Source organism: Arvicanthis niloticus, chromosome 15, assembly GCF_011762505.2.
Source record: "Arvicanthis niloticus isolate mArvNil1 chromosome 15, mArvNil1.pat.X, whole genome shotgun sequence".
NCBI lineage: Eukaryota > Metazoa > Chordata > Mammalia > Rodentia > Muridae > Arvicanthis > Arvicanthis niloticus.
Window position 1 is genome coordinate 68449965 of NC_047672.1, and position 72089 is coordinate 68522053.

Below are 72089 nucleotides of genomic sequence, written 5' to 3' on the forward strand. Positions count from 1 at the left end.
GTAATTTATAGGGAATCATTTGTGGTTGTTCATTCCAGGTAGAAAGTATTAAGTATTAATCTTAGGTATGGGATAATTTAGAGCCTGGCATAATCAGGCAGGCTGAACAGCAATAGGACAGACTCTAATATTAGGAAACTTAATCAGAAGCAGTTGTAACGGTCAAAACTAGAAACTTCTAAGAAAACCAGGGAACTAATGATGTAAATAATGTAATATGCTTAGAAAGAAACCCACACTAGAATCTGAGGTAGAAAGAGACACTCTCATAAACAATTGTTATATATATTCAGTCATTATTAAATATAATCATATCCTCATTCATACATAGGCTAAACAAAGATGGATACCAATTGCATCGCATACATATTTGTATTATTAATATAAGCAGTGTCATCTCACTGTGCCATCTAAAGTACTGACTCAGAGAAGCAAGTTTTAACATGTTACCTCAAGATCAAAAGATTGCTTTCTGGAAGCACCAAAAGGCTTGAGCTCTCCAGAGGGAACTCCCTGCTCAGCACCCCTGAAGTGCATATCTGAGTACCATTAGCGAAGGAAGAAAAGGAAGAATGCTTTGTCTGAAGTCCCATGGGGATTTACAAGTAGAAAGGTCATTGCTAAGGCAGCAGGGACTCCAAATGTCCAGGGACCCCATGCTTGAAGTCAACACCTCTTATGAGATATGAAAATAAAATAAAGAACCAAACACATGGCAGTTTGCCTAGATAATTTCCAGCAGAAGGTAGCTACTGTAAGCAGGCCATGTTCCAGCTCCAAGGAGAGCCAAGTCAATGACTGTAGAAATCCAGGCAATGAATAGTGAAAAGAGAAAAAAAAAATATATATATATATATATATATATATATATATATATATATATTCAAATTTGGTAGTAAAAAGGTAGACCATCATGGTAGATTTTACATGTTCAATAAAAATATGTAAAATAATAATAAATCAGAGTTTTTAAATCACCTAATGTCCTCCATTAGGAAGTTATTCAGAGAACTTAGCCATAAGCAGCTTGAGGATAATTATTTGTAGATAATTAAGTAGTAAACTTTAACTAATTCAACCTCAAGTTTATTGTCTTTTTTTGAAAAGAGAGATGCCAGAAGAAAGATATCATCACACACCTTAAAGGATGTAATGCCTGAAAAATCATACTTAATGATTATTCTGAATGACTACTCCCTGCAGCAAAACCTTTTCATGCTTTGTGTGTGTGTGTGTGTGTGTGTGTGTGTGTGTGTGTGTGTGTAGTACAATCTTCCACTCTTAATGAACAGTGTATACAGTTCTAACATGATGGGTTTGGGGATAGTTTCATGTTTCTTGCTTTCAAGGCAAACAGAATTTGTTATCTCAAAGACCTAGTCGGCTTTAGTTAGTAATCTGCTGAGGAAGACTTGGAAACAAAACCACAGAAACTATTAAAACCCCATATATCCCTGTGCAAAAGCTATGGGCATAGTTATAGATTGCAAATGACATACCATACCCTATTAAGCATTTGCTGGAATGGAACATGTAGAAATCCTGAATATTTGTGTTCAATGTATATTCAGCCTTTGAGACATGAAAAAGCTACGGTGATTTAGTGTACTAAGTCTTTCATCTGAGGTGGAAGCCTCTCTTGTGATGACCATAAACAATGTAGCAGGGCAGATCTCCTTCCTTTGCAACTAGCTCTTTGCATAGTAAAAGCAATGGCAAATGATTTTCACGAATCTTTGCATATGTACCTTGCTCCTGAGTCTTTACTCAGGATGGTTTGACTATGTTTAGGTATATTCAGCTTAACATATTTAATGTGCAAAAGTAAACAAAGCAGGAATAAGTACTTAGTTTGGTGGTCCGTTTCCTTGTTGTATGAATATTCAAAAACCCACCTGTTCAAACTTTACACATGATCTCTGCAGAACAGCAGTGACAGATTGATCCTCTAGTTTTATTCCAGTGTTTTTAATTAAATACACGCTGACACCCTACAATGTGCAGTGTAAGAAACAGTTGCTGGTACAGGCAGATAGCTGTGTTTATAAGAAGAATATTTTTTTGACAGTCTACTAAGTACATTTTGCTTAAAATAAACAGACAAAAAAATATGTAAAAATCATCTCATTTCCTTGAGCCAGTGAAGTTTCAAGAATTTTAGGGTGTTAGTGGAGTAGCTAAAAGATATGGAACATAGGTATATTTAGTATTTTGATTATCATAATTGAAGTTTTTTTATACTTTTAAAAAACACTGGTTTTTATCCCCTGAGTATCATTCAGTCTGTGTACCCCTTCATAGCAGTCATTGCTTACTGGTCCTGAAGAGTTAAGTGCTGCTCACATTGAACACAGGTCAGTGTCTATACAAAGAGGGCCTTCAATTAGCATTGATGGATTAACTTTCTCACAGGCAGTAAAACCTCAATTTATAGTGATGAATCCTATGAGAATAAAACTCCATAAGATACTGAACCTAGAACTTTATATTTATATATATTTATAAATATGTATAAATATTTAAAGCATGTCCTTTGGTTCTATTATTTAAATGGTTTCTAATTTATTGACATGTTAAGAAATTCTCAATATTTGTCCCAATCTAAGAATAGACAAAATGGAATTTGAATAGTATCATACATACTGTTTTTGAGGCTGAGGAGTAATTATGAAGAATCTGAAAAGCAAAGTATCTGAAGATAAAATGCAAGTGTTCTTGATTAATAGTAAATACAATGCCAATAATAAATAGTTCCTGTTGGTCAGAAACATTTCACTTGAACTGCCCTCAGACAGTCTTGAATTTCAAGATTTTGAATGCTTTCCCTGTGTTTTGTACTAGACATTCAGGCAGGTGAGCTTGATTTTTGAAGACGAGCCAGGTGTGACCATTTAATTTGAAAGCATAATGAGTTTCCTCTTAAGCTTCCATTGGAGTTGCATGTTTTTTTCTCTTGATCAGGTGACAGATGGTAAAGATCCTTTAGTCAAAGCAGAATTGAGAGCGCAGGGGATAGACTGCTGCCTACTGTAGCAAGCACCGTTCTTACATTCAATATCTAAACTACTGCTGTCTTCTGTGTTTGAAAAGTTTGAGCAAGTCAACTGCCCCACATCTAACATCAAAAGATGGGAAGTGGAATTAGTTCAGAGAGCAAGGAGTCAGCCAAAAGGTCCAAAGAACTGGAGAAAAAGCTTCAGGAAGATGCGGAACGGGATGCAAGAACTGTGAAGTTGCTGCTACTGGGTAATATGCTTCTGTTTTGCTTTCAGCATCTGACTTTTTTCCTCATTTATGTATGACACAGTTGCTTTACTCAGATTTTAAATTCATCACTTCATGGAGGATATAATACAAAAATATGTTTGGAATACTAAGGTACTGATTTCATGTAATATATATATATATATATATATTATAATTTATTTTATGCTTCACATTTTTACGTTTAAGAAATAAATATTAGATGCTTCAGTTTATGTCTTTCACAGACTACAGAGTATCAGCCCTCAAAGACTCATGCACATTTGTTATTTTGTTACATTTTAACTGTTTCCCAAATAACAAGGAAAATACTTAGTAACAAGTCACAAATGTCCTCCTCTTTGTTTAGACAGAAATAAGCCTGAGCATTGGCCATCAAAATTGATGTGCTAAAATCAATTATTCTCAAGCTTTGTTACAATAATGATAAGGCACTTAAATTATATCAGGAGACTTACTATACATTTAAAAATATGGCATTCAGTTCCTTATATATTTGTGCATGCCACAAATTATATGTCTACTTTTCATCCCTTCCAAGCAAAGGATAAAGTTTATGATAACTATAATTTCAATAATTGCTCAATTAAATAAATGAATTAAAATAATCTGTATGCCACATATTTTCAGAAACTGCTTAGCACACAGTGGTCAGTGACATTAAAAACAATAGAATTTGTGACTGCTTGTGGGAGGAAGAAGCTGGCAGGTTTGGGCATACTAATTGTTTTTAAGTCAGCAACAAGTGAGATTTAATGGAAATTTCACTGTAGACTTCCAGAGAAGGCAGAAAAGGTATAATTTAGAGTATTAAAGTCCATGATAGTTTTAGCACAAGGATATGGAAATATGTATTAGGTAAATATAGTGTATACTACAGGAGATGACCCAGTAAGAGGCATTGGGTGGATTCAGTCTTCGTTTTCATGTTTGTGTTTTCAGTTTTTTTCACAAGCAGGCTTTAGGCCAACTAACTAGCCAATTTCCTTTGATTTTTTTTAAGCATTAACCTCATGTTAAAATATTGTGTAAATGATTACCAAAATTGACAAATATCTTAATACAGAAACAAATCCAAACAAGAGCTCTAACTTCTTGACAGCTGTGTATTTACCCTGATGTAAGTTATATGTAAAGTAATTCATTATTATCATTTTCTACTGTGCTCCCACCACTGAGTTAGTTTCAACAGCTGCCTGTAGGCTGTGTCTCTTGTTTCTCGATGAAAGAGACACAGTCTGTCCTTCCTTGTTCTAGTTCTTGGCAAGCCATGACCATCATACTCACAAATGGTCACATAGGAACTGACTATTGAGGAAGATGATGGGTAAGTGATTTGAAACCATCAATCATATTTTTCCTAATTCCAAAGAAATATCAGAGGTTCTACCTTGGAGTCTAAATAATAAAGACCCAATGAAAGTAAGTTGAATATCAGAAGAAAAGTCAGGTATTCCCTTAAATGCCTTTCATGTTCTTTTGTACTGGCACAAAGATGCTACTGTAGGATAGAGTGAGCCCACAGACATGCAACAAGTGCTGCTTGCTTCTTGCCTGTGGATACAAATAATCAACTTCCTTCTTGAATCTCCTGCCTCTTCAGCTTCCCCACCCTTACAGGCTGTATCTTGAGTTGAGCCAGAATGAACCATTTCTCCCTTAACACACACACACACACGGAAATAAATGAAAGATAAGTCTACATGCTGATATAGTTTTGAAAAAAAAAGAGATAAATGTTATCACCACACCATTTAGAAATATTTTCTCTTATTTTATAAAAACACAAATTGTAAGCCAAATCTTTGAAACAGATCTACTACCAGTTACAACGACAATGCTGTTAAACATCCACAGAGGTAATGATGCTTGAGGTTGGTGTGCTGCAGTAACTGGCCAACTGCACAGGAGATTCTGCTGGGGAAGAAGAAGGTAAAATAATACGGAGAGATGACTGAAAATGTGTCAGTGAAAGTCAAGGACCCAAAATAGAAAGGTATAATGGAGAAAAGTGAGTTTTCCCAAATTATGAATGAAGAGTTGACAGATTATTATACGAATAGGCTTCTATAGCCAGAAATGATAACCACTCTTGAGAGATAGAGGTCAGGTCACAACATGTTATATGTACAGCTCTCAAATGGAAATGAAAGCATTCCAATTGTTCTTAAACAATTAGCAACTTAATGGCCTTCATTAAGTTGGAAGAGTAACTTTTATTAACAGGGATGAGGAAGCGTAATCACTAGTGATGTATCCTTCATTTACATATTCATTCCCATGCTACTTTATTATTGGCATCAACAATATTTATGCTGAGCTGCTCACATTTAAGTTAATAAAAAATATCACTATTTTTTTATTTTGATTTATATTTGAAACATTTGACAATTTGTTCCTTTTGAGTTCTGAACTCTAAATTTAATTTAGATGTATTTTTTTTATCCTAAACTTGGTTTCGTTAAGATATTATGCAGTGTCTTATAGAAATAACCTTAGCCTTCCTACTCTCTTACCCTAGGAATGACTTGGGTTCTCACTGAAACAATATCAATAATCTTTAATAGAGTAAAGATAATGGGCTGATAATAACATACAAGCCTAACCATGATAGCGGCCAATTCTGAATTTAATCGTGTACTTCGAAAAAAAAAGAGACATATACAGATCAAAACTAAACAAGACATGGTACAATCCATCTTGCTTTGATCTTCACTGTCTAGTTAGTATCTGGGTGCTGAAACATAGAACACGGAGTTTCCTATTTATCATGCACTGGGAAGTGGAGATAAACTTTGTGTTAATGGAAATAGATCTCAGTGACTCTAAAGGGCTGGTCCCTTCTACAAGCCCTTTGCCTGTGTACTTGTCTTCTTTTTTTTTTTCCCTTTCTTAGTTGAGAATCATTTTTTAATATTGAAAGTAGGCTTTTTTTCTAATATAAAATATCCTGATTATTATTACCCTCCCCCTAGTCCTCCCAGTTCCTCCCCACCTCCCTTCCCCTCTGTAGCCATTCCCTTTTTGTCTCTCATTTTAAAAGAACAGGCTTCTAAGAGATAGCAGCCAAACACTACAAAATAAAATATAACGGAATACAGAAAAAACTATCTTTTCAAAATTAGACATAACTCAAGACTCTTGAGTCCCAAGAGTAGGCACAAGGGTCAGAGACACACTCATTCTCACAGTTATGATTGCTATTAAAACACTAAGCTAATGACTATAATATGTATGTGGAGGACCTGGTGCAGAACCATGTAGTCCCTGTGACTGCTGCTGCAGTCTTTGTGAGTCCATGTAGACCTTAGTTGAATCAGAGGAGGGCCTTGCTCTCCCGGTATCATGCATACTCTCTGGCCCTTGCAAACTTTCAGCCTCCTGTTTTAGAGGATTTCCTGAGCTAGAAGGAGGGATATTTGATGGAGGCATCCCATTTATACCTATATGTTCTAAGGTGTATCTCTTTATGAGTAAAATCTAGCTGTGGATATCTGTATTTATTTCCATCTGCTACCAGAGCTCATCTCTCTGATGATTGGATAAGACACTGCGCAGGTCCTTGTGGCTGGAATGCAAAGAGGTCCTCCAGGTGAGAAGTTAGGGCTCGGCATTAAAGGCCTTCTCCACGTTTCCTCACGGTGGGGCCCCAAAAGACACGTGGAGTCCATGGGTTTAAGAGATTTATTTTCATGAGGGATAGTAGTTGAGTCTGGATGGGCAGACCTGAGTTAAATAGGAAGGGAGAAAGGGGGCAGGGTCTGGGGAAGAATGCTTAATTGGCTGTGCCCTCTGGCCTTCGGGTATCTCATTAGTAGGTAAATCTCTTGAGGCTGAGGCCTATAGTCATGCCCTCTGCCTGTGCCCTTTGGGAGGGGCTGCATCCTATGTGATTGAATGGCACAGGTTAATGGAGTTTAATGGAGTTCCATACCACTTGTTAGGAGCCTGGATTCTGGGAGCACAGAGAAATAGATGCCTGTCCCTTGCAGGATCTTTGGGCTACTTCAAGCCAGTGCTTCTACCAAAAATCAAGACCCCTTTCATGGTCCTACAACACTGATCTGTGTGTATAACACAGTATCATTACTCATTTTGCTGTTATTTTTGTTTTTGACAAGTTATGTTTGATTTTACCCTAGTTCTCTGAGATATCTAGTCTCTGGTTCTCGATTACCCAAACAGTGTCAAGTATGGTTTCTTCTCAAGGAGTAGACCTTATGTCAAATCAAACACTTGTTGGTTACTGCCATAAATTCTGTGCTACTACTGGCCTGGGATGTTTTGCAGACAGGAGAACTTGTAGGTCAAAGGTTTTGTGACAAGGTTGGTGTCCATGTTCCTCTTTTGTTAGCCTGCAGAGTACCTTCCCACACCACAGAGACCAGCGTGCAGAGGTGAAGGCTCCATGTAGGCTTCAGCTCCTCTTCTCCATTTCTCTGGTATAAGTGTTGTCCTCAGCAACAGGGTCCCATTGTCAGTTTGCACAGAACAACCCTTGGTTTCATTTTTATTTTTGTGGTTGGGTCTAACCTGGATTGGGTAGAAATTTCCAAGAGACCCCTAGCCCTACAACTCAATTGAATGCAATCCATTCCCACCACTGGCAGCTTCTCCTTGGCTACAGGAACTGGCCAGTTGAGACTCTATATTCCTCATTACTAGAAGTCCTTATTAGGTTCACCTTCACATATTCCAAGACATTTTACTCATTTACTAGGTTTCCATATCATCCCTCAAATGCCCCCTCCCCAATTCCAGGCATTTCTCCCTCTATGCTTTTCCTTCAACACATTCCCCACCTGAGCCTCCTACCCCCAAGCTTGCTTCCTGCCCTTCATATACCCATAACATTTATTATATTTTTCTCTTTTAGGGAGATACATGCAGCCTCCATATGACCCTTCCACTTTATCTAACCTCTCTGTGTGTAAGGATTTTAGATTGATTTTTACTTACTTGCTAATATCCACTTGTAAGTGAATACATACCATATTCATCTTTTTGTGTCTGGGTTATCTCCTTTGGAATTTTTTTTTCTAATTTCATGTGGTCACTTTTGGAATCTCAAATGGCTGAGAAACAAAGAAAGAACTGTTAAAAATCCTAACCATCTGAAAAATGCAAATCAAAACTATTTTAATATTTCAGCTTCCACCCTTCAGAATGGTTAGAATCAATGAAAGAAGTGACAGCTCATGCAAGTAAAAATGTGAAGGAGGAGAACACTGTTCTATGGATGCTAGGGGTACAAACTTGTACAAACATGAAAAGCAATATGGTGGTTCCTTAGAAAGCTGTGACTCTATCTCCTTCAAGACCCAGCTGTCGAACTCTTGGTGTATACCGAAAGGACACTCCATCCTACCACAAAGACAGTTACTCAGCCATGTTTATTCAAGCTTTATTTATAATAACCAGAAACTGGAAGCAACCTAGATGTGCTTCAGCCAAAAATGGATAAAGAAAATATGGTACATTTACATAATGGTGTATTTTTATGACATTTTGGTTGGTTCTATGGCATATTAATTTTAACCAGAGCCATCTATATGTCTGTAAGTTTCAAAGTATTCACTGAAGCCTGGTGGTTTCACCAGTGAACAGACAGATTCTTACTCCCCTTCCTTCTTGACATTTAGCCTATAGTTAGCAGGTATAAGGTAGGGCATAGGGCCTCACAAGCACTGATGTCCACATCTATCTGACTGTTAATAGGCCCAGTTTTGTGCAGGCTTAGTTCAAGCAACTTCAGCTTCTGTGAGTTCATAATTGTAATGGCTATGTCGAGCTGAGAAGACAACATTTTGCAGTCCCTCTTCCTGTCTTCAAACATATACATTGCTTTCTTCCTCTTTTCTGTAATGTTCTCTTGGTCTTAGATGGTATAAAGGAGCATTCAACCACTTTTTACTCTCAGCATCCATGTGTCTCTATATTCTCCAACACTTATCAGAGTCTGGAGCTTCTCTGGTTGAGGTTGAGAGTAGCCTTGTTCATGGTCACAAACATAAATACATAGAAGGCAGTTTGACTCTGTATCAATTTAGTTAACAATAGTAAGTTTCCCTTAAGATTTGTGGTTATACAGCCATGTTTTGTTTACAGTAACCAGGCCCAAATTCCATACTGTGAATAGGTTCTAACAACCAAGCATAGAGTAAGAGATTACCACTATAACATGTTTTTTGTTTGTTTGTTTGGTTTTTTTTTGTTCTCTCTTTCTGCATCAGACTTGAGTTATTTTATTTATAGCACTGTATTTTTGAAACCATTTATATAAGTAACATGAAGAATTAACCTAATTATTTACTATTACATGTCGCTGTAGAGAAGGATGGTGACATACTTTACAATCTGAACAACCATGGGCCATATGTATCATTTTAAAAAAACTTTTATTTAAAATATTGGACTAAAGTTCAGAGGCCATCTCCATATTTAATCTTTCTCCCAATCGTAATACAGAAATGTGCTAATGTAGACTTGGACCTAAGGAAGTGAACTCAAGTACTTGATTTCATCAAAATATGAAAACAATATTGACCCTGACTGTTAGCTTCAAAAGCAATAGCACAGAAAACATGTTGAATTGCTACCATGGGATTTTATATTCCAACAGAATAACTTTCCTAGTAAGAATTATTCCTTCTATAACCCATATAATTCTAAAATTAGTTTGTATCTTGCTGTCCCTCATACTTTCCCACATATTCTGAATTATTTCTTGAATTAAAATATAAATATCATTCTCTTCAACAAAAGCTTATCATTTCATCTGCGGTTTTTCTAAAATTAATAATATCCCATTATCTTTATCTTCTATTTTAATTGATATTCAATTGTTTAATATAACACAATCCCTCAAAATTCTCCTTTTCCTCTTGTGCTACAATAATTTTCTCAACTAGTTTTGACAAAATTAACTTAATTTTAGCTCTTTGATTCTTTGAGTCCTCTGCAAACTCCTAATTAACTTTATTACCAGATACTATGGAATAAAACAATACATTTTCAGTTTCTTACCTGAAAAATACAGTTTTTACTTGAATGGAGCCAATAATCAATCTTCTGCTATAGAATTCCAGAAGTCACATTCCCGGCAACATTGTCAAGGTAAATCTCCTTCTACCTCATCTCAGACAGATGACCATTAGCATAAAACCAAACATTAACCTATTCTGTTACACCTTGTTTTGAGGAAGTATTATTTTATTTTTATTTCTTGTCTTCATCATATGATAACATTTTACTGAAGACTAATTGCCACCGTGGTGTACCAAATTTGATTCATTCTACATCTTGATAATTTTGATCAGTAAATTGTGGTAAATTTTTCCATCTTCAAAGACTTCTGTTTCCTTCTGCCTGAGAACTCAAACCAATTCTCTCCTTCAGTCTAAAACTCTTTTGTTTACCTTATGACCCCCTTGGATTCACTTGATATGGTTATTTTTTAAGGGATTGAAATGCTTATAATTTATAAAGTATTCCTGAGTTGTTTTCAATGACAAGAACACAAGTTACACTTGACATGAAGAAGAAGAGCTAAAGAAAAGCCCTGTGTTTTTCAGATGAGTTTATCTCCAGTTTGAAGTCTCTTATTGATATTAAAGTGAGATGAATATTGATACTCTCATGGGCATTGTGCCTGTATAAGACATTTAGGAATACAAGGCTTAGACCCAGTCCTTCTTTAACTTTTTTAACTGATTTAAGACGGTTAGCCTATGAGTTAAGGGACTATAGCAAATTCATGGCTTTGAGTTTATTGTTAGGGTGTTTTCCATATTTTATTTAGAAATAGCTGAGAGGAGTTAACAGACAACAGTCCAGGTTACCTTACATGGATAGTTGGTTTTTAAAACGTCAGAAGACCATAGAATTGACGTTACAAATATTTCTATATTAATGTTGATTTTGATTAGAGACCTGTCTGCTCCTGACAGCTTCCTGTCTTGGATTCTAAGAAGAAATTGAGCATCCTTGGAGTTACTCCAGTTGTGCGGTGACAGCCACTAGGCAAGAATTGCCTCTTTCCATCTACAGACAAATTATTGTCCAGAAATGGACACACTTGCAGAATAGTTGACTGATTATATCTGCCAAGACAGAGTAATCAGCCCTTAATAATTCTTCATCACTAAGGTCTGTCAGATGATTATGGGCCAGAAGGCTGAAGATCTGATGCTCCAACACTTGGTAGATAGGGGCTTTCCAGGTATTCAGCAGTCTCTATAAATTGGCTAAGTTTTAGAAGCTATGCTTAGTGCTTCCCATAATTTCAGTTAACTCAGTCATTCTAGATTTCTGACGGGGTTGAAGACCTATAGTCTCATAGCCAATCCTGGCTATTTACTTTGAGAGAAAAGATGTGAGTGGATGGTTTTCAGCTGACATTCATTCTAAAGACAAGAAAAAAGCCAGGTTCAAAACTAAGTGTTTTAGTTAGGAGAGATGACAGAGGTACTGGCTAGTCAACAAAATGATGGACTGGGTATTAGGACTATCTTGTACTTCAGTGGTACAATTAGGAATAATTATGCTCTAATTGTATTTTGAGAGAAAAGTTTTATTTTAACAGGAAGGGTGATATGGAGGAGGAGTTAAGGGGGAAGGAGTACGGAGAGGAAGAGATAAAGTAAGGAGAGGAGAAGATGCAGGAAAGGAGAAGCTAGGTGATGAGAGAGAAAAAGAGAGAGAAGGGGGCGGCATGGAGGCAGATGTTCATGTGTCTCCACCAGTCAAAGATAGTTTATATATCTAGGTTGGATATTGGGTTACACTTCTGACTGAGCATTACCAAACTTATAAAGCCTTTGATTAACATTTTAAAAAAATTGTACAAAAGCAAAAAGGAAAAAGGGGCATGGGATTGGGGTTTTCTAGGAAGGGGAAATAGGGAAAGGGGATGGCATCTGAAATGTAAATAAAATATAAAATAAATAAATAAATAAATAGGCAAATAGCGAACTCAGTGGTATAAATGTAATATATAGTAAAATATATCATTAATTTGGAAATAGTTTATTATTATTTGTAAAATAAATGGACAGTTAACGGTGAAGTAAAAAAAAAGAAATCAACAGCAAAGTACTACTCAGTTCTAAATAAATGGATTGATATGTGCTATTTAGTAATATCTATCTATCTATCTATCTATACCCCAAGTACCACATGGGACAATGATTTTAGGAAAAAAAATTAAGATTGAAGGTCCATTAAAATTTTTTCACTATTATGAAACTATTTGATTTGATATGAGTTAAGGTAAAAAAAAAAAAAAAAAAAAAAAAAGAGTTTGGGGAAAGCTTTGAAAGACAAAAGCCACAGAAATTTGGTGTTTCATTGGATGTTATAAGTCAGAAGAGAACGTAGTGGATAAATAACAGTGTGTGTAATGTGGAGCACACCGGAGTCTGGGTAAGAAGAATGAGGAGTAATTACTCAAGATGTGTAACTCTGCTGGCCGGCCAGCCCTAGTGATGGCCATATCCCACATAGGAAATAAAGAGTTGGAGTGGGAGGGAGCATCAGGGAGAATCTTTCACCCTGACTGACTGGACGTAAGAGTGTTTCTTTATCTATGCAGAACTCAGTAGGCAGAGATAGATTCATGTTGTTTCAAAACAGACATAACATCATTTTTGTCTCCAGACATGTGTTTTAACTCCCTCTTGGTCATAAATTAAAATTCATTATTGATAAATAGTAGCAGGAAAAAGTTATCTTTTATGATCATTTTACCTCATTAACCCCATAATTCAACTTTTCAGAATCTAGAGGCATATGTAGCTCCTGTGGCTTTATAGGCACTAGACAGAAAGAAAATCTCTACGCCAGCCTGGGCACACTGCCATGCCTGAGCAGTGCATTATCAACTTTTAGTGGTCAGAGTGTTAATTGTTATTAGACCTAAGAAAAATCTTCAGGCAAAAGCTGTTTCAATTATTATTCAATTTCTGCCACAATACAATGTTTATATCACTGTAGAACTTAGTATATGTCTGGTCTTGGTATTATTTTCTTCCTTGGTCATAGGATACCACAATGGCTCTTCATGAGCTAACGTTTCTAAGAAGGAGAGGTCTTAAAACTTCATCCTTTTATCATTTATCTTCATCATTTTTTTTTTGTCTATTAGTATAAACCTTGTAAGAGAGAGATAACATCAGCCAATCTAACTTTGTTGCTGTATCTTTTTCTTGAGGGGCATGCCACACGTGGGCCCCAATTTATATCACATTATTGCCACAGTGTTTATTAAGAAGAGGCTTTTAATCTGATATGTTGCTAAGTCCTGTAGCCCCCAGATCTTGTTTCTTTTTTTCAGTTTACTTTGTTCTGATTATTTTGCTTCTAATGGGCAGATGTTCCAAGAGGATCTTAGAACCAGAGACTAATAAGGAAGTTTCTGGTTTCTTTGTGTCAGCATCTTCAGAGTTTAAAAAAGATAGTCAAGTAGGGTCAGATAAGGATAGCTCCCTAAAAGTGGGAGGGCTTACTATGTTCAGGACTTCCCTAGGTAAGCATAGAAGCAGTACTCCTGGAAGAAGACAAACATGATTCACAAGAAGATTTCCATCAATCCAAAATTCCCAAGTAGTGCAAATGTTAAAAGTTCCCCAAGCATGCAACACGTGGGGATCAAGATGAAGAGCAGAAGTCCACATGAAAGTTTTGCCATCACTTAGCTCAGGTTTGCTGGATCTCTGTTATGCAGCTGTGGTGGCTTTATGACGTTCTTCCCATTAGATATCTGAGCCAGATTTCTGTTTAGCAAATCCAAGTATAGCTCTTTATTATATCAAATTATAGATGTGGAATTAGAAGAGTTTTTTTTTTAAATTTATTTATTCACTTTACATCTCAATATCAGTCTCCTCTTTTTTTTAAGGAACCCTCATGCAGATCATCCCCCACCATTTCTCCTTCCTCTTCTCCTTTGAGAAGGGGAAGCCCCTCCTTTGTATATCACCCACATACACCCACATATACCACATACACACACACACACACACACACACACACACACACACACACACACACTACATATATACCCCACATGAAGTTACAGCTTGACTACACATACCCTCTCTCACTGAGGCCAGGCAAGACTGCCCAGGTAAGGGAACTGGATCCACAGGCAGGCAAACAACAGATTTAGGGACAGTCCCTGCTCCAGTTGTTGGAGGAATCACATGAACACTAAGCTGCACATCTGCTACATATGTGTTGGGGCCTAGGATCAGGCCGTGCTCCTTCTTTAGTTGGTGGTTCAGTCTCTGGAAGTGCCCAAGGTTACAGGTTAGTTGACTCAGTTGGTCTTCCTATGAGTTTCTCTCTTCTTTGGAGTCCTCTGTCCTTCCACCCACTCCTTTACAAGACTCCCCAAGGTCCATCTAATGTTTGGTTATGGGTTTCTGCATCTCTTTCCATTGGCTGCTGGATGGAGCCTCTCAGAGGACAGTTATTCTAAGCTCCTGTCTGCAAGCATAACAGAGTATCATTAATAGTGTCAGGAATTGGTTCTTGCCCATGGGCTGGGTCTCAATTTGAGCCAGTTATTGGTTGACCATCCCCCTCCCCATCTCTGCTGTTTGTCCCTGCACATCTTGTAGGCAGGACAAGTTTTGTATCAAAGGCTTTATAGGTGGGTTGCTGTCCTCCACTGTCCTATTCCTCCACTGGGAGTTGTGCCTGACTAGAGAAAGTGGCTACTTCAGGATCCATATCCCTCACTGCCAGGAGTCTCAACTAGAATCTCCCCCACAGATACCCTGTGGCCTCCCCACATCCTAGGTCTCTGGCCTGTCCCAGAGATTGTCCCAACACCCACCTCAGATTTACATTCTCTGTTCTCTGCTCTCCCTACACCTGATCTCCTCCTGTTTATTCCCTCTCTCACCTAGTCCCCTCCCTCCATCCACTTCTGATATCTATATTATTTCCCCTTCTGAGAAAGATTCAAAATCCTCTCTTGGGCCCACCTTGTTATTTGGCTTCTTTGGGTCTGTGAATTATAGTGTGGTTATTCTGTACTTTATGGCTAATATCCACTTATCAGTGAGTACATACTATGCATATTCTTTTGAGTCTGGGTTACCTCACTCAGTATATTTTCTAGTTCACCCTTCAAAATTCATGTCCTTATTTTTAATAGCTGAATAGTATTCCATTCTGTAAATGAACTACATTTCCTTTATCCATTTTTCAGTTGAGGGACATAGAGGTTGCTTCCAGTTTCTGACTATTACATATAAAGCTGTCACAACTTGTCTATCAACAAGTGTCTTTGTGGGATGGTGGAGCATCTTTCGGGTATATGCCTGGGAGTGCTATAGCTGTGTCTTGAGATAAATCTCTTTCCAATTTCCTGAGAAACTGCCAAATTAATTTCCAGAGTATGGTAGTACAAGTTTCCACTCTTACCAGCAATGGAAGCATGTTCCAAGAAGGAAGCATTTTGATGAGGGCAATATGTTGATATATTCAATCCTTTAATTGCCTTATTTATACTTTCCCATTACCAAGTAGCAAATGCATACAGGACCGCCTTGTAATTAACAAAAGCTTTCTTTGGGAACATCAATTTATCTTAAAAATTTGTATACATTATTATTGTCAAAATTAAAGAACATGTAGAGAAATAGATGTCTATCTAAACTAGGCTCACACAAAAGAAAAAAAAAATCACATAATTCTCTATTTTAGTTTCTTCATTTTCTGACCTAAAGGGTATAATGTTACGATTAAAAGAATATCTTTGAAAATGGTTTTCAATCTAATAAAGTGATTTATTAGATTTCAATCTAATAAATATGTAATTTTGGAAATACTGTTAAAATATGATTGACATACAGATTGTATGTATTTAAGATATAGAACATACTAAATCCGAAGATAAATATATGCCAATGAATATAGCCACACTCGAAGTCATTCACATATCTGGTCCTCTCTACCACCTTACTTATTAAGTATTGCCACCTGTCGATAAGAATGCATAAGAATAGCACATGAAACCCATAATCATAGCAAATGTTTAATTATATACTGTAGTTTGGAGCCTTTAGGTAATTTGAACATCATCAGATATTTTCACAATGTGTAGAAAATGAGAAGTTGGAACATTTAAATAAAAGTCAGTTAAAAGGAAAGATAATATAGTTCCCTTCAGTAAGACATGTAGAAGCAGTTTGTCTGATGAGAAGTTTTGTGGAATTGGGATGTTTATTTTTTTATATATTAATCTAAGAACTTATGAGGCAGGACAACTGACATGCAGTTTTATCTGATACCATAGACTTTCTAATATGATAGACTGAGAAAACCATAATATTTTCATGTAAAATTTATATGAATGTATTTACACTCAAAACAATAGTCAAAACAGATTATTTAATTCTATATAACAAAATAATCTGAAACTTTGGGAAAGTGTTAACACCATAAAGACAAATAAAAATCTCAACAAGAATATAGGAGAATTATTCTAATCTTTAAAAATTAAGTAAACAACAAAAATATAAAAACTGTGAGAGGAAGTTGAATCTAGGAAATACAAAGTGAATAAAAGGACTTTGTGTTACAATAAGATAAATTTGAGTATTCAATGTTCATTAGAGAGCACTTTGATTAAGATAAATTTTCTTATGCATATAACTAGTATTACAGTTAACAGAGAATGGTCTTCTTAGAAGATATACTTGGAAATAATGATTGGCAAAGTGTCTAGTTGCTTTCTAATGTTTTTAACAAAACAAAGTAAAAATACACATATCTGGATGGCAATACAATGTCTGTTAATGATAGAGATTGTGATGATGTAAGAATTAATAACTGATAAAGGCAAGTGGTGTAAATACAGGATTCTGAAGCACTGTCTTCTCAAATTTCCATCTTGTTAACTTAGAAAAATAAAATGTTTGTGGAAAATAAATATTGTTCTACTTATTTTTTGCATAATAGAAGAATACTTATTTTTTATATTGCTTTACTGATAAATCCTACCAATTATTTCATGGACAGATAATTTTATGATTACATGAACATGTATAGGAAAGTTTTGTCAGTTGGTTGAAAAGATTTGATTGACGCAAAGAAAATTTTGTCATTTTGTAAAACCTTAAAAAAAATATTGGCAGACTGGTGAAAGAAATATATGAAATCCAAAATCAAAATGGGGAGAGGGGAATTATATGATTAATTTCAAGAACAGTGGTTAAATCCTATCAGGACATTCATTGATACTTACCACACCATCATGTTAATAATGTTAATAATAATTATGTCAATAATAGTCATGTCATAATAGAGAGGTAAAAAGATAAATCAAAATATTCATCTGCACCTATCCAAAGCAAACTAGGAAGAGAAAGCCCCTTTTATAGTCTGCAAACATCTAAATAACACATTTAATAATCAGCAACCAATAGTATTGTTGTCTATTGACAGTGAAGAAGGATTAAGGATGATTAGTTTGCTTCCTGTTAACAGACTAAACATTGACATTTTTCTGCCCTTGACTTTTCCCCTAACAAACTCAAGACCGGTACAAGGAATTTGGGTGAAAGTGCATAGGTGTGAGGTATACAGTATTCTCCAAGTAGGTTTTGTTAATAACACACAATAATGGAACAAATCAAGAATGTGAATATTGGGAAATTTCAGAAAATAAATGAAAAGTTAAGGTTTTATTTTCCTTTTCTATGGCTTAAATTCAACAAAAGTTTGAGAAAATTCGACTTCAGAAATATATTTCGGATAATTAAAGTGGAGTGCCATAGATTCTTAATGCAGTTAAAGAAAATGAAATTTATTATTTGTGGATAACTTCATGTGGAAAAACACAGAAAGCTTTTAACAACTATAGGCTAGATATATGGGGGAAACAAAACAGGGTCAAAACAAAGAAATGAAGAAATACTAGTCATGGCCTGTATTTTGAAACGTGTTCTATTTAAGAATAAGCGGTGGCTGAAGTGCCTTTCTGATGTTGCTGTTCCTGAATAACAGTGCTCGTAATCACCCACTGGAGCTACAGTAGAAATCTCAGAACCTTGGTGTGGGTAATTGGCTGGGAACACTCTGGGTTCCGCCAGCTGGAAGTTAGGCCTGGTTCCTCATGGTGTGGCCCCAATGACACAGGAGAAAGTCCAAGGGTTTTTACAGGCTTTAATGTCATGGCTGGTGTAGATGGATCTGGATGCAACACACCCCCCCCCCCCAAACCCAGGACAGTCCTGAGTTAAATAGGGAGGGAAAGAGGGGGGAGGTGCTGGGGAGGAATGCTTATTTGGCTCCACCCTCTGGCCTTCAGGTACCTCATTAGTATGTAAATCTCTCTAGGGCCTGAGGCCAGTTTATCATGCCCTCCACCTGTGTCCTAAGTGACTGAAGGGTGAAGGTTGAATGGAGGTTAGACCTTGTGTCAGGCCCTACATCCCACTCTCTTTTCTTTCATAAAAGGAGCAACTCTGTGTTAATGAGAGATGTGGACCATATGGAGTAATCTGGAACCTGGAGCATGGGGAGATATATGCCGTCCCTGACAAGCAATGTTCTGTTGGATCCCCGGCTATCTCAAACCCAGTGCTCTACAGGGGAGACCAAACCATCTCCCAGGTAGAGGTGGAGGAGAGTGGGAAAGGGGAATGGGTGAGTGGTTGCAGAACCGTTGAGACCTGTCTCACGCTTTGGGGCTAAGTGCTCTGGTCAAGAGAGAGAGAGGCAGAAGAAGGGGAAGAGACACTAGGGAATGGAGAAAAGACAGGGTGTGTAGTCAAGTCTCAGTCTCCTTTACTGTCTCCCCTATTGTCTCTCTCTTATTGTCTCCTCTTCTTATTGTTTCCTCCTTATTGTCTCCTTAATTGTCTCTCTCATCTTATTATCTCCCTCTTATTGTCTCCTCCCTAATGCAAAGAAATCCTGGGTATTTATAAGCACAAGCAGGGGAACACAGCTGAAGACTCTTTACCACTGTACCACGCAGCTGGAGGCATTAACAATAAAACAATATGTGGGATAAACAAGATGTTTATCAGAGTGTGCTCACCTCTTGTAGGCTGTTGAAAAACAAGTCTCTTATCAGGGTATGTGGCTCGAGATGGCTGCAAAGTTGATAGCTGCTTTCTGCCAGAAGTTAGCTCCCAACACAGAACCTTTTGAGTTGTATGGTGAAAGACCAAAATGGGATTTGAAGTCATTAGGACATCAACTTCATTTGGGGTGATTGAAGGCTTATAAAGTTTTGAGGAACTGAGGGTAGGGACATCTAGGATGGGGAAAGGTCATTGGCTGGGGGCTTAGGGAATCTGGAATACCTTGTTAGCATGTGGAATCATTTCTGGAGTCTCAGGTGCTGGATGAACAGGTTTTGTCAGGAAATAAGAAATTAGTCCTCTAATCTAACTGAGAGGCTACATTCCTCAAGTAGAGGTGTGTATTGAGGCTTAGATTTCCCAGACAAGGTCAGAGAAGGAGAAACCCTGCTAATGAAGGGACTCTCTCATATTGCACCAAGCCCAGAGGCTATGCAGTCATGGTGTGCTGGTCTTGGTGTGCTTCAACCTTAATTAGCAGTTTCCTACAAAACCTTAATACAGGTAATGTTTCTAAAAGCATAGCTTTCATTTTTACCTGGAAATAGTTTAAATTCCGGGGCTTCCAGGGGTCCTGATCCTGGTTTAATAATGAAGACACACATCTGTACACTATAGCTGTCAGCCTGTTTTTGCATTGGCAGTCTCAGCTAGCCTGCTAACTTGAGCCAACTTCCCTGCCTTTGTGCTCCCACCATGTGGCAATTCCTGTCCAGGCTTCTGTGTTCTGCCTCTGTCCTTCTGCCCCAGCTCCAGCCACTAACTATCAAAGGCCATACTCTTTTCTCATGAGGAGGTGTGGGGGGAAGCACCTTAGCAAGGTGGGAGAGGGTCCACAGTTTACATCTGGGCTAACTAGTGTAGCCTTTTGGCCAGATTGAGGACAATGTGACCTCCCCCACTGCAGCAGCTAACTGTTTATCATGATAATCTCAGAGAATCCTCTTTTAGGGCAGATAAGGAAGTGATAGACATTTACTTTCCCAGCAGCATATGGTACTGTCGGCACAGCAATTAAGGATCGAGAATATAAGGGCACGCTTACATAGCCATTAGATACATTACGTGTGAGTATAGGTCATCCCAACTTTGCTAAGAGTTCAAGAAACGGCTTTATCTGTAATATCAGTAAACTACGTACAATAAGAACAATTGTGAGAGCTATCAGGGTAAGAATTATGTTTACAATGTTTAGTTTATTTGTATTTGGGAACTTTAGAGATAAAGTACTAGACTATCTGTCTCATCTTGGTGAGTCCAATGTACTGTAGGTTTGTGTCAAATGAACACAATGAGTAGTCCCTTTTAAGTTTATACTTAGAATACAACCAAAGAAAATTTAAGATGTTGAGCTTGTGGATATAATAATATTACCAAAACTCCATTGATTAATTTTGAAATCTTAATTATAACAGTATCTTTCATTCCGCTGAATGCCTTAAATCACTTATCATGATTTAAGCTTTCATGTTCCCCAACCTTCATAACGTGCACAGACCAACCTTAAAACACCATCCTAGATCTTAAAACACTGTCTTAGATCCTCCCAACCTAAGCTTCAGTATCCTTGTAGAAAATGGTAACAAGGAAGACTGTGTCTAGACCTTGTAGTAGCAGCTCTAGGAGAGTAAGTCCCATGGCCTGAGTTTAGAAATGAGAACACATCTGGAGACTTGGTTTTGTTTGTTAAGCTGATAATTCTTTCACTGGACAGATAGATAGCCTGGGTCCCTTTGTGGTGAGTGGGGGCATCAGTCGTTGGTCCAGAAGATCTAACAGACTTTCCTGTGAAGCACAACTTAAGGGATGACTGTGCTATCTTGTCCAGGTCAAGTGAGTCATTCAACCCCCTCCGTCCTGCTTGTCCACAGTTTGGACTATGTGCTGTCAGCAGTCGTTCAAAGGCCAGTTTTGCCACACACATTTAAAGCAAACTTGAGATGGAGGTTCTTCTTTGGAAGAAAATAGGGGTACTGTCAGAAGCTGGTATGTTTCTCTATCAAGAAAAACTTTTTTATTAAACAAATTTAAATGCCATATTCTGCAGGTCTCTGAAGAATTTGAGGGCCACCTATCTCTCTAATGTATATTTAAATAAACAAACATTTTTTTCCTAGGCTTAACCTAGAAAACATACAAGATGCTAAATGAAGCTTATTCTTGTCATTAATTATGTCAATTCTTAACATGACTACAGGTAAAATTCTGAATGAAACCATTAAAGGATTTGGACATTTATAAGGTGACTGACTACCAACTTGTATTTCTTTTATTTTTTTAAAGATTAATTTATTTATTTTATGTATATGAATACACTGTTGCTGTCTTCAGACACACCAGAAGAGGGCAACAGATCCCATTATAGATGGTTGTGAGCCACCATGTGGTTGCTGGGAATTGAACTCAGTACCTCTGGAAGAGCAGCCAGTGCTCTTAACTACTGAGCCATCTCTCCAGCCCCACAATTTTTATTTCTTAATTATCCTTAATAGTTTACAATAGTAGTCTCTATAGGACTAAGACTTAGGTTTAGCCTTTAAAGTCATGATTTGGAATTAAAGCTCTTCTAGTATCACAATAAAACTTTTAATTATGGATACAGTCCAAAGAGAGACTTAAAACATTTTTCTTGTCATTTTTTTATTGACTAGTTTATTTATTTACATTTCAAAAGTTATTCACTTTCCTGGTGGGACTAGAAACTTTTGACCCTGTGGATATGGCTTGAAATCACTTAAAATCTGCACTATTAATGCATACCTGGAAACAAAGTAATATGACATAGCATTAGCAGGAGAATTGAGTTTATTTGAACATAGCTATGGAATGTGTTTGAGTACATTCATCTCTACAGTTCTCATTTCTCTCATTCAGAGATCAACACTAGCCACAAGGCTGGTTCATTTTAACTTCCTCTTTATTATACAATTATATGATTTTATTAGCCTAGAAAATTATCAAATATATCAGTGTATGTCAAATTATTTAATCTCATAATGCCCTTTTTAGCCAAAGGAGCAATCAAGACTTGTGTGTTTTCAGTAAAGTTATAGTTATGGATATTGTACAGATTTAAGATTCTTTTTTCATATTTCTAAATAACAATAGTTTTATTTGTATTTTATTACTTACAATTTATGCATCTTAAAATGCAAATGAAGTACATTTTTAAATTGTTATTTGAAACATTATCTTTTTCAAAGTAGACAGATGTATCTTGTGAAAGTTCCTTTGGTACTCTTTAGCCCAGAAAGTAATGTTAGTTATGCCCAAGCTTTAGAAGGAAGGAACTATTTTAGGACGTACTGAGCATAGGCAAACATGCTTTATATTTAGCCCTGTAACATGATCTAATCCTACGAGAATGGAGTGATGATTGTGAACTAAGACCCACTATCACTGTGAGGATGGAAAGAACAGTTCATTTCTGAGGAACTTGGAGATGGAATTTGAAATAATGAAGGAGATTTTTAGATGAATTGTTTTTTTTTTTTATTTAGAAATTATGCCAATACAGCAGTTAATTGTTTGGTACCTTCACCCAGAACAGTAAACTTACTACACAGAGCAAAGAAAATCATATAAAATTTTTACAAATATTCAAATGCCACTTTAAAAATAATTACAAATAAAGTTTGTAATATGAATTACTAATATGAAGTTTCTTAAAAAGTTATCTTCTATTTTATAGTAATCAATTATTCTACAACACTCAGATACAGTATTAATTACTTGATAAGCTACAAAGAATTGTTATATACTTACAACCCTTCTAGTCTCAGAAATAATTTGGGAAATTCCAGTATTAGTGTTATTGGTGTGATTAACTGATGTTGACCTCTGCCCTTAGTAGTCATGGGTTACACATCAGTGGTTTCACGCAACTAAAGATGAAAAATGCCTGCAACTTTGACCTGTATTTAATCCATTGAGACTTCTACTCTCATTATCTTATCAACAATAGAGAATAACAATGTTTTACATCAGACGTACATAACAGTTGGTATTATAGGTAACGTAGCAGTTTAAAGCACAGTAGTGAATGCTCAGGGGTTATGAACAGCTATGATAGCCTATTACATAAGAGACCTGAGCATGTGAGGCATTTGTGTCGTCAGAGGACTCCTGGAATCAGCCTAGTTTGTTATTCTGAATGTACATGTACTTTGGTGTAACCTAAAAGTCACCTATTTTTGTTCCCCTGATGTGTTACACAATTTTAAGTATTTTATAACATAGAGAAATTAAATGGTATATGTTTGTGATTTTTTTTTTTTTACCTGACCTATACTGGTTCTTAAGTGATGTCACATTCCTTTCTGATCCATGATGAGTGTAATCATATAACTCTCAAAATTTTATTTGTGTGTGAGTATTGTGATACAGATGGAACTCATGGCCTCACACAGCCTAGACATATATTGTACCTATAAGTTGTACCCTGTTGCAAAATTATCATAAATTTTTCTTAGTTCTAAAGAATAATATTTCATTCGATTGAAAATACTCCATGAGTAAGTTTCACTTTATTACAGGAATCGTAGAAAATATGTAATTGTTTTAAGTTTTAATTGAGAGTCAAGAAGAAAAATTATTTTCCCTGTATCAAAAACTCTCCAGGCTTTTTCCCATCAGTATCCCTTTAATTAAGCAAAATATAGCACAAAGTAAACCTGCAGAGTTAGGACTGAAGCTTTTTCTAAAGTCTTCTTATTCCCACCACTGGAAAACTTTAGGTCACTAAAATTAAATACATGTATTTGATTTGGTGGAGTGAGACTGTGTGGCGCTGGCTCTGCTCACACTTAGTTTCAAATATCCACTTCCATTGCTAATGGTTAAGTATCCAGGGCTGGATTAGTTTTTGGTGGGAGAATGAATGCCTAGGACCCACAGGACCTAGCTTTAACATCAGCGTTGAAAAATAGAGGTTAAAAAAAAAGTCTATGAAGGAATACTGGGAAATTACTGTGGCTGATTTTTTCACTCACTGACTTTGTTTTTAACTTTCATGACCTGTGGCAGAAAGCCCACTGGCATAATAATGGAAACGAATCATGGGCAGTTTATCCAGTAGGAAGAATCAGTATATAACCACCTGTCAATGAAGCATTATTTACTACAGCCTTACCACTCCTTATTTTTCTGTATCATATATGATAAGCAGCTGTTTAGACAACCATAGAAATCAGATACATTAAGACTTGCCAGGGACAATAAAAATGTTCTGCCATAAGAGTTAAATTTAGATGCCTTTGTATCTGTTCACCCAGCCTCAGGAAAATACTTAAGACCATACAGAAATATTTCAATGGAAAAAAAATGTTGTTTCATAAAAAACAAAATAAAATAATGTCATAGAGTGTACTTTGATATTATTTTTCCCCCAACTCCTTCCAGATGTCCCCAAGCTACTATCCATCTATCTGTTCAGTTTCAGGATCCCTCTCCCTCTCCCTCTCCCTTTCCCTCTCCCTCTTCTCTCTTCCCCTCTCCCTCTTCCTGTCTCCTTCCCAGTCCCCCCTTCCCACTCTACCCTTCTCAAAAATCAATCATACAAACAAACAAAAACAATAAAACATTAACTACTAACTAACTAACTAACTAACTAACTAAATGTAAGTGGCCATTTTGTGTTGGCCAGTTGCTTTTGGGCATGGAGCCTGCAGTGGTTCCAGGTGTGTATACTCAGGGACATGTCTTTGAAAAAAACTGATTTTCCATTTCTTTTCAAATAGCTTCTTGGTAAGGGTACATTAGTTTTGAAAGTTCAAAGACTCGATTCTTTCCTGTGAAATGTATCTCATACTGATGGATGAGGATGAGATTATAAGCATGGAGAAGGAGGGAAGCACTAGAGAAAAGTGGAGGTCAAGTAGGCAGAGGAGGTGAATTAAAACTCTACATGGTACTCTCAAGGGCTCTAATTCATATCCATAGGTATAATTTTAATAAAAGTTTTAGATTTAGAGTTATTATTCAAATTACATTTTGTTTATATTAAAGTTACAAAACATTGTTAAATCAAGATAACTGCCTGCCATACACAGATGCAAAAACAAACCATGATTATGACTTTTAGTTTTTGTTTCTCAAAAACTTGTCTTTAACATCAATGGAGATTCAAGAAATATCTTCAGAAGGTCCTGACTGACAAACTAAAACATCTACTAAGTGTTCACCAAGAGTGATTCCTGTCCCTGCTAAGGATTACGTGCATTCTGGGTTTCTCTATATGATGCTAGTTTTCTGTATGATGATAAGTTAGTGCCAACATCTAGTATTATGTAAATCATAAACTGCAATACATGTTGCAGATAAGGGTAAGTATAATGCTTGTGCTATCACTGCTGGCTTCTCATTTCTACCTTAGCACACCCTGATCTTATGACATGAGATATTTCATGTCACCTCATATGCATTAGGGCTCCTTGTAGTCACTTAAAGTTGTTAAGATGCTTTATTCCTCTGAATAAAATAAGTATAGCTATGTAGAAGGCTGTTATTGGCTTCTGGGGACAAGAACAAGCTTTAATCAGGATAGATTTCTGTTTGAACAGCTATGGAAACAAAATTATTAATGGTTCTCTTCTTTTGTTATTTATTCAAAGAGAGATGCAAAGACTCATCTCATGAGGCCAGGAACAATTTAGAGTCTGAAACTGTGGATCATATACGTTTTTGGATTGCAAACCTAGGAGATATAAACATCTCAAAATAGGCTTAAATTTAAAATGTAATTTTTTAATTAGTACATATTCTTTTCTTTGTAAGTTACACAAAGAGAGGTTTCAAAAATGTACACATGATAAAACAGGTTTTAATGTGCTAACAAAATCTGTATATCAATTAATAACATTTGCTTTATTTTGTTTCAGGAGCAGGTGAATCTGGGAAAAGTACTATTGTTAAGCAAATGAAGTAGGTACAGAACTATTTCGAATGTTTACTATTTGATATTTATACATGTATTGAACAATTCTGTTTTCATTATTTATTTTAATTTTTATGATAATTACACCATTTTCCTGTTTACTTTTCTCTCTACAAATCTCCCCACATCCCCTTTCTTGGTCTTTTCCATATTGACTGCCTCTTGTTTCAGTAAATTTTGTTACATATTTATGACTAAGTATGATGAAATGGAAATAATAGACATCCCAAAATGAACAGGGTAAGCCCAAGAGGCTTCAACTTTACACATAGAATTACAGGGAGATAAGGAAGGCTGACAGCAGTACAAATAGTCTTTCACAGAGAAGAGACACCAACCAGTTAGTTACCCAATACCAAATGGTAAGCCCTGGATACACACATACAAGTAACATTATACACACTGAAACATTCCTAAAAGAAATGCTTTCTGAGCCAAATTTCAGAAGTCAGGTAAAAACAATAGCCAATCATAAATATTATAGATATATAATTGACTAATATGTAAAGCAATATAGGATATGATTTACAGCAGTTACCTGCCAAATATATGGAAATAAAGAACCAGTGAACAGATGGAATTCAACTACCTGTTATAAAGAAGATGAATCATAAAATTCATTCAAACTTTACTATCTATAAAATAAAAGCTCAAGTCAATAACTAGGCATTTCTTATAATAAATTATAAAAAACATAATTTTAGCCTGACGTGGTGGCTTATTTGTGTAGGCCTCAGAAGGCTGAGACAGGAGGATTACTACAAGTTGGAGGTCAATTTGTGCTACATATTATATCAGCCAGAGCCTCAGCGTAAGATTATCTCAAAAAGCAAAACTATACTATTAATCTATAATTATTATCTGATAAGAGTGAAGACTGTAAAAATCATATTTTATTGCTAATTGTAGAAGTAGATTTTGCAAAAAATTAGTGGAAATAATTTTTCTGTATCTACTATAAATTTGGGGGTGAAAAGGTGGTTTGGTTAATTGCACTAGTTGCCTTTGCATAGGATGAAAGTTAGGTTCCAAGAACTCGTAGTTCCTCTTCATGTTGCCTGTAGATCCCACAGACCAGACCTTACCCCACTCCTCCTCGTTTCTTTCCTTCTCTCAGCATCTAACCCCAGCAAGTCCTCCCAACAAAGACACCAGGCAAACAGGATAATAAAACTTATGGCAACTTAAAAGCCATCACTAACTCTAGTTTCATCTTCTGGTCTCTAAAAGAAACAGGTACACACACAGGCTACTTGCATACATTATATACATACATACATACATACATACACACATACATGCATACATACATACATATGTACATACATACATATGTGTGTGTGCATATACTGGGAAAAATTATAAGTATTCTTTGTCTATACATATTTCTGAGAAACTTCAATGAGATTTTGAAATATGTATAACATAGGAATAATTTAAGTACAAAAGTATGAAACTATATGTAAAATATAATTTCTATAATTATTTAAAGTGGTAAAATGGAAGATAAAGAATCCTAAATTAAAACAAAGTATAAGCAGTCAATTTACAAAGTGCTGAAACTACTAATCAACTACTGAATTACTAATGCAGCTACTGCATACACATATGACTATGTTTGACCAACACCAGTGCTCAGCACATGTCCAACCTTGGTAACTGTGTGCATCTACTCACTTGTACATATAAAGTTCGTCTTCCTTTTGACCATTAATGTGGAGGTTATTATTCCAAAAATAATCAAACTGTTATTTCTGCTACTCCTTGTTTTTTAGTTTTTTAGCATCTTATATCTACACATAATAGAACTCACCACATTTCCCTAATGTCTCTTTCCATATACAGATGTGTTTATAAACTTTTACATGGCACAAAAATCTTTGAAAATAATAATTCTTTCTATAATTTTATTGCAATGGAAAGGTTTCATGGCTCTGTTCTCTGTGCCATGTGTGACTTTAGTGGCCATTTGACAAACCAAAATGTAATTGTTTGTAACTTAGCTCATGGCTACAGTATGTAATAGCTACTGCATTGATGGAAATTCCACTATGGCATTAGTGGGAGGAGAGACTGGAGTGATTCATTCTTTCTTTCAGTATATAATGAAGAATTAAAATGCCCAATAAAATCATATTAGTTTAAATAGTACCAGGAACTAACTTATAGCTAGAGAACTCTTTCTAGAACAAATTGTATTCTTGTATGTTTCCTCACAGGCTGAAAAGAGTCAGAAGAACTTGTTTTACCTAAGGAACCCAGATGTCCCAAATTTATTCACAACTACCATTTTAATATAACAATTACAATTATGCTTCTATGTGTATAGAATCTTGAGAAAAGTGACATACACAAAACAAAAGAAAACAAAACAACAAACCAAGCAAACCCAAAAGCACTTTAAAAAGACAGTATAAAATAAACAAAAACGTAACAGAAACAAGAATTTAAGTGAAGATGCAAAGACGCACAATGAGGACCAGCACAGATTTGTAGCTTTAAAGGGAAAATCTATTTTAAGGTATTATTCTTCAACCCTTGACTTCAAACTTTGACTTCTGAGTGAATGAGTGGAAGGAAGAGAGGAGCCCAGCCAAACCTACGGTCTGGGTAATTCAGTTCTCTAGACCCAGGAGCACGTACACCGGTGGAGGAATGGCAAGGGATTCAACAGGCAGCAATTACCTGAACAAAAAAATAAAAAAGAATGCCTTTGTTACTGCTGTAAATAGAAAGCAGGCACTCCTACTTCCAATTGTTCCAAGTGTGACTTAAGTGATGGGAAAAGTCAGGGCTGTTCCACTAAGTGACTTCACATCCTGCAGAAATCACAGTTGTAAATACCACAAAGATTCCGGTCTCGATGCCCATCTGTGACCTGGAAATCAGAGAACGTCTTTCTTGAAAATGGAGTCTAGGTTGTAAAAAATATTTGTGACTTATGTATTTGAAAAAGTATTTGACCTAGAACAAGTCCTAAATTCTTCTTATATTTAGCATGTGTTCCTTCCACAGCCAGAAAAGCGTTATATGAAAAGACAAGGAATGAGGAACACTCTCAAGTGCTAAATTGTCCAGAGTCAGCACACACTCATCAGTAAAACCTTTTCTTTTTAAATTGTATATACAATACTTTCATTTGAGCAATTTACTGTGGACAGTCATTTGTGCTACAGCAGTCCACCTCACAAAAGTTTTTCATGTTTAATTGCAGGATCATCCATAAGAATGGTTACAGTAAACAAGAATGTATGGAGTTCAAAGCAGTGATTTACAGCAACACATTGCAGTCCATCCTAGCCATTGTGAAAGCCATGGCTACACTTGGGATTGATTATGTCAATCCTAGAAGTCGAGTAAGTATGCCCATGTGGTAATTACATGGCTCTGGAGGAATGTGGGCCAAAATAATCATAAGATTATGTTTGTTGTCCTATTCTGTGTCTAAGGATAAAAATGCAATAATTTTTGCAAATTTGCAAATATTAACTATCTTCAACTTAAGTTTTATGATTTTTCTCTGAAAGAAACATCTCTTTTCACTATGCACTATAATTTTATTAAAAAGGAACTGTTTTCTAGGAATTAAACCTAGTATTTAATATGACAGTAAAAGAAAGAAGCATAGGTGTACTGTGGCTTATAACGTACCATCTATCTAAATGATATTTTCTGTATTTAATCAGTACTTATTTCATACATTATGATACATTAAAAATCCTACTTTTAAAGCAGATAATATATAAAAACTATTTTAATATAAAATTGTGCATATATTCTTCTCTAAAAGACAATAGGTGATCCCACCCACAATAAAATCATTAAAAGACCTTCTCCATTTCCATGTGTCTCCTCCCAGAGTATCTGGTTATCTCCAGAGGGCATCAGCTGAACAGTCTCCAATAGGATCAGTATACAGGAACCACAGAGGAAGAATCGTAAGAGATAGTCTCTGTGGACTAGGATAGTCTCTAGGATAGCAAAAGTCACCAGTGCTTTCCTTCTCTCCTTCCCTTCTCAGGTCTGACCATTTAAATGAGGGTAGGAAACTATTGGGATGAAAAGGAAAGTACCCATTTCTATGATATGTTTTAATTTTTAAAAAATTCTTCTCTCATATATTTTATCCTGATCACAGTTTCCCTTTCCTCCTCTTCCCCATATCTCTCCTCCCTCCACCTCTCCTATCCCTCCCATGTCCACCTCCTTCCATCTCCCCTATCCCCTAGATCTACCCCCTCCATCTCCCCTTTCCAGAGATCCATCTCTCCCTCTCCCCTCAGAAAAGAGCATGCCTCCCAGGGACAACAACCAAATAATGCATGAGAAGTTACAATTAAGACCAGGCAGACACCATCACATCAAGGCCGAACAGGGCAACCAGTAGGAGAAAAGGGGTCCCATAAGCAGGCAAATTAGTCAGAGACAGCCCCTGCTCCCACCGTTAGGAATCCCACAAGAACACAGAACTACTCAGCCATAGCATCTATGCAGAGGACCTAGGTCAGACCTCTACTGGCTTTCTAATTCAGTGAGTCTCCTGTCAGTTGATTCAGTGCGCATTGTTCTCCTGGTGTGTCTTTAATCTCTCTCATTCTTCTTTCTCCTTCTCCTCTTCCTCCTCCTCTTCCTCCTCCTCTTCCCCCTCCACTCCCCTCCTTGTCTGTCTCTTCCTCTTCCTCCTCAGAACTCCTGGAGCTCTACTTAATGTTTGACTGTGAGACTCTGTAAAATCTCTCATTAGTTACTGAATGAAGTCTCTCTGGTCTTTTTGATGGTAATTATGGACTAGGCTCTGGTCCCAGAATACTCTGCAGGCAGGACAAACTATAGTTCAAAGGTTTTGTGGCTGGGTTGTTCCAATCCCTCCAGCTGAAGTGTTCCCTAGATACTGAAGATGGTTCAGGCTCTGGGTCTCCCATTACTAGAAATCTTTACTAGGGTTATTCTCATAGACTCTATGGAATTTCAATTATACTAGTTTCTACTTTACCCCGGAAATGTCTCCCAAATCTAGTCCTTTCAGGTAATCCAGACCCAGAGAGACAAATGTGATCACTTATAAGTGGACATTATAAAGTAAAATGTAATGAAGAACTCCGATTTTTATTACTGTATGATTTGTTGAAGCAATTTTATTTATGGCTGCTCTGTTATCTCTGACTCTGGCTTTTTTAAAGCACACCAAATCATATTATGACTCTTAAGAAATAGACTACTACTACTATAATACTTATTTAAAGGTTAGAAAAAAATAGAGCAAAATTGAGTAGCTGGTTAACTTCAGTCAGCTGACTCCTGGGGCAGAGCATACTGCTACCTGGCTTCCATTACAGTGTTTTGCCCTATATAAAAACTATTTTAAATGTCTTTCATGGCAATTTTTATTTTACTTTTCCCTCCCAGGTAATAATAGTTACTAGAATGTGTGTGCCTTCTGTATTCTTTGACAATGATTTAAAGGTCTTTGAATTTGTATATAAGATATTACATTTATTTTTTTTGTCAAGGAAGTGGAAAATCACTAAACTTCCTTTTGCTTCTTTTAAAAAAATGTGTGAAACATAGAGCCTGGGTTTTATAAACTTGTGATGTTGGCTGGTCCTCTTCATTCTTCAGGATCTGATGCTATGCAAGTAGAATTCAAACAACAGACTCTAAACAGTACTACCACTATGCTTATTGAAAGAGTTTTTTTTTAAAGTGTACCTTTTTCCCACTGTACATTCAGTGGTGTAATCTTAAGTAGCCCTTTAAGTTGCTATGATGTCTCAGGAGCTCCTATGTCCTATGTCCCAGAATATCAGAACACCATAGTTTCCTAGTCCTACACGGATCATATTTTTGTTTCAATTAAAGTAAACATTTGCCTTTTCAATCATTCATTTAATATTTTATTGTAAGATGAATGTATGTTGTACCTGCTTTAAACTGTTTTCTCAACAAATTAACTTCTATGCACTATTTTGTGTGGCTTTCAGATTTATGACTAGGTGGATTTTTTGTTTATACAAGCATATATATTTTCACATAACCATTCATTTGTACACCATCACAAAAATTGCCATTTAAAGACAGTAATTACAGAGAATATAGTAATTTTAGCTTTAGCCACTGAATCTCTAGGTTTAAATAAAGCTACTGAACATCTGTTTTAATTTCTTCATGCACAAAATCTAACACCTTTTACATAAAATTACAAAAAGTACTAAGGAAGAAAAATATAAATAATACTTTGAAATTCAGAATATTTTAGAAAATAAGGTCTAAGTGACTATCAAGCTATTTTTATTTTTCAATAAAAATACAAAATAATTAAAATTTACATACTGAAATGCACTCATCAAAGATCATTCAAAATATTTTATTGTTTATGTGGCAAACATTTAGGTTGCTTCTGGAGATACATTAACTGATGTTAATCATCAGTAGTTGAAATGAAAAAACTGTATTCAGAAAGGAGAACTTGATACTGAGCAAATTTTTATAAAATATTTGGCATTTAAGGAAGTTAGCACAGCTGCATGTATCTGTGAATTCTTATTCATCAAAAGAGTGATAAGACAGCTTAGTGTGTCTTAAAAGTGTCCTGTATCTTCATTCTATAAGATGTTTGCACATACAAACAATTACAAACATGAATTTAAAGCTAAATGTGATATAAATGTAGGTCCCCTGGTCATATTCTTGCAGACTATTGTGACTTATATAGAGGAACTTAAAGGGATAGTGCATAAAAAGAAATAATCACATGTTTAGAGTGAGAAAAACGTAGCAGGTATTAGTATGTATATTTTTAATGTGACATTCTCTAGTTGATACAAAGGAATAGGAAAACACAGAAGCCTAATGACCTCAGTTTAATGTATGAAATACATATAAACAAAGAAGAGAAGCAGCTCCACAAAATTATACTTTGACTCCCACAAATCCATAGTGGCATGCCTGAACACACACATACACACACACCATATACATCACATATACCACAAGTATAATAATGAGGATAAATATTGCCCAAAAGGTTCTGTAATTGAATTCATGTAAGCAATATGTGTGGGTTACTTGTATCCTACAACAGAGCAGGAATTCTCAACAGCTGTTAGTATTCAAAGACTGAAAGTTTAGTAGCAACAAAATTTTTAATTATTTCTCAGACATACAAGATAGTCTTCTTTCCCTTGATCTGATATATTCTTTTTCTCTCTTATTTGCAAATATGATTGCAAGGTGAAGAATGAATTCAACAAGATCCTAAGTCTATCTGGGGCGCATAATGACAATGAGCCATCACTGCATAACCTGCAAGAAAACACATCATTCTCTATGCAATGTGGTCTAGAGCAGTGATTCTTAGCCATCCTAAAGCTGTGACCCTTCAATACAGTTCCTAATCCTATGGTGATCCCAGTTGTAAAATTATTTTCATTGCTACTTCTTAACTATAATTGTGCTACAGTTATGAATCATAATGTAAATATCTGTTTTCTGATGGCCTTGGGTAATCCTTGTGAAAGAGTTGTTTGAACCCTCAGAGTATTTAAAATAAAATCTATAGATTATTAAAAAGCTCTTAGTTTTTCTAGAATTGGCATATCTATTAGTTTGACTCAACAATATTTTAGCAACGTGTACTCTGTTACCCATCAGAGTGTACAAATGAGCTAAACAAGAGGTCTTTGCCCCTATATACCTATGCACTAAGAAATTAATAAAGTAAGAAGGATAAAGTCACTAGAATAAATGCTATGAGTGACAGGAAACAGGGGAAATGGTACTTTGGGAGGTCTAGAAGAATAGAAAGGTTCTTTAAGAAAGTGGCTCAGTCAGAGGGGTCAGGGATTCACAAGAACATGTATGGGTCTGACCTAGATCCTCTGCATATGTTGTGGCTGAGTAGCTAGGTGTTCCTGTGGAATTCCTAACAGTGGGAGCAGAGGCTGTCTTTAATTCTTTTCCCTACTTGTAGGGACCCTATTCCTCCTACTGGATTGCCTTGTCCAGTTTTGATGTGATTGTATGTGGTTACTCTTATTGTAGCTTGTTATGCAATGTTTGGTTGATGTCTCTGGGAGATGTACTTTTTTTTTTTTTTTTTTTTTTTTTTTAGGAAAGGCAGAGTAGATCTGGAGGAGAATAGATGAAAGGCAAGGAGAGAAGATTGTGGTCAGAATGTAACATATGAGAGAATACTAAATAAATAAATAAATACAAACAAATAAACAAATGAAGGCAGTGCCCACAAACACTTCTGCATAAAATCAGATGCACAGAACAACCCTCAAGATGGACTTGGTGAGATAGCAAGCACTTGAGGATTGAAAGCAGGCAGGACAAGAAACAGAGACCTGTGGCAAAGGAAAAGCAGAGAGAAAATCACATGTCAAACATGGAAAGTTCTGTGAGTCATATTAAAGTACTGAGGATTTGAATCTGGACATAATTCCTGAAGAAATTAAAACACAGGAGTAAAATAACCCATTGAATTTCAATTTACCATCTGTTGGCAGCTGTATGAGTATAGCATTGAAAATAACTGTAAATTATGGATAGTGTCTTGTTATATAGTTCTGATTGACCTGAAACTCACTGTGTAACCAAGGCTGTCCTTAAACTCAGAGAGATCTGCCTGCCTCTGCCTACCAAGTGCTGGAATTAAAGGTGTGTGCTACCATCCTTGGTTATATACAGATGTTTTTTAGGTTATTTTCTAAAAAAATAAGATGTTATTGGTGACCTCACATTCTTAAATGTGAGCTTTAATTTTTAATATTATGTTTTCATTACTGTATAAGAGTATCAAGAATTGAAATGCCCGGTATTCAGTGAAATGTTGTTATGGTCTAGTAAAGGAAAATACAAACTTCCCTGTTACCTGGGGTTCTGGAGAGCTGCAGCTATGGAACACAGCTACACACATCACCTTGGCTGAAGGGATGAGTCGTAAGCTATCCAGTTCTCTTTACAGTGTAAGCAGTACAGGGAGGAACCATTGAAGGATGTTGGGAACCGCACTAGCCCCACGTTGGGGCGGCCAAAATAATGTTGGGGCCCAAGCTCAAGTCCCTGTTCAGGCGCCAAAATAATGTTGGGGTCCTCACTAGCCCCACATTGGGCACCAAAATAATGTTGGGAACCGCACTAGCTCCACGTTGGGCGCCAAAATAATGTTGGGGCCCAAGCTCAAGTCCCTGTTCGGGTGCCAAAATAATGTTGGGGTCCACACTAGCCCCACTTTGGGGCGGCCAAAATAAATGTTGCAGCCCAGGCAAAATGTTGAAGCCCGGGCTGACCCACGTTTGGGCGGCCACTGTATCCCAGCCCAAGCTGCTGCTCCGGTCTGCGGGTCGGGGTTCAGCAAGAGTGAGGGTGAGGGCAGACTCAGAGAATGGAGACCAGACAGGGTGTGATTCAATCCCGTTTATTCTTCAGTCTCTCTTCCTCTAAGTGTCTCCTGTCTGATTCTCCCTCTATATCTGTCTAATGTCTGGTTCTATCTTCTATAGTCTGATGATGATCTGTTCTGTCTCTGCCTTTTATGTGTCCCACTTCTAAGCCACGCCTCTTGGTCACACCTTTAATCATGCCCTTAGGTCTTGTCTCTAACTCTGATCTCTATACTTCTAAGTCATACTCTTTTAAGTCACACACCTTTAATCTCACGCACCTTTAATCTCACGCACCTTTAATCTCAAGGTATCTAAACCAAGATTATCGGAGTGTTCTCAGCTGTTGTAGGCTATTGTAATCCAAGTCTCATGTCAGGGTATATGGCTCAAGATGGCTGCAAAGCTGATAGCTGTTTTCTGCTAAAAGTCAGCCCCCAACAGATGGAGAAGGTGGCACATGCCTAGAGAGCCAGGCCAAATGAATCAGCCCTGGGACATAACCAGTGACACTGGAGGTTACCCCCACACCCTGTACCAAAAGAATCATAACTTTGTCTGTAGAACTCAACTGCCTGGAAAATTACACAGAGGTGGGAGGAAGGTAGGAAGAGGGGGGGAGAGAGAGGGAGAGAGAGGGAGAGAGAGGGAGAGAGAGAGAGAAGTGGGGGGCTGACATTCAAAGATTGTCTCATTCTCATTCGTTATTATGGTGTTATTTGATGTGAGTACATTGACTATCACTCCACATGCTTCTACTAAATAGGTTGAACTAAAAATCACCAGTGTCTTTTTCCAGTAGTGTGCAGGAAACTCAGAAGACATAATCAACAGAATCAGATGTATGCCCTGCAGGAAAATATTAGGAATGAGGATGTGTTTGAAAGGATTTGGGGACATTTAAATGTTTTAGTGAAAATACACTCACATTGACAATATAAATAAACTGTAGTTTAGCTTAATGTGGAATAATTTGGAGGCAGGGAAAGCACTATTGGTTTATAAAGGTTTGCTGAAAAAGCAGGTTATTTGTTACTTTAGGAATGGACCCTCGGAAAAGCTGCCTCACTGCACCATTTGTCCCAAAGAAAAATGTTCCTACCAAATGTTCAACCCTGAAAATGTACATATGAATAGCATTATACAGACTGAGCAGATCATACTTAGGAATTTGTGTGTGTGTGTGTGTGTGTGTGTGTGTGTGTGTGTGTGTGTGTGTGTGTGTGTGAAATTTGGGAATATATATTCATATATTTTATTATTCAAATAAATATATTTATACATTGCTGCCCTGTGTCTACTTCTACCTTCCTTGGGATATCCTGGCCCATTGCACACCTAGCTGGCCTGGAGGGAGAGAAGGTTAGGCGGGTCCCAATGTGTGTGCTACAGATGGGATCTGGGTCATAGAAGAGGGCTCCGGTTGAACACACCTGGGAACAGCTTTGGAGAACTGGCTCCTTTACTGGGGGGAGAAAGGGGTCCCTGTGGAGGTGGCCAGGGTCCCTGGTTTGTGCTTCTGCATATCACTGGCTAGGACAGAGATGTTGGAAGTTGCTGCATCTGCATACTCAGAAGCTGAAGGGCCCAGAGAAAAAAAACTGTAAGAGGTCAAACAAGAAGAGAAGTCTGACAACTGTGAGGGTAATAAATTCTTACTAGGGTTGATGGTGGGGGAGCCAGTTTTATAGGAGGTTAGGGGAAGGAGGTAGCGAAATCCTACTGTCCTCCTGTTTGAGGTGTCTATGGTTGAAGCTCCTCCAACCCTCCTCAGTAACCCTGGCCCATTTTAGTCCCACAGTGGATGTAGCAACAATAAATAAATGAAATGGCCATGAATATGAAAGACAGCAAGCAGGGGCTTATGGGAGGGTTTGGAGGGAGGTTAAGGAAGAGAGAAATTATTCAATTATATTATCTCAAAATTAATGGAAAATTAAGTGAGTAGATCATGTTTCACTAGGTTTGTAATTTTCTGTCTAATAGGAAGGAAGATTTTTAAAATATGTCCTCCATGATATAAAAAAAAAAAATCCAAGGCTTAATACAAGAAAATAAGAAAATAAGTCTTGTATTTTGGGCTATTTAACAATCAGTTGGTCATCTGATTTATTACCTGCTTGTAATAATAAAATCTCATCAGAAAGAAAGAAAGATAGAAAAGTTTTCTTTTAGATTTAACATTCCTTAATAAAGATATGCTATTAATATCTTAGGCAAAGAATATACTTTTAATAAAACAGCAGGATAAAACTATGGTTGACTGAAAATGAACGACTGACATCAGCAAGCACTGAGTTCTTCCTGGATCTACCTCATTCCCACTGTACAGACTCTGCTTGCCTTGGCCTCCTCTTCTGGTGCCTGTTAGACTTATTGCCTTGACAAAGGGAGCTTTGAGAGTACTACACTGTCCAGGTGTGAGTGTGCACACTGCAGCGCTGGCTGGGTATTGTAAGGATGGTGAGACAGACATTCTGTGTCCCACACTGTAACTTGTTATAAGGATATTCACCAGCATGTTACCATGGCAGGCAGAGCCTGAGCTTTGGATATTGGTTGACACTGGGGAATCTGAGCCCAGATTTCTCTGTTTTCTCAACTAATTACCATAATCTATTTAACTACTCTATGACTCAAATTCTTAATCTTAATTGTCCAAAATGTTTTGATTACTGGTGTAAATTGTGGCCAACTATAAATTGTTTAAATTGAGTTTTTTTAGTAAGCGTCTGTTCTTCCTCGTTACTTTCTACATCCTACTATACACTGGCACAATACTTACTCTGTGTTTTGAATCTTAGCCAATTCTGCCCTTTACTTTACTGCACAGGCACACAATTGACACCATTTAATGAACAGCCTCAACCCCTCTGTGTGGCTAAACATGTATGTAATCACTTGCCAAAGTAATCAAAACAAGCACCTCATGCCAAGTAACCCTTTATGACAATCTAATTTTTCTTTCACACCAGCATTTTAAACCAGGCCATGACAGACTAGAAGAAAGCACTGCTATCCTTTGTAACAACATATTCAGAAATCAATGGTATATGCCAAAGCATTCAAAGTCTTCATATAATGTTTTACAATTTTTCCAAAGGTCAGACTTTCTAGATATCAGTCAACTACTATAATAAATTTTAATTTTATTATTCTTCATAGATTTTGAAAAAAGTGAAATTATTGACAAAATGAAGTGAAGAGAAACCTTTTAGAGTGCTCTGTTCAAAACGGTATCTGAACCTAAATGGCATACTTTTGTTCTTCCCACCAAAATATTATTCCAGGAGGACCAACAACAACTTCACTCAATGGCGAATACACTAGAAGATGGTGATATGACACCTCAGCTGGCTGAAATAATTAAACGACTGTGGGGAGATCCAGGAATCCAAGCCTGCTTTGAAAGGGCATCTGAATACCAGCTCAATGACTCTGCAGCTTAGTAAGTGATTTTCTTGGACAGGAATTGCAAATGATACATTGTTTGTAACTTGGCACATTGTGCATGTAAGCACAAATGAGGAGAAAGTTGTTTTGCATTTTGTTATAGAAAACCGAGAGACAGCAGAAAAGACATGAAACAACATACCTGAGAAGAAATATTTACTACACATATGTTCTCTTAATTAAAAAAAAAGTAACCATGATGCACAATGCTTAGCATGAACACAGACAGATGATGTACATGTTGATGTTTGGAACAGAATACACCTTGACATTTGGTGCATTCATCTGAATCATATATTTCAGTGTTACTGAAATAATCCCCTAGAATAATTTTACTAGTGAGATATGTGTTAGAGCACTAGGTTATTGATCAAAAATAGCCTATTCCACAAAACTATGGAAGAAAATAGTCTATTAGTTTCAGACTTTAGCATATTGTGAAATCTTGTTGGAATTAGCATAGCAAACATTGGCAAGTAAGTATTTAATGTTAATAAACAACTTAAGAGCACATTACATTGCTTACAATAGAATTGTTACCATGACTTCAAACTTCCTTGTTTCAAGTGTTTCTTGAACTATCCTGCTTTATGTAATAAGAACATGTGATTAATGTGTGCCTACAAAAAAATTTGTACAATTACTCATTTCTATTTCTTCCCATGCCTACAAAATATAAAATATACAAAATTGTCCTTGAATGTATCTCATGACAAACCACTTAAGCACTGAGGCTTAAGTAAACAAGCAAGAAAAAATAATGTAGCAGGGAAGCAAGGATCTCTTCAAAGAGAATGATGAGTCATGCATGACACTGCAGATTTGTAATCACTGAGTACCTTTGACCCATAAGACTGTCTCTAAAGAAAAAAAAATCAGTGGTGGACTGAGAGAGTACAAAAAAGCATATAAAGTACAGGTGTAGGAAGCACGCTTCTGTGATGATTATTCATCTATTGCTAATTTTCACTGGGACAATCGCCTTTATAGACAGCAGTGTGAATTCTACGTGATGAGAACCGGGTGTCATTCTGGGACTACATAAACGTGCTAACATTTTCCCCAAGGTTACAGTCTCTGCCTCATTGTGATCCTCAAAGCAATTTCTACATTTTAAAACATTGCTTTACTGTCTATGCTAATGATTGAGTGAATTAGTTGCAAGCTTACACAATACTTCCAAAATGTTGCTTAGTTACCTCTGGGGAAGGATGAACGGAAGACAGACATGTAAGTGTGTTCCAGTCAAGATTAATATGTTTAGTTTGGAATGCATACTGTCTAAATACTGCAATCACATTGTTCGTAAGCTTGCCTCATTGTCCTTTGGCAGAAAACTATACATATGCATAGTAGAAGAATTAACTATTTATAACTCAGATAATTAACCTAAGGAAATAAAATGACACTTTATTTCATATTTTAGATGATTCATTTGTTTAAATGCTTAGAAATTTTTTACTAATAGATTGAGTTGAGAATATTTACCATTCTGTCAGTTTAATATATCAAACATCTAGTTGCATTGATTTTCTGAGTTCTGGCCATAATGTAAATAGTTTTTGAACACTCAGTTAATTTGCACAGCAGTAAAATTATATAAAAATTTATTTTCTCTCTATGTATTAGAAATATTTCCTACATAAACTGAATACTAAAAATATTAACTTTGGCAGCTTCAAGGTGTTATTATAGGTACATTAAATAAAAGTCTGCTAAAATGTTGCTAAGTTGATATTATTTTCTTCCAAACATTAAAAACAGATTTTTTTTTCAAATTTTGAAATAAGTTGCATACTTCAGTTTTCATATTAGAGTGATTCTGCACCACCTATCTATTTTGTTTAGTTTATATGAAACTTTTTTTCTTCCAGCTTTTTGGAGAAAGGAAGTTTTTGTTTGTTTATTTAGTTTTTGTTTTTTGTTTTTTTCTACATCTAGCTATTCCCCAGATGGAATGCTACCAGATGAGTAAAGAGCAGGATTCCTCATTCCTGTGTTTGGCTGGACAACGCCACCAGCTCTAGGAAAAGAAAAGAGGAAAGGCCTTAACCAACAAGGGCTTCGTGGTTTACTAATTGGGGCCATCTAGTGTGCTGTTTAAATTCCATAAGCCTTATAGGGCAAAGTGGACTCAGCAGGGAGAGCAGCAGGGAGAGCACTGCCTTTGCAGGATCAGCAGTAAACAATGCAGGCATTTTGTGACTTGAGTCTAAGGTCTAAAGGTTTTAAACTTTAGGCTTGTACATCCAAATACTAAATTTGCTTATTTAAAATCAGCACTTCTGATGAAAATCCATCAATTTGCTAAAGCCTCTTCTTTGCCTAAAATGATTTAAAAATACAAAGAAAAATTATTTAAAATGTACTTTTACTAAAAGCTTTCATTAAATGAATTTTATTTCTACTTTGTAAGTATGTGTTTTTTTATTGTTTTACTTGGGCATGAAATGACTGACATATCATGCATCTCCCACATACCAGATTTCACCAATAGAAATGTATAATGCTTCAAGTAATAGTAAAAAAATTAAAAATGTAAATTCTGCCAATTCATTCTTTGATGCCTTTATATCTCAAGTCAATACCCATTTAAAGGCAACATCTTTATTAGCATAAAACCATTATGTTACTTCTGAGAAGCAATTTTATTTTTCTCCTTGAGGAAAACTTGTTCTTTCCAAAATAAATTGGCTAAATAGGTATTGAATCTATTTTTTATTTTAATTTGATATTTGATTTATTTACATTTCAGATGTTGTCCCCTTTCCCCCTCCCCTGGTTAATCTCCTATCCCATCCCTCCTCCTCCCCACCCCCTGCCCCCCCCGCCCCCGCCCCAGCTTTTATACTGTTTAAATTACATGCAAAAAACTTTGTTTTAAAGTCATTGTGGTAAATCAGTGACTCTCAAGCTTCCCAATGTTGCCCTTTAATACAATTCCTAATGTTGTGGTGACCTCCCAGATATAAAATTATTTTCTTACTACTTCTTAACTGAAGTTACTATTGTTATGAATCATAATGTAAAAATATGATATGCAAGAGATCTAATATTCAACCCCTGTGAAAGGGTCCAAATGACATCCCCCCAAACGAGGTTGCTACCCACAGATTGGGAACTGATGTGTTAGATGACAATGTATAAGAACTTGTCAACCTGATCTCTGAACAAATTTCACTTTGTAGGCAATAACTAACATTTGACATGACTCTACCCCCAAAGTTCTATGGAACGACACCAAACTTTAAAATGTATATGCTGGTATGGCTCAATTTTGCATTTAAATTTATCACAGAAATAGCCATATTGCTAAACTATTTAATCCAGAATGTCAAACACAACAGTAGAAATGAAAAGAAATACAGTTTTAATTGTAGATTGTGCTTGAAAGGATGAAGAAGCTAAGAATAGTTTTAATCCTTTAGTCTAACAGACTTAGAACACAGAGCTGATCAAGTTTACACTTAACCATTGCCAGGCTTTAGATACTGTGATCAATAAAACAAAAGGCAAATAAACAAATGGAACAAACAAGCCAAGAGTTCACTCTAGTAAGAGTAGAAATTCTGTAAAAGTTAAGGGCTTCGCCATGCACTAATACACAGTGGTGTGTCTACGGTAGGTAGATGGGTATAGTGTTTTAAATTAAGTAATCCATGTAAAAATGCCCAGTTAATAATACTCAAAGAATTCAAAGTGTTATTCACACCAACAACTGTCTTAAAATGGAAACCAAGTCATTTCCATAACAGGATCTTTGAGGAACTTTTAATGACTGTTGTTGCAAACATTCCAAGGCAGCATAATACATAGAAATACATCTATCCAGCTCTGCCTAGGGAAAGACACTTCCATATCTTTATGTACATGATAGTGAGTCTGCCCTACAGATTTCGTAAGTCTAGGCTTAACGTGGCTCTGAGGAGTTCTTAGAGAAGAGTTCTCCAGGAGCTAACTGGACTCAGCACACTGCAGCTGTGACATCTGAGCTACCAAGGCCTGTCACTCAGATTAGCAGCTCGATAACAAGCAAAAATAGAGTTTGTTTTCCAGTGTGCTTTATACTCTTAAAATCCATTTGTACTGAATTACAGTGTATTCCAATGTAAAGTCAAAAATAAAAATACACTCCATTTTCTTGTGTTTCTCTTAGCTACCTTAATGACTTAGATAGAATCACAGCACCAGGGTATGTGCCAAATGAGCAAGATGTTCTACATTCCCGGGTGAAAACCACCGGCATCATTGAAACTCAATTCTCCTTTAAAGACCTGAACTTCAGGTATGTACAAACCTGTCTTCTAAGTGTGGGTGGAGCCTGCTTTCAGCTCAGTATTTCATCGTGGGGAAACGCTGTAATCCACAGTCAAGTGCAGTGATTTTGGAATTAGCTGGCTAGCCCACCTTTACTGACATCATTCCATCCTTCATTCCTGCTGTCCACTCACCCCATCCCGCACTAAGTCCATCCTTCCTTCTAGGCCGCATTTCTCAAACAAGAGGTAGCCAAATTCTGTTTCCTAATCCTTAAAATTGACATTTTACTTTGAGTTTTTCTTTAAGAAAATATATTTAAATAGCCTTTTAGCAACAGGTGTTGGGGGATACTATTTCATTTGCCTGCTTTCTTCTCTATTTGCTTGAAGTATTCCATAAATTTACCTTAGCTTAAAATGCAAATAATTAAATATTTGAATGTGATTTTATTTAGAAGAAGAAGAAGGCACATTTCATCAGCTTGATCTTGGTATGGAAATGCATGTCCTTTTTTTTTTTTTTTTTTTTTTTCAATTGCATTGAATTCTCATTCAGTTAAACCCTTGAAATTCTACTATCAAATCCTCTTTGGATCTACTAAGAAATGTAAACCATATTACAGCTAGACAGCATCTCTTGGTTTTTAACAGCCTTCACATCTTCCCCCTAAGGTAGGGCAATATATTTGTTCCTATTTATATAAAGCTTAACACTGTTTTCTATGGATTTTTGTTGAGGAGGAATATTAATAATAGCAGATTCCAACTAAATATGTGAGTAATGAAAACATACTAAGACTAAATAAGAAACAAGGTTGGTTGTGCCCACAATAATGAAAATATATTTAAAGAATTAAAAAAAAAACCTGGAGAACAGCAGACATGAATTATTTATAGCCCTTATGAGGAAAAAATGTAAGTAAATGCTAATTAGCCAGTATCCTCAACTCAGTTTAAGAGGAATAAAAACTTTAAAAGGCTGTAAAGTGTCAAAATTGGTTATTATTAGCTAGCTAATTAAAACAGCTATTATGCAGAATATTTTCAAGTGATATGGAATTAATACCTTCTAAGTTCGTATTAAATTTCAGGCCTACAAATAGTTAATTTTCTGGAAAATTGGTCAAATATCAAAGGAGGGCAAAGGGCCACAGAGAATGAAGTCAACTGTCCCTGGGCAAACTCCAACAAATTCTTCTCAGTTCTTGCTCAGCTTTGTTGCAGCCAGATGATCTTTGCCCCAGTTTCTGAAGGTTTCCTTTGGGAGCCAAGTCCGAAGCTGTTCCCCCTGTCTCTCTCTGCCATGCCTTTTCACATACTCCCGTTTCAGTCTTGCTCTCTTTCTTCGCTTCTAGTTCCTATGGCACAGGCTAGAATTGCTATGGCCACATATCCCTTCCTTGCATCTCCAGGAAGCAGCAGCAACAGCTATGGCTCTCTTAGCTAGCACATCTATGGTAAAGAAAGATTGGATCAAGTTAATGGTTAGCAGAGAGTTAGCGTCTTGATGCTACCTATCTTTCATAAGCAACTGGCGTTTCCTCAAACCCAGGTTATCTAAACCATACAGAAGTTTTGGTAATTAACGCCGCCTGCTAGATATCACAAAGCTCCCAGTGTTGGCACTCCCAACCACGCTGACTTTCTGTCTTAACAAGGGACTCCTGAATTAGCTGCTTCTCCGGTTCTAACATTCCAGGCACAAGGACTTTCACACTTGCTGTACTCTTTTCTTAAGGTGGTTTTGCTCCTTTTTATCATAAAGATTCAAAAAAAGAAAAACACTCGTCCCTCGGAGTCTTGGCCTTCCATCCGTTTCCTTTCTATAAGTAGTTATCTCACTGTCACAGGCAACAGTGTTCTGGCACCTGTTTAACAAAGGGCTTCCCAATGCAGTAGGGTGAATGAATAATGGGGGGTAAAACCAAATTTGTAGTTATTGATTTCTCTGGTGTAAATACCTCCTCCACCTGACAGTTTCAAGCTACTAGTGTTATATTACACATGCAAAGTGAGGGGGGAATTCAAACACAGCTGTCTCCATCATTCCGGAAGCATCCCGTTTCCAAATTAATACACCAAACTTGTTTCCTCTTTTTCTTGTTTCTGGTTCGTAATTTCTCTGCTCCTTTTTCGTTTCCCCTTTTTGTTCCTGTTTCTAATTTATGAACTCTCAACCTTAGAAAGTCAGGGCCCACATGTGATTTTGATCTACAGCCAGTGCCTACCATAGAGGTTAGCCATAGGAAGCAACTGACTTCGAAAATATATCACATGAAGCAGCAGATATACAAAATTGTTGCATGTGACATGATGAACTGGGTGGTGTTATATTTATAAATGATAAAGAATAAAGAAATGAAGGTTGGGAAAGAATCTCCAAATAGCATACAAAGAAATGCTGAAGTTATCATCAAAATGTACACAGTCCCTTGTTTATAAGGAGTGTATCTTTGCATGACGTCATTAGTGCTGTTAGATACATAGGTAGGGAAAGCATTCTTTTCTTCAACAGCAAATATTGTATACAGTTGGTAGCCTTTCATAATCCCTTTCAGAGAAAAATGATAGGAAAGAAAAACACTACAGCTTGTTGAAGAATTTTAATGTCTATTCACACCAACTGATATATAATGATTGTTTAGTACATTCTTAAAGTTTAAACATCTTTCTCTCAAGTACTGAATAATCCAGATGTAGAAACGTTTGTACTGCATATAGTGTTCTGAATTTCAAAATTCAATACAAAAATAATGTACCTTCTGACTTCACTTCAGCAGTCGCCCAGGTGTTAAAATACATTATATTACCATTGGTTTGTATTAGCATAGCACAAGTCATCTAAGACTATTTAAAACCAAAGAGTTAATTTACATTACTTAACTTACATACAGAGAACTCTAGAATTTTAAATAGGAATAATTACCAAATAAAAAGCTCTCTCTGCCAAAGTAATGGATCATCTCCATGCATCATATAATTTAATGGAAATTATCTTAGAGTTCTTCTCAAGCCCGAGTGCCGACTGTCAAGCTGACAGGCCAATTTATCTGAAGAGCTCTTATCAAAGCAGAGTGTTCTAACTCTAACGATCTGGCCACTGATGTTTATAGGTGTCCAAGTTGCTATGTCATTGGAAAATAAGATGAAAATCTAAGTCCTGTCGTGAAGTAATTTCCCATACTTAAGTGACTTAGGAACAAACCTAAACCGAGTTATCAATTATAAAAAAAAAAAAAGTTATTTTCTCCTTACGTGTTCTACAATTATAGAACTAAAAGCACTCTGCATAAGAGACAGAAAGACTGGAAACCTCAACATAGAGCTTAAAAATTGTAAATTTGGCATAACTGCTTTCAGTAATATTTGAACAGATCTGTGATTTGAAAAAAACACTGACAGTTTTTCTAAAATATAAAGTGGAATAGTATTCACTGTGTTCATTTCCAAGTGTATGAGTAACCAGGCTTGGCAACAGGGCTTCTTGTCTACCCAGCAGCTAAATCCCAGTTTATATTTGTTATTCTCATATAATGTTAATTTACCTATGCTACATATTTGTTAATTATGTGGTCATGATTAATGTTATCAATATAATATATGATCGGATTTTATTACTTGTTTGCTTTTTAGAGCTGGGTATAAAACTTATGGTCTTCAACACACTAGGCAGGTTTCCCTACTGCTGAACTATTTTCTTAACCCTTAATTTTGAGATAAGTAGCATTACTCTGGCCTCGAACTCACAAAGAAGCCTAGGTTAGTTTCAAACTTATCAGTCTTCTGCCTCCCTCTCCTATGTGTTCAGATTGTATGTATGTTACAACATGCACAACCTAGAATTTATTTTAATGACTTCATGATTTTAAATTATAAGGCAGAATTATTTTTTATGTTTTTATTGAAAATAGTTTTTCCATGCAATATATTCTAGTTATTCATCATTTAAAATTATAATGCACATGATAAATGGCATTTGTAATTATGGCAGTTTTTGTACTGGCTCACTTTTGGCTCTACATCTTTTTGATTATTTTTTAATGTCAAGACTAATTAAGGGATTTAGACATACCTCTGTGCACACCCTTGGTGTCAGTTAATATCTATTCTTCTCTGTTTCCAAAACAGGGCTAGGGAAGAAGCATGCAGATCATTTTACTGTGGTTGCATGACAATGGCACATGTTTAGCCATTCATATCCTCACGTGTGTCCTCACATGTGACCATCCTAAGGCTTTAAACCAATTCTGACTTAGTCAGCATCTTATACAAATCTCATTTAACAAAATAGTTCAAAACAAATTCTTGCTATAATTAGTATTTGGTTTTTTATATGGCTATAGAGTAGAAACGATTAGAAATGGAACCTTTTCAGAGACCTATAGGAGCAGTGATGACATCTATCATGAATAAGTTACAGAAGCATTGCCAGTGATTAGCTCTCATTGATTATGTAATGGTTTTTCAGAGATTGTAATAGTCACATTATTCATACCAATTTATTATAATGTGAAGCATAAGTACTTTTGTGTGGTCAAATATTTAGCCAACTATTTGACATAAATTCATAAAATTCAACTGATTAAAGAGAACCATAAAAATGCAACTATTTAGTCAGCCGTTTAACCCAGTCGTAGGACTCTGGTGACTTGCCCTATGTTGATATCATAGACAATTTAACACATAATCAATATTTGGATATTACCTAAAAGCCTGGCTTGCTAATTTTTATCTATATCCTAATCAATGATTTAAAATCTTTTTTATTTATTTATTTTTTTGGATTTCTGGAATCCTAGTTTTACCCACAGATGTTTGAAAATATTTATAAATCCTTCCTAAAATTTAACTAAATAACCTCCCCCAATATCTAAAATTAGTACTGCAAGTTCCATGTAACATTCTGAAAGTCTCATTGTTGGAGCTAAAGCTATCCATACATTTCCATTCCTGTCAGTCTAAACCATCAGGCAGGGACTATAAATGGTTTTTGGTTTTTGTTTTTCACAGAGTGGTCACAGTGTGTGTGTGTGTGTGTGTGTGTGTGTGTGTGTGTGTGTGTGTGTCTGTGTGTTTCTCTCTCTGTGTGTGTCTAATCAACTATGTAAGTAAAACTCCTTTTTGCTACCTTTAGCTTATTTGAAAAGGTTACATTAATTTACATCTCTATAAAATAGGCCTCATTTGAATTTTTATAAGAAACTGAAATTAAATATATATGAGAAATAAGTCATTATAATATCAGAGAAATGAGACCTAACTTTTCATAAAGCTAATGTGATGTCCAGGGGAATCAACATAAAAGCAACTCTCTGGACCTTGATCTCATTTGCTAATGAACATTTCAGTTCAACAACAACAGATGGTTTAGAGAAGCATGCAGTGACCTCTGGCCCCTGGCTTCTGTGTCATTCTGTACAGAAAACATTGTGCGACTTGTGTGAGTCATGAACACTCGGGCAAAGATGGACGTTAGAAAACATTTTGTCACTAGGAACAAAGATTGGGTGATCTTTGTCCTCCCTTTCTTAAAAGAAAACTAAGATCTAAACATGTTTATGGGGTCATGTTCAATGCTGAGAACAGAATTTAGGGCATGTTCTCTAAGTTCCACATTCTTATAGTGAATTCAGTCAAAAAGTAATACTTAAAAGTACTTAAAAAAAAATCTTAGTTCATCTTTTCAAAGGCTCTGTTTTTAGTGGGCAGAATATTATTTTTCCTTCAGACACAAAGAACTGTTATCATGAACAAAGAAAACTACAGCTATTAATACGTATCTCAGGAAGAAAGCACAATTCAAATATGACATTTATACAAGTGTAAGATATTGTCACTACTGTTGTATCTCTCCACTGCTTATATTTACCTGAAGAGAAGGACACCTTCTCATACCTGTCAAGAGTTACTAGTCAGCTGCAAGATTGCCATATCCCCAGAGAAGGTCAATACCGAGCCAGTGAGGTGACTGGGCTTACGTTCACCTTGATTATCACTTCAGACTCTTCAGGGCTTCAAGTTGGTGTTGAGCCCCTTGAGATCATTGTGCTAATGAATGCAAAGGAACACATGTGTAGAAAATAAGTATGCAAGAAGAAGGGTGTGGAGTGCCTTTGTGCTAATTCTGGTACATTTATGCCCTGCATAAAATTCCTTTCAGAACGCTCATATCTTTGTCATTCTTATTAGCATTGCACTTAGTAATAGAACATAAAACAAGATGAGACTAATTTTCGAGAAATCATATTACTTTTCTCACCGTAAAATACTGGGTCACCTGCAATAGATTGGAGCAATTTCTTTAAACTACAACTGAAAGAGAAAGTTTTATGAAGAATTTAAAAATTAGAAGGCAATTAGATTGAAAATATGATGTAAGTTAATGAAGAACAGTAATTCAGAATAGGTCATGATTGAGTAGAGCATAAAGGCTTGTTAAAAGAGAAAGAAGTAAACGCTCCAGCAAAGCCAAGGCCTGCTAATGGATAGAATTTAGCCTTCATGTCCTTCACTCCCAATCATGACATTCTTCCTGTAAAAAAACACACAGTTCTCTCTTCAAAATCCAAATCCCCTTTTCATGTGATTACACTGTCCTGGGCCCAAGATCACTTAGTTTCCACTAAGCAGTCTCTGGAGAGTTCATTAGAGCTCAAGAATAAAACTAGAATTATTGAAGTCCTATCTGTTCAAATCTGGTGGGTGTGAACAAGACTGATGGCTGGACTGGAAAAGCTTACTGTGAATGCTATCTGAGCGATGTACTTTCCAGAGCCCAAGTTAATGCACTGTCTAAGGCGCAAAATCACATTCCTTTGATAAGATCCTAGATCTAATTAGGCTAACAAATAACACAGTGGGGGACATGTGTATCACTTGGAATCCAGATATTCTACACTATTCCTATTGAAAGATGGGGAAACACTTCAAAAGAAATTTCAAAAACAACAAAAACTGCTGTATGACCTGGAGAGAGACAACTGGAGACCATTCCAGCCAGCTCAACATGCTACAATGAGTTAGGGACCTTTGATATACTATATAGGTTTATATGTAAGGAGAGACTATCACACAAATAAGCTATTATATTGCCTAGCATAGAACCTAAAATACAGCAGACTCAGAAACTGTTAAATGAATGACAACCTTGAACAAGTAACTTGAACACATCTGGAAGATAAAAAAATATATCTGTACATTTATAGTTGGGTTTGGGTGGAAGCATTTGTGGAATTTTTTTTTTTTTTTGTCCCAGAGTTGATAGCTTTGTTGTTACAGTTCTTATCTTTTTGCCTGTGTTTTCCAACTTGTAGTTAAACTTTAGACTTTTTAAATTTTCCCTTCTTATCAGTGGATAAATTTTAGCTTCATTTATCTGTTCGCTGCTGGGTTAGCATGAGAAATATGAAGGACAAAATAATATGGTTTTTCTTTTAGCCAGCCTCTCACTATGCAGATTGTGTGGTCTTGAATTTCCTCTGATCCTTCAGATTGTGCCTCCAGAGTCCTGGGATTTCAGGCATGCTTTTACTATCAAACCCAAAGCATTGTACTTCTGGTCATTTTTATGAAATTAGTTGATTGACATTTGTTAGGCTAAGAATTATTACCTTCTAGGTCTGTACATCCCGGATGTTTTCAGTAATTATCATCTCCATCTCAAATATGATGATATTCCTGTAGCTTTTAACTTAGTTTTGACCTTATCAAATATGTCTTCTGTCCTCACTTTAGAGTGGCCTTAGTAACATAATAAACAAACAATGTCAATTTTCCATACATATTATTTATTATCTCCCACCCCACCTCTTATACAGTCCTATGATTGAAATATAAAATCCAAGATACCTATGAGTCAGTTTACTTTGCAGCTAGCCAGCCACAAGCAGCTCATTGAGACTCCTTCAATCTTTTGTTTTTGCTGTTTCCTCTGTTGCTTATACCCAGATGCTTCTCTAGACACTTTCAAAAGTTCAATTCCTCATTTTCTTAGATTTTTACACTGTTGACATTTTTTGTAATTACTCATCAGTGCATTGCAGTTTATAACCTTTCCTACTAGCTACACTCAACTAGTGACAGATTGGAAGCTCTAGAGGCTAAGTCTTTTGGTGACTGGTATTACAAACAGTCAATAACCTTTGATTAAATAGACAATGAATTACCAAGGAGATGGTAGTTATTAAATCATGTATATCAAATTTTCCTTCTGGTTTTTAAAAACTTAATTTGATTTGTGCAGTCACACTCTGTCACCTTTCACATAGATACTTTCACATGTGCTTGTCATAGAAGTTGCCCATTCATTTCATCAACATGGTCTCTGTTCAATTATTTAGCAAATGTTTATTTCATATGTACTATGTGCCAGACATCCTGCTGGTCAATGTAAATAAAGCAGTTGCTTACATAGAGTGCCTGCCTCACAAGGCTGCTATTCTATTAAACATAATAGATGCTAAACAGAAGAATCATATTTTTTATTGTTTGGTATAGCTCTCATAAAGTAACAGTAGTTCCATATAAAGTAAGTGGAAATGAAGAGCAAGAACTTGTGAAGACTCTCAGAAAGCCTCCTCTGTAGATGAAACATTGATGACAAAATATGAAAGTTGAGAGAGAAGTGGTAATGAACAGCTAAACAAAAGAAGCCTGGTATGAGGCCACGTACCTGTATGATGTTGCACATCAATATGATGTCACATATCTGTATGATATCACATACTTGTATGATGTCACATACCTGTATGATGTCATATACCTGTGATCCTACATCCTGTAACATGAAAGCAGAAAGAAACGACAGGGTCAGCTACATAGTGGGTTCACGGCCACCCTGAGCTACAGGAGACCCTGTATCAAAATATAATTAACTAATTGAAAGGGAAAGAACATGCCCCCTCAAAAGGAGAGAGGTCATGAAAGAGCCATCAGAAAGTTATATTTATATTGATTTAAACTAAGAAAACACCATGATTTCATTGTATTGAGAAGAGAATGATATGAACCAAGTTCAGAAGGGCAGTGAGGATGAGAATAGTCGCCACAGACTGTGGTTCATCACAAATTTATTTCTTGTTCTAAGGGAAAGATAACCAATGAAAGAGTTTCAAGCAGGAAAGTGAATTTGTAATGTCTATTCACCATGAAGCATATTTAAACAAAGGGAGGAGTTCTGCAAGAGTCTCTCTGGAGGCTGGAACAGCAGCAACAGGCAATCTGTGAGAATGTTTTTACACTGGCCCTGAGACAGACATTGATGACTTGATGAGGGAACAGTTGGAAACAAAAAGGTAAAATAGAGATTGCATTTTACCTCTGCAGTAAGAAAAGGGACACAGTGGCGCAAAGAGGAAGTGCTGGCTACTTATTTTTCTCTGACCATGATGATTGATACTAATTTGATAATGTAGAACTGAGTCCACACATTCAATTGAAGAGGCTGGGCAGCCTGCGCAACCTCGCAACCTCATTCCAATAGCACTCCTTAGTGCAACCCCCCTCCCAGGAATGGCAAATCCCAGCCTGAGAACAGATAAGCAACCCAGGCTCCCAGCCCCCATGTCACAGAGGCTGGCACTTTCTTTGATGGATGACTAGGCACTCCCCAGCGCAGGTGGTTTCTGGCCTTGGGAGAATCAAGAACCACAATCCTTGGAGAGATTAAGTCAGTTAAGCATTCCCAGACAGCTGTGACTGGTTTGTAAAAACATTTACCCCTGATAGCACTATAAAGGCCAAAGGAGTATCCCTCCTCAATTGTGTGACACTGCCTGCCACCTAAACAGATGGAATTGTGTTTGAAGAATGACTTCCCTTTTCTGCCATGTAACCATGAAACCCCAGAACCTGCTTGTGTATAAATTCCCTAAGCCCCTAGACTCAGGATCGCAATCCTGCCCTGCACAGATCGAGATCTGAACCTGGGTTCAAATTACTAACAGACTCTTTGCCTCACTATATCAGATCTGGCAATTCTTTGAGGTCTCCTGGGGATCTCGAGACCTAGGCATAACACAATGACCTCCTTTGGGTGATTTTCATGACCCATCAGAATGACTTAAACCCCACCGTGTACTGGCAGACTTTTTGAATATTTGAATATTTAATTACATAATACTAAGATGGATTGCATCTGTCAGCCAGCAAGATCTTTGAAAACAGCAATCATATCTTTTCATCTTCATAAAAACTGATTTAAATCAGTGTTAGCATAGAACACAAACTAATTGTTTGGATTAAAAAATTGTAGGATGAGATCAGAGAGAATTATATTATCAGACTGACACATCCAATGTTCCAGTCTATTTATTCTTGAAAAAAATATATAAACTTTATCAAAGTTTTCTAAGACCAATATTTTAAACTGCTTCAAATTGTAACTGCTTTAAAATTTCCAATCATTCAAGTTACCATGAGAATAATTTCACACAGTCCTATGTGCAGAGGGAAAAAAAAATTCTCTCTTTTTTTTTTTTTTCCTGTAATCCTTGATCAACTTATCTAACAGAAATGGGGAAAATGTCTTTTAAGTTTATTGAAATATGTACTCAGTGTCAACCACTGGCCAAGATTTGGAGGAGTAATTTTATTTTATTTTATTTTATTTTTAAAGAATGTTTGATGTAGGTGGCCAGAGATCAGAGAGAAAGAAATGGATCCACTGTTTTGAAGGAGTGACGTGCATTATATTTTGTGCAGCGCTGAGTGCCTATGACATGGTGCTTGTAGAAGATGAAGAGGTGGTAAGTAAATGAGATGCAGAAGGTGGAGGCAGAGGAGAGAGCAAGGTAAACTCAACAGTGCTATCCAATGATATAGTACTGCACTCCCATCCCAATGTCCACCTTACAAACATGCGTATTATGTCTAGGACTTGCTTGTGACATGTATGCTCAAACTCAGCAGATAACAGCCTTACACAGTCTCTTTCTTTACACCACAGAATAGAATGCATGAAAGTCTTCACCTGTTCAACAGCATCTGTAATCACAAGTATTTTGCAACCACCTCCATTGTTCTGTTTCTTAACAAGAAAGATCTCTTCCAGGAGAAAGTGACTAAGGTGCACCTCAGCATCTGCTTTCCAGAATACACTGGTAAGATTGTTCCCCTCAATTCTAGACAGTAAACTCTGTAAGACCTTTCTCTCTGTGTCTCTGTCTCTGTCTATTTCTCTCTCTGTCTCTCTCTCCTTCTCTGTGTGTATGTGCATTTGTTTGTGCATGTGATGTACTTGTTATTGTATATGTAAATGTCTTTATGGGTGTACATTGCAAGCTTGTGTGCACAACTGTATTATGTCAAGGCTGGTATTCAATATCTTTCCTTAATCATTCTCCACTCTTTAAAAATTAACTGGTTTTTAACCTGTGAGCTTACAAGAATGTATGTGTACCACATATGGCAGTGCCCTTGGAGGATGGAAAAGGGCTCTGGATACCCTGAAACTGGAACTACAGACAATAGTGAGTCACCTTGTGGGTTCTGTGAACCAAATCTAGGTCCTTCATGAGAGTTGTATATGCTTTTTAACCTCTGAACAAAATCTCCACCCCTCCTCTGTCCCAACATTTATTTTTTTGAGACATGGTCCCTCACAGAACTTGAAATTAATCTATGCAAATTAACTGGCTGACCAATGGGTTTCATGAACCCTCTTGCCTCTACCCTATTTCTCACTCATCTCTGTTGTTTACAGAAGCACACTGCTACACCCAGGTTTATTCATAGGTTCTGGGGATCCAAACTCCGGTCCTCATGCTTCTGTGGCAGGCTCTTTACCAACTGAGCCATCTCTCCAGCACTCGTGTTTGGATTTGAACATGACTGTGGCTCCCATTGAAAACACTCTCTCAAATAAAGAGGAGCCTTTGCCATACAGTGGAAATTGTGAGATTGCTGAGAGTAGCTACTGTGCATACACATCAAATGGTGCTGCAGACTGTATTACCTTCTGTATAATAATGTCACTGTAGTCACCTTATCCAGAGCTCACAGTGTCACAATGGAGCTCAGTAGCTCTTCAGTGTCTACAGTGTTGCTAGTGAACACCAGGAATGTTTGTGACAACAGTGTCCCTTCTCTTTCAGTTCCTGATGTCCCACCATTTGATTGCTGATCCTGTCACTCAGTAATTACTGAGAGCATGTCACATGAAACAGTTGGTTTACCTTTAAAGACTAAGTTGTGCAAGTGCTTATCTGTACTGTTCTCAATGAACTTATCGCAGACTGAAATGGTTGAAATTTAAACATAAATGTATGTCTAGTGTGACTCTCTGGGTATTATATGTCCTAAGACCATGGTAGTCTGTCATAGTCGATATTTATACTGGTTAATATTTACTTAGAGTGTGTCATTCTAAAACTGCAAGCATCATCTATAATGCTTACATATCTATCATGTGATAAATACAATCATGAATCTACATTTAATGATGTAAATTAAATACAGACACAGTTAAGGGATATATGTTTAATTAATACAGCTCTTAGAACAGGTTTAATTCACAGAGGTATAAATACTTTGAGAGTGCAGAGGTTTTATATACTTCCTCTGTTACCCCTCACATAGGATCCAATTAGTTACATCTTGTATTGATTTGCTGCAGTTTGCCTGTTGTACTTCATGAAGTGATGTTGACATGGGATTAACCAAAGTCCACAATTTAATTAGGACTTGCTCTCTGTGTCTCACAGTTCTATGCATGTTGCTAAATGCATGAAATGTAGCCACCTGTTATTAGTCTTCTCTGAAGATAACAAATACCCAAGGTAAACAGATGATAAGGAGAAGGGCATTTTTCTTAGTCTCATAGTTTGTGAAGTTCCAATCTATAGTCAGTGAGCCCTGTTCCTTCTAAGTCTGTGGCAAAGGAGTGTAGCAGAGGAAGCCCGTTAGCTCTCTGTTAAGAAGGAAACAAGAGAGAGTTGAGACTCCTACAGTCCCCTTTGAAGGAACACCCTTGGTAGCCAAAAGACCTCCCATGAGGTCCAACCCGTAAGAGTTTTAATATTTCCTTTAAAAGTTTCTACAAGCCAGGCAGTTGCGGTGCACACCTTTAATCCTAGCACTTGGGAGGCAGAGGCAGGCAGATTTCTGAGTTTGAGGCCAGCCTGGTCTACAGAGTGAGTTCCAGGACAGCCAGGGCTACTCAGAGAAACCCTGTCTCGAAAAACCAAAAAACAAAAAAATAAAAAAATAAAGTTTCTACAATCCCCAATAGTGCCAAGGACCAAACCTGAAACAAATGGAACATTGGGAGATATACAGATCTAGACTGGAGAATTTGTACAGTAAGTATCATATGACATAGTTCTGTTGTTCTCAAAAACCAAGGTTTCACCTATATATGCCCTTACTCTCCCCCCTGAACTCCAGAAACTACAATTGTTTCAAATATTACAGTTTCCCATTTTCCAGAATCTCAAACTGATGAAATTATGCAGTGTCCAACCTTCCCCAGTGACTAGAACAGTTTGCGTTCCCACTAGCAATAAATATAGTTCCTATGATTTTGTATTCTTGTTAATATTTACCTTTCCAAGTTTTTCATCTTTGTTTTATTTTATTTTATTGTATTTTACCTCATTTGTTTATTTATTTGTTTACTTACTAGCACTGGGTGTTGAATCTGTAATCTTTTGCTAGGCAAGAGCTCTGCCTCTGGTCTACCTTCTAACCATTGCTGTGTTATATGATGGAAATAATTTTTCCTCCCAGAGTTGTTCTTCTAGCAATAAAGTATGAAAGTGAAATTTTTATTGCAATCTCATTAGAAAATGGTTAGGGTCCTTTCTACGATGTCCTAAGCACATAATGTTCTGGTGTGTGGCAGAACATTCCCCTAATGAATAAAGATTTCAAGGGACCAATCACTGGACAAGGAGTAGGCAGACTTCCAGTCTCCAGTCGGGAAGAGGAAGAGGGAGGCAGGAGAAAGAAGACTTTTGAATGGGAGAGATCAGGAAGGATACAATATAGGTAGGGGAGGCCCCTGGTTCAAGTGGCAGATCCGCAGGGATCCACTACTGGAGGATTTATAACTTAGAATAGCTTACAAATTAATTAGGATGCTAGTTGCAGCGCCCAGCGATTGTATTATCTGTTGATTCAAAACTAAGATTGTGTGGTGTTTTCCTTCCTGGGTGACTCAGCTGGGTTCCAGAGGAAGGAATGGTGGCATGGCACCCCAGCCAGCCAGGGAATTTGGAAGCGTGGGGGCATGTGTGGCACCCACCCACTCTGGGAACTTAGCTAGCCAGATGGAGAGATTTTGGAGCTCTGAGTCAGAGTCTGCTGGTCTGAGAACAGGTCAGCCTGTCTTCCGAGCTGAGAACAGGCAGACCTTTCTGCCAGTGCCTTGTCAGCTGTAGCATGAATTGTTTTTTTTTTTTTTTAATATTTCCCGCAACACTGGTATGAAGCCAATTAGTTAGATAAAATTAGTATCCCTGAATCTATCAGCCCTCCTATTTTATGTATAGCCTTCCCCATCTGATCTGGGGAAGATCTGATCAACTAGAGTGTCTCACACATGGAGTAAAGGGCCAGTCTCTATAGCCGTCAACAGCTCAGCTCAGCTCCTCTGTTCACCCAGCAGTCAAGCCAATGAGCTTCGTCACCATTTATCCTGTTTCATTTGTATACTGCCTCAACTAAATCTCATGCAGTGCTGTCTGACCAGATCTTCCAAATTCCAATCTATTTCCCAACTCCAGTCCGAAGAACCAGGGGAGGAGTGTCACTGACCAGATCAGCTGCACTCCCATGCTCTCCTCCATACCTTATCTCCTTTCTCTTTGTAAGTTTTTGCTCAACACTCTGCAATCTAACCATCTGCCGTAGTGTCATTTATTTTAGTTTGTATTAAAGTATATGCACAAGTACATGAACGTAACATGTAGTACTTGTTAGAGTGTGTGTTATTTGTATCATTGGCCTTGTTGTCAGCTTTTAAATTTTTTAAAACTTAAATTGTAATTACATCATTTCTCTCTGTCCCCCTTGCTCTTCCTCCATCCATATCCAACAATCACCTTCCTGCCTCCCAAATTCACAGCTTCCTCTTCTTTGATCTGGTTATATATGCATCTAAATGAATCAACATATAACTCTCAGAAATTACAGAAAAGCTGGCATAGTATATGATACCATGTAGGTGCTACAAATTTCTAAAATCTGACCTTGCAAACATTGACTTTGAAATCAAGAGATGATGTACATAAAGATGCCGTACATCAAATAGTAACGTACAACCGTGATTTATTTTTAAGACGTGATTAATGTTACTTCTTTTATTTCTTTGTTCACTAAGGGCCAAATACATTCGAAGATGCAGGGAACTACATCAAGAACCAGTTTCTAGACCTGAACTTAAAAAAAGAAGATAAGGAAATCTATTCTCACATGACCTGTGCTACCGACACACAAAACGTCAAATTCGTGTTTGATGCAGTGACAGATATAATAATAAAAGAGAACCTCAAAGACTGTGGGCTTTTCTGAGCAACCACTTGTGATGGCTGTAGTCTTCTTGAGACATAAAAAGATGCTGTGCTTTAGCTTGGCTAGATATAACTGATCTAGAAATGTAACTAGCATTATAAAATGAAAGGTTCACATGAAAATGTTACTGTGGTATCATGTAAGGTTTTCTTGGGGAAATGGAGGGTAGAGTTGATAATGTTCTATATCTGGAATTTGATGTATCTTGGTAATTATCATAATCAGCATTCATGCTACGAAAGTTTCTTGGAAGTGAGGTGTAAGTGACCAATTTTTAATCACAGAGCAAATTATAGAATGTGATATAACATTTTCCCAGGTAGATTCCGAAAACCATTCAAAGCCATGTCTGTACTACAGAAACTGTACAAAATGATACAAGGTATATTTTTGATCATCAGGCCTTCAATTGGGGTGCTACAAAGTACATGCTTTTGTTGATGGCAAATTGTATGTGTAAAATAAATATATATAATATTTCTGAGTGGCATGATGTTATTATAAGTGATATCCTGGGCTTTAGAATAACAAAGCTGACTTTAATTAAGACTAAAAGTTATGCTTAATACAGTGTTTTCTGTTTTCTGGATTTATGCAATAGGAACAAGGACATGGGGGAATTTTATACGATAGCTATTGAGCTTCTCCACTGGAATTGGTCTTTTATGACTCCTTACATTGGTGCATTACAAACTGAAAATTTGTACAAAATGTCTTACTTACTGGAAGATAAAGATGATTGTTTTCTTTCCATTTTTGAATGTGTCTGCCCTTTTAACTTAAAGCACTTCTGATATCATTCTTTGTTTCTGCATTTGAGAAAACATGTATGTTATATGTTTTATTCAGACTTTTAGACTAGTGCACGAAATCAATAATGACTCTGAAAGATTAAATTAGATTTGTTTAAACAAAGAAAGAGTAATGCAAAGAAGAAGAAATTAAATATTTACCAATCTGCAATTCAGGTGAACCTTGATTGTAGGTCAGTAAACTTCACTAGTACAAAACATAAAATCATTATACTCAAGAAGAGATCTTCACTAGATTATCTGTATTTTATTTCTCTCCTGATTAAAAACCACATAAGAGGTTAAAATCACTTTAAAATATAATTATTTTTAATTTTAAATTCTTGGGAGGTTATAAATTACTGAAGAGTATAAGATATCAAGGGCAAAAGCATCCTGAAGAATTATTCAGTTCTGGCATCTGATAAAGTTTTTTGGCTGAGAGCCAGCATTCTGATGTAGATAGACAGTGCTACAAGATTTCAAGTTCAGAAAGCAAATGCTTGAATTATGACTGTTGCTTTTTTATTGCTATCCTGTAGTCTTTCTTTTTTTTCTTTTTTCTTTTATTATTTTATTTTTTCCCAATCTGCATTTGTACCAGTTTAGTTACATGCAAGTGTTAAGGTCAGTTCTAGGTTGAGGATCTATCAATACAATAGATGCAAATAGTCAAAGAACAAGCAAGGCATTAAACCCAATTATGTGAACACTCCCGTGATTACTGTTTCTAACGGCTTATCAGGATGACCAAAATATCTGAGCTGTCTTCCCTGTCCTAGCCAAAAGTCATTTTCATGTCTGAAGCCTACTTCCTAATTCTAGTCTAATATTTAGATTCCCGCCTAAAATTACTTCTCTGTTTTAGCCCAAGATTTAGATTCCTACCTGAAATTATTTCTTTGTTTTAGCCTAATGTCAGATTCCTGCCTGAAGCCTACTTCATTGTCCTTGGCCAATGTCATATTCCTGCCAAGCAGCCCATTTCCTTGGCCCATGTCAGATTCTTGTCAAGCAGCCACAAATGCTCTCCACCTTCCCCCAACCCCTTTTTTATTTCATTAACAAGACTGACCCTGCCTTAGGTCATTCTGAAAAGAATGCCTTCCTTACCCATCATGGAATATGCATTATCCAAAGCAATGTACTTCTGTCTTAGGTTGGTAAGACTCTATGCCATGTACTTTGGCTGCCAACATGCTGATGTTGTTAAAGACAAGCTTTAACACGATGGGCAGCAATAAAAGTATTCCAAGGACAAAAAAGGCTAGCATAATCAAGCTATATATTTGACATTCTTGAAACTTGACAAAAATAAAAATACTGACCTCAGGCCATGGGTAATTTTAACTGCAGTATCTACTTCATCAGTACTCAGGGGAGCAGCATTCTTGAAATTCACCAGCTCACTATGTATCATTAAAACTTCCAGAGAGGTGTTAGAATTATGCCAAATACACTGCAAGTGTCTTTAAACTTCTTCCTAATAATAATGACTACCACTGTAAATTGTAGAACTAACATGAATCCAATGGTATTTGGCATGACACTCAAGATGGCTCCTTACCCTTAAATTCTGAACTTCCTTCCAATAATTTGAATAGGATAAAGAACAGCAATCCATTCTTCCAAATGCCTATCTAAATCCTCTTGTTTATTCAACACATTAGTAACATTGTTTTGCTAAATGATTAACAAAAGTAGCTGTCTTAACTTGTGTCACAGCAATTGCTGAAGCAGTGGTGCTAGCAATTAATGTAATTAAAGCTATTATACAACAATAATAAAGCCCACTATCCTCTTGCTTCTGCTTAAAGCCTGCTTCATTTCTTCCAGTACTTGCAAGCTATTTTTAGAATACCAAGTTTCTGTGATACTCAGGGTACTAAAACAAAAGCTGGTTGATAGCCAGCCATAACTGACATGCTGGATTTCAAAACACAAACACAAGTAGAAAGTGTACAATCAATGCAACTTACATTAAATACTATAGAAGAAACAAAAATATTTTTCACTTGACAATTAGAAGAGCCTTAACACATGTGCTGTTTGAAATCCAGATCCTGCCTTAACTATTATCTCTTGCTAACTTAATATCATAGAGAACTTCAGCTAACTTCCATATATGTCTTTGAAAATATCCAGAACCAGACTTCCAAACGAAGACTGTTATTTCCAATATTGGATTGATTTCGAGACCAGTCCATGATTGAGTCTGAATAACTGGTCACATTTAATACCAATGCAAGCATCATTGTTACTCCTCTTTTTGATTCTCTGTTCCACAAGGTCTAAGAACTTGAGGCAAGGCAGCTTGTTTCATCAGGGGTATAGGGAAGCAATGGTGGGTTGGGAACTTATATCCAATACAGCTTCCCAGTCACCATTGTCAGGGCGCTCAGCAAGCTCACAGGTCAACATCATTCTTTGTCCTGGCATCAGCATGTCTCACCCATTGCTTGGGTGGCCACCATGCTCCTTCAGCATTCTGCAGAAAAAAACATAAACATTCCCTTTTCCCCATCTTTAATACCTGATATGGATCATGCCTTATGCCAGTAAGTGGATCCTTCCTTATCACCTATGCCTAAGTATGCCTAGTTGTAGAATGCCATAGACACTCAGCAGAAAGTTCCTTGGCATCCAATTTTTTTTAAAAAAAAAAATTAAATAAAAATAAAAAGAACATGATTTAAATAAATTTGTGGTGTATGGGGATATATCTCACAATATTTTATTTATTTAATTTTTAATGAAGATATTATTTTAAAGTTCCATGGGCCCCTTTCACAGTCTCTTGTCCTTGACAATTATAAAGAATCCTTATAATATGGATAATGTTAAAAAGTCTCAAATGTTCATCTGTGATAGCCAGTTCTATTATCTGTTTTTTTATTTGTTTGTTTTTCTTTTTTATTATTGGATACTTTATTTATCTACATTTCAAATGTTATCCTTTTTCCCCATTCCCCACCCTAGAAACCCCTTAACCTATCCTCCCTCCTCCTATTTCTATGAAGGTGTGTCCCCACCCATTCACACACTCTTACCTCCCTGTCCTCGAATTCCCCCTCTCTGGAGCATCCAGCCTTTGAGAGACCAAGGCCCTTGTTTCCCACGGATGCCCATCAAGTCCATCTTCCTCTACATATACATCTGAAGACATGAGTCCCTTCCATGTGTGTTTCCAGGCTAGCTGTTTAGACCCTGGGATCTCTGGTTGGTTGGTATTGTTGTTCTCCCCATGGGCCCTGCAAACCCTTCAACTCTTTCAGTCTTCTCTCTAACCCCTCCCTAGGGACCCTGTGATCAGTTTGATGGTTAGCTCTGAACATCAACCTCTGTATATGTCAGGCTCTGGCAGTGCCTTGCAGGAGACAACTATATCAGGCTACTGTCAGCATTCACTCCTGGACATCCACAACAGTGTTTGCATATGATGATTGAATCTGGGAGGGATCTCTAGGTAAGGCAGTCTCTGGATGGTCTCTCCTCCAGCTTCTTCCTCACACATTGTCTCATATTTGCTCCTGTGAATATATTTTTTACTCCTTTTAACAAAGACTGAAGCACCCACACTTTGCTCTTTCTTTTTCTTGGGCTTCATGTGGTCTGAGAGTTATGTCTTGGGTATTGTGAGACTTTGGGCTAATATCCACTTATCAGTGAGTGCATACCATGTGTGTTCCTTTGTGATTAGGTTACCTCACTACCTCACTCAGCATGATATTTTCTAGTTTCATCCATTTGCCTAAGAATTTCATGAATTCATTGTTTTTAATAGCTGAGTAGTACTCCACTGTATAAACGTACCACATTTTCTGTATCCATTCCTTTGATGAAGGATATCTGGGATTTTTCTAGCTTCTGGCTATTATAAATAAGGCTGCTATGAACATAGTGGAGCATGTGTCCTTGTTATATGTTGGAGCATGTTTGGGGTAGATGCCCAGGAATGGTATCATTGGATCCACAGGTAATATTATGTCCATTTTTCTGAGGCACTGCCAGACTGATTTCCAGAGTGGTTGTACCAACTTACAAAACCACCAAAAGTGGAGGAGTGTTCCTCTTTCTCCATATCCTCAACAGCATCTGCTGTCATCTGAGCCATTAATCTCAGCCATTCTGATGGTATGAGGTGGAATCTCAGGGTTGTTTTGATTTGCATTTCTCTGATGACTAAAGATGTTGAACATTTCTTTAGGTGCTTCTCAGCCATTTGATATTCCTCAGTTGAGAATTCTTTGTTTAGCTGTGTACACCATTTTAATAGGGTTATTTGATTGTCTGGAGTCTAATTTCTTGAGTTCTTTGTAAATTTTGGATATTAGCCCTCTATCAGATGTAAGATTGGTAAAGATCTTTTCAAAATCTGTTGCTTGCCTTTTTGTTCTATTGACAGTGTCCTTTGCCTTACAGAAGCTTTGCAATTTTATGAGGTCCCATGTGTCAATTCTTGATTTTAGAGCATAAGCCATCAGTATCTTGTTCAGGAACTTTTACCCTGTTTCCATGTGTTCGAGGCTCTTCCCCACTTTCTCTTCTATTAGTTTCAATGTGTCTGATTTTATATGGAGGTCCTTGATCCACTTGGACTTGAGTTTAGTACAAGGAAATAAGAATGGATCAATTTGCATTTTCCTGCATGTTGATGTCCAGTTCAACCAGAACCACCTGTTGAAAATGCTGTCTTTTTTCCACTGAATGGTTTTAGATACTTTGTCAAAGATCAAGTCACTATAGGTATGTAGGTTCATTTCTGAGTCTTTGATTCTGTTCCAGTGATCTTCTTGCCTATTTCTGAACCAATACCATGCAGTTTTTATCACTACTGGTCTGTAGTACAGCTCAAGGTCAGGGATAGTGATTCCCCCAGATGTTCTTTTATTGTTGAGAATAGCTTTTGTTATCCTAGGTTTTTGTTATTCCAAATGAATTTGAGAATAGCTCTTTCTATCTTTGGGAAGAATTGATTCAGATTTTGATGGGGATTGCATTAAATCTGTAGATTGCTTTTGGCAATACTATATTAATCCTGCCAATCCATGAGCATGGGAGATCTTTCCATCTTTTGAGATCTTCTTCGATTTCTTTCTTCAGGAACTTGAAGTTCTTGTCATACAGATCTGTCACTTGCTTGGATAGATTCACACCAAGCTATTTTATATTATTTGTGACTATTGTGAGGGGTCACTCATTTCATTCTCAGCCTGCTTCTCCTTTGAGTAGAGGAAGGCTACTGATTTGTTTGAGTTAATTTTATATCCAGCCAACTTTGCTGAAGTTGTTTATCATGTTTAGGAGTTCTCTGGTGGAAATTTTAGGGTCACTTAAGTATACTATCATATCGTCTGCAAATAGTAAAATTTTGATTTCTTCCTTTTCTATTTGTATCCTTTTGACCTCCTTTTTTTTTTTTTTTTTTTTTTTTTTTTTTTTTTTTTTTTTTTTTTTTTTTTTTGTCTAATTGCTCTGGCTAGGACATCAAGTACTATACTGAATAGATAGAGAGAGTGTGGGCAGCCCTGTCTAGTCCCTGATTTTCGAGGGATTGATTCAAGTTTCTCTCCACTTAGTTTGATGTTGGCTATTAGTTTCCTGTATGTTGCTTTTACTATGTTTAGGTATGGGCCTTGAATTCCTGATCTCTCCAAGACTTTTTACCATGAAGGAGTGTTGAATTTTGTCAAATTCAACATTTAGTGAGATGATCATGTGATTTTTTTATTGTGTTTGTTTATATAGTGGATTACATTGATGGATTTCCATATATTGAACCATCCCTGTTATTCATGGGATAAAGTATACTTGATCATGGTGGATGATTGTTTTGATGTGTTCTTGGATTTGGTTTGCTAGAATTATATCGAATATGTTATTTGAGTACTTTTGCATCAATATTCATAAGGGAGATTGGTCTGAACTTCTCTTTCATTGTTGGGTCTTTGTGTGGTTTAAATATGAGTGTAATTGTGGCTTCATAGAATGAATTGGGTTGTATTCCTTCTGTTTCTATTTTGTGGAATAGTTTATAGAGAATTGGTATTAGGTCTTCTAGGAAGGTCCAATAAAATTCTGCACTAAAACCATCTGATCTTGTGCTTTTTGGTAAGGAGATTTTTAATGACTGCTGTTATTTCTTTAGACGTTATAGGACTATTTAGATGGTTTATCTGATTCTGATTTAACTTTGGTGTCTGGTATCTGTCTAGGAAATTGTCCATTTCATCCTGATTTTCTAGTTTTGTTGAGTATAGGCTTTTGTAGTAGGATCTGATGATTTTTTTTTAATTTCCTCAGTTTCTGTTGTTATATCTCCCTTTTCAGTTCTGATTTTATTAATTTGGATACTGTCTCTGTGCCCTTTGGCTAAGGGTTTATCTATCTTGTTGATTTTCTCAAAGAACCAGCTCCTGGTATTTTGGTTGTTTGTATAGTTCTTTTTGTTTCTACTTGGTTGATTTCAGCCCTGAGTTTGATTATTCCTGCTGTCTACTCCTCTTGTGTGCATTTACTTCTTTTTGTTCTAGAGCTTTCAGGTGTGCTGTCAAGCTGCTATATGTGCTCTCTCCAGTTTCTTTTTGTCAGCACTTAGAGCTATGAGTTTTTTTTTTTTTTCTTAGCATTGCTTTCATTGTGGTCCCCAAATTTTGGTATGATGTGTCCTCATTTTCATTAAATTCTAAAAAGTCTTTAATTTTGAACTTTATTTCTTCCCTGACCAAGTTATCATTGAGTAGAGTGTTGTTTGTTTTCCATGTGTATGTGGCTTTCCATTGATTTTATCATTATTGAAGACCAGCCTTAGTCCGTGTTGATTTGTAAAGACCAGCCTTAGTCCATGGTGATCTACTAGGATGCATGGGATTATTTCAATTTTCTTGTTGAGGCCTGTTTTGTGACCAATTATATGGTTAATATATATATATATATATATATATATATATATATATATATATATATATATATATAATTTTGGAGAAGGTACCATGAGGTGCTGATAAGAAGATATACTCTTTTGTTTTTGGATGAAATGTTCTATAAACATCTGCTAAATTTATTTGGTTTATAACTTCTCTTAGTTTTACTGTTTCTCTGTTTAGTTTCTGTTTCCATGATCTGTCCATTGATGAGAGTGGGGTGTTGAAGTCTCCCACTATTATTGTGTGTGCTGCAATGTGCCCTTGAACTTTAGTAAAGTTTCTTTTATGAAAGTGGGTGCCTTTGCATTTGGTGCATAGATGTTCATAATTGAGATTTCATCCTGGTTGATTTTTCCTTTGATGAGTTGAAGTGTCTATTCTTATCTTTCTTGTTCACTTCTGGTTGAAGTCTATTTTATTAAATATTAGAATGGCTACTCCTGCTTTTTTCTTTGGCCCATTTGCTTGGAAATTGTTTTCCAGTCTTTTATTCTGAGGTACTGTCTATCTTCATCACTGAGCTGTGTTTCCTGTATGCAGCAAAATGTTGGGTCCTGCTTATGTATTCAGTCAGTTAGTCTACACCTTTTTATTGGAGAATTGAGTCCATTGATCTTAAGAGATATTAAGGAGAAGTGACTGTTGCTTCCTGTTATTTTTGTCATTAGAGGTGGAATTATGTTTGTGTGGCTATCTTCTTTTTGGGTTTGTTGGCAGAAGATTGCTTTCTTGCTTTTTTTAGGGTATTATTTTCCTCCTTGTGTTGGTGGTTTTTCTCTATTATTTCTTGTAGGGCTGTATTTGTGGAAAGATTTTGTGTAAATTTGGTTTTGTCATGGAATATATTGGTTTCTCCATCTATGGTAATTGAGAGTTTTGCTGGGTACAGTAGCCTTGGCTGGCATTTGTGTTCTCTTAGGGTCTGTATGACATCTGTCCAGGATCTTTTGGCTTTTGTAGTCTCTGGTGAGAAATCTGGTGTAATTATGATAGGTCTGCCTTTATATGTTACTTGACATATTTCCCTTACTACTTTTAAAATTTTTGCTTTGCTTTGTGCATTTGGTGTTTTGATTATTATGTTATGAATGGAATTTCTTTTCTGATCTAGTCTATATGGAGTTCTGCAGGCTTCTTGAATGTTCATAGGCCTCTCTCTTTTTTAGGTTAGGGAATTTTTCTTCTATAATTTTGTTGAAGATATTCACTTTCTTCTATACCTATTATCCTTAGGTTTGGTCTTCTGATTGTGTCCTGGATTTCCTGGATGTTTTGGGTTACAAGTTTTTTGCATTTTGTATTTTCTTTGACTGTCAGGGACAGCCCTGCTTATACACTGAAGGCTTAGAATCAGCCATAGGCCTAAAAACAGCCACAGGCCTGACATAAATGCCTCCTAACACAAAGTCTCGGGTCTCTGTGAAAAAAACACTGAAACAGATGGCTATAAGCTATTGTAAACAAGCAGCTTTGCTGGAAAATTGCCAGGCTGAATAGTCATAGACCTTGTAGATAGGTAGATAGGTAACCTTGGTGGATAGTACCAACTTAGATAAGGATAAGTGACTCATAGGCGAAGTCATAGTGGCCTGTCCCCTGAAACTTCACCCACCTGACACTCTGTTCTGGAAGATATCTGTTCTCCCCCTGAACACCTATGCTCCTGCATCATCCCCTTCCCCACATCCTGCTTTTTTGTGTATATAACCCTTGTGTGTAAAAGTAAAAATTATGATTTGATCAGACTATAGACAAATTGTCATACTTTGCATCGGCCTGTTTTCCCCAGTTTCTTTTTCAGGTGACCTCCCCAGACCCTTGTTTAATGCCCTGATGGACAGGACATTTGACAGTTGTGTCAATGTTTTCTATGGTATCTTCTATCCCTGAGATTCTCTCTTCTATTTCTTGTATTCTGTTGGTGATCCTTGCATCTATGACTCCTGATCTTTTTCCTAGGTTTTCTATCTCCTGGGTAGTCTCTCTTTGTGATTTCTTTATTATTTCTACTTCTTATGTCCTGGATCATTTTGTTCAATTCCTTCACCTGTTTGGTTGTGTTTTCTTGTAATTCTTTAAGAGATTTTTGTGTTTCCTCTTTAAGGGCTTCTAGCTGTTTACCTGTGCTCTCCTCAGTTTCTTTGAGGGAGTTATTTATGTCCTTTTTAAAGTCTTCTATCATCATCATGAGAAGTAATTTTAAATCTGAAACTTGCTTTTCTGATGGCATGGGGTATTCAGGACTTGCTATGGTAGGAGAACTAGGTTCTGATGATGCCAAGTAATCTTGGTTCCTGTTGCTTATGTTCTTGTGCTTGTCTTTTTTTTTTCATCTGGTTATTACTAGTGATACCTTCACTCACTGTCTCTGACTGGAGCCTGTCTGTCCTGTTATCTTGATTGTGTCAGAACTCCTCAGAGTTCAGCTGTCTCTGTGATCCTGTGAAGCCTTAGGGCTGCTCCAGGCACAGGTGCAGACCTCAAGGGGCCTGCAACACTGGCCTTGAGGGAGTTTCTGGGTCCCCTAGAGTTCCAAATTACTCTCTGTTTGGGAGGGGGTTTGGCCTACTCACCTACACTTCTGGACATGTTAGAACTCCAGGGAATCCAGCCTCCTCTGGGTTTTGGGGTGTTGGGTGCAGAGCTGAAGCCTTAGGGTTGCTCCAGAGGCAGACTGGAAGGGACTCATGGAGAATTTTTGAGAATAGAGAAAACTGCATTATTTGGAATATTAATATTATTGCTGGTTTGTTTTTACTTTAACATAAAAAGTCTTCATTTTTTAATGAAGAAGTCAACATGATCCAATTTGTCTTTCCAAAATACATAATTATTTTTTCAGCTCATGTATCCCAGGCTTATCTTGAATTCACCATATAGTCTTCTCTTGCTTAGAACTTCTCTTACCCTGACTCAACCTCTAATTTTCCTGCAAGTCTATAACTGAAAATAAAAAAAGAACTTACACAATATAAAAATGGTATTAAAGTATCAATTTTTAGTAAGGAGCAGAACTTTTAGTAGAGAGAAAACAAAATTTCATGTCATTTTTATTGCTGTAATATTAAAATCAAATCTATGTTTATAAATACACACTATTTGTGGTTAAAAAAAGAAATTGTCTAAAAGTGGGAAGGCTAACTAATGCCTGGGAAATTCCCACCAAGAACAATAATGTTAAATTGGCTAGAGTTAAAACACCTGCTTCAAAAGGGCACCCCATCTTCTAATTGGATATTCAGTTACCTTAAAGCATCTTAAAGAAGCATCTTGTGCTTTACTGTCTCATATCCAAACAGCCAAAGGACAGTCAAACAAAGTGAAATGAATGCCACACAGATACACATATACATAATCACAATGATGAGTCCATCCTGTTACCTGAAGCTTCCCTTTTTTTTTTTTTATGGGCACATTTTCTACTTCTCTGCATTAAACATTTGTCCCCAAGGTTTGTCCAATGCAGATACACTGCACTATCAGAGAAATCTGATACTGCCTTAACTCATGGATCACTGTCAGCTCAGCCATCACTGAGCTTTTCCAGGCACATGAGCTGGTCAGCAGATAAGACTTTGCATGCTGGTCCCAAGACTAGAGTGATCAGGAGATTGCTTAACGGGCACTGGTAGCTCATCTCACAATATCGTGAGAGTTGGTGTCTCTGAGACAAGTGCTTTCTGGAAAGGGAGTTTCAAATTCTGTAGAATGAAAAACATTTATTCTAAATGTCAGCAATCCAACGGGTGAGCAAAATGTATAGACACTGGCAGTCTTCACACGTCTCATAAAGGAGCAACCAAGAGTTTTAGACCCTGAATCTAGTACCCACCCTAGTACAAATGTTCTTACCCGGTTCATCACGTCACTTAGCTACAAAATATCTCTTGAAACACTATCTGAGAATTACTTAAGCTTGACTTCACCAAGCAATATAAATATAAGAAAAATAAAACTTTTTATTTGTGGGGCTTCATCACTTCTGAATCATAGAGAGACACAGGTTAAAGTGCATGGCTGCTGAACAGAAACCATTTGTAAGATTTATGGGAGAACTTATGAGTTCTATCACATAGACTAATTCTAATTTAAATGGAATAACTATTCACTAACAAGCCCTTTGCACTGCCTTTCTGAAGACTACATCCTTACAAGCAGCCACATGGGGGCGCACTTACATTATGTGTTTTCAAACCAAGTGTTGCAGCTCTACTTTGCATTAGCAATGATGTTGATGAAATAGATATCACAAGTATATAAAGAATCTTACTTCATCCTGTCCTCTGAGTCAAGAGTGTGTGCTTGTCTCCTGATAATCACTGTAATTTGCAGAAGTCGATAAGTGACAAACTACTGAAGTATCTCTGATTCTGTAGAATTGTCCAGATACATTACATATTCCTCTTGTGGTCTTAGTATGCATTCAGTGGCTTTTAATTGTTTAAATCTGAATGGTTATTAATTTTTAAATCTCCCATTATCACGTGCTATGTTTCAAATGCTGTTTAGTTCAGAATGGTGAGTACAAGAAAAATAATCTGATAGTTCACAACTATGGTGTTTTGCATTGTAATCAACTGGCTGCTTATTAATGCATGTTCCTACATAAACCATAAATCACAGCAAAATTTCATTCTGCTAAAAATAAGAGCCATTCTACTACTCTGTTTATTACGGTGCTTTTTTTCTAATCTTCATTCCACCACACCAGAGGAAACATTCCCTGTGACACTTTTTCTTCCTGACACTGCTGGGCTGACATATTTTTCATTAGTAATGGCACAAGTTTTTCTTCCAGCCGTGTTTGTCACACCAGATAGTAATAAAAGAGTCACATAAAAGAATAAGAAACCCTAATTTACATCCTGGGGACAGTAATGGCCCTCTAATTACTATGAGGCCTTTCAGATAAGGAATAATGTATGAGACTCACATCCAAAAACATTGCTTTATTTGAAAGACATACTTTCTTATGTCAATTCAAATTGTCACAAAACCAGGCACACATATGTGATGGAAAATTGTCAAAGTTTGCTTTGATATATATTGCTTAGTTTTCTCTTCTGACAAAGAAAGAATGTCAAACATTAAAAGTTTCCATGACCAATGAATAACATTTAAATTTTAACATATTAGGAATCTTAACTGGAAAAGAGATCTAGATGGCTTTTCTCAGGCTCAGCATAGATTTGCTATGCAGAGCATCCCGACCAGAGGAAAAAGTAATGCCTGCTACAATTCTATTTACAAAATTACTAGGTGGCATATCAGGCGGGTGAGATTGCTCCCAAATAAAGGTCACTTTCCCCCAAGGCCTGACAACCTGAGCTTGATTCCAAGAACCAACATGGAATAAAGAGCTAATTCTCAGTGGCTGTTCTTGTATTGTCTCAGATATGCACAGTGGAATACAAGTCTCCCACATATAAAGAAACTGAATAAATAAATGTAAAAAAATCAGAA

At 36.7% G+C, this 72089-nt stretch overlaps 1 protein-coding gene across 3 annotated transcripts; it reads left to right on the forward strand.

Moving 5' to 3' along the window:
* The first annotated feature begins 2984 nt into the window (after nucleotides 1-2984).
* Gnat3 (G protein subunit alpha transducin 3) lies at nucleotides 2985-59662 on the forward strand. Of its 3 annotated transcripts, XM_076913143.1 has the most exons (9): nucleotides 2985-3246; nucleotides 26246-26288; nucleotides 29516-29657; nucleotides 38978-39135; nucleotides 43297-43425; nucleotides 54015-54144; nucleotides 54345-54498; nucleotides 56628-56697; nucleotides 58719-58853. In XM_076913143.1, the coding sequence occupies exons 1-8, from the start codon at nucleotides 3129-3131 to the stop codon at nucleotides 56678-56680; spliced, it is 927 nt and encodes a 308-aa protein (XP_076769258.1). In that variant the 5' UTR covers nucleotides 2985-3128; the 3' UTR covers nucleotides 56681-56697; nucleotides 58719-58853. The 3 variants fall into 3 exon arrangements, with proteins under 3 accessions (XP_076769258.1, XP_034375114.1, XP_076769257.1); XM_034519223.2 differs by lacking the exon at nucleotides 56628-56697 and having other exon boundaries at nucleotides 2988-3246; nucleotides 58719-59662; XM_076913142.1 differs by lacking the exons at nucleotides 2985-3246; nucleotides 56628-56697 and adding an exon at nucleotides 21267-21353 and having other exon boundaries at nucleotides 58719-59662.
* Nucleotides 59663-72089: the final 12427 nt, after the last annotated feature.

What these genes read in the sequence shown, in the direction of transcription:
- Gnat3 (XM_034519223.2), top strand. Translation starts at nt 3,129, where the DNA reads ATGGGAAGTGGAATTAGTTCAGAGAGCAAGGAGTCAGCCAAAAGGTCC. An exon ending in ACTATTGTTAAGCAAATGAA is followed by an intron (nt 26,289 to 29,515) that starts GTAGGTACAGAA and finishes GTTTAATTGCAG; the next exon opens with GATCATCCATAAGAATGGTT. An exon ending in TTTAAAGACCTGAACTTCAG is followed by an intron (nt 43,426 to 54,014) that starts GTATGTACAAAC and finishes TTATTTTTAAAG; the next exon opens with AATGTTTGATGTAGGTGGCC.